The sequence below is a fragment of the Cucurbita pepo genome, chromosome LG13, assembly GCF_002806865.2.
Source record: "Cucurbita pepo subsp. pepo cultivar mu-cu-16 chromosome LG13, ASM280686v2, whole genome shotgun sequence".
Taxonomy (NCBI): Eukaryota; Viridiplantae; Streptophyta; class Magnoliopsida; order Cucurbitales; family Cucurbitaceae; genus Cucurbita; species Cucurbita pepo.
In genome coordinates, this window is record NC_036650.1 from 2,695,637 (window position 1) to 2,766,641 (window position 71,005).

General features: G+C 36.6%; 6 protein-coding genes, 1 non-coding gene and 1 pseudogene across 14 annotated transcripts; 4 read left to right on the forward strand and 4 right to left on the reverse strand.

The window, feature by feature from the left end:
- The first annotated feature begins 3,847 nt into the window (after positions 1-3,847).
- Positions 3,848-7,264, forward strand: LOC111808872 (annotated as a pseudogene).
- A 21,110-nt stretch (positions 7,265-28,374) lies between these two features.
- LOC111808690 lies at positions 28,375-29,307 on the forward strand. Its single transcript, XM_023694832.1, has one exon. It carries the CDS (start codon positions 28,375-28,377, stop codon positions 29,305-29,307), a length of 933 nt encoding a protein of 310 aa, XP_023550600.1.
- A 3,965-nt stretch (positions 29,308-33,272) lies between these two features.
- LOC111808880 (dipeptidyl aminopeptidase 4-like) lies at positions 33,273-37,903 on the reverse strand. 5 transcript variants are annotated; one of them, XM_023695109.1, is made up of 7 exons: positions 37,704-37,903; positions 36,977-37,013; positions 36,117-36,589; positions 35,801-35,995; positions 35,521-35,547; positions 34,249-35,346; positions 33,273-33,993 (listed from the first exon to the last, which is right to left on the reverse strand). In XM_023695109.1, the coding sequence occupies exons 3-7, from the start codon at positions 36,570-36,572 to the stop codon at positions 33,442-33,444; spliced, it is 2,328 nt and encodes a 775-aa protein (XP_023550877.1). In that variant the 5' UTR covers positions 36,573-36,589; positions 36,977-37,013; positions 37,704-37,903; the 3' UTR covers positions 33,273-33,441. The 5 variants fall into 5 exon arrangements, with proteins under 5 accessions (XP_023550877.1, XP_023550875.1, XP_023550873.1 ...); XM_023695107.1 differs by having other exon boundaries at positions 36,959-37,013; XM_023695105.1 differs by lacking the exon at positions 36,977-37,013 and having other exon boundaries at positions 36,117-36,550.
- A 3,343-nt stretch (positions 37,904-41,246) lies between these two features.
- Positions 41,247-50,643, reverse strand: LOC111809012 (protein DEFECTIVE IN MERISTEM SILENCING 3-like). 2 transcript variants are annotated; one of them, XM_023695314.1, is made up of 8 exons: positions 50,410-50,643; positions 49,999-50,142; positions 49,695-49,809; positions 49,097-49,328; positions 48,249-48,440; positions 47,803-48,123; positions 47,184-47,409; positions 41,247-41,664 (listed from the first exon to the last, which is right to left on the reverse strand). In XM_023695314.1, exons 1-8 carry the CDS (start codon positions 50,431-50,433, stop codon positions 41,623-41,625), a joined length of 1,296 nt encoding a protein of 431 aa, XP_023551082.1. In that variant the 5' UTR covers positions 50,434-50,643; the 3' UTR covers positions 41,247-41,622. The 2 variants fall into 2 exon arrangements, with proteins under 2 accessions (XP_023551082.1, XP_023551081.1); XM_023695313.1 differs by having other exon boundaries at positions 49,097-49,337; positions 50,410-50,641.
- Positions 50,644-51,899: 1,256 nt separating this feature from the next.
- TRNAF-GAA lies at positions 51,900-51,972 on the forward strand. The gene has a single exon. It is a non-coding gene; the product is annotated as a tRNA-Phe (tRNA).
- Positions 51,973-52,737: 765 nt separating this feature from the next.
- On the reverse strand, positions 52,738-57,578 carry LOC111808098 (putative aminoacrylate hydrolase RutD). Of its 2 annotated transcripts, XM_023693904.1 has the most exons (10): positions 57,220-57,577; positions 56,926-57,145; positions 56,631-56,713; positions 56,417-56,517; positions 55,658-55,753; positions 55,477-55,530; positions 53,667-53,815; positions 53,460-53,577; positions 53,295-53,382; positions 52,738-53,220 (listed from the first exon to the last, which is right to left on the reverse strand). In XM_023693904.1, exons 1-10 carry the CDS (start codon positions 57,338-57,340, stop codon positions 53,021-53,023), a joined length of 1,230 nt encoding a protein of 409 aa, XP_023549672.1. In that variant the 5' UTR covers positions 57,341-57,577; the 3' UTR covers positions 52,738-53,020. The 2 variants fall into 2 exon arrangements, with proteins under 2 accessions (XP_023549672.1, XP_023549673.1); XM_023693905.1 differs by lacking the exon at positions 55,477-55,530 and having other exon boundaries at positions 57,220-57,578.
- Positions 57,579-62,203: 4,625 nt separating this feature from the next.
- Positions 62,204-62,833, forward strand: LOC111808397 (protein PSY2-like). Its single transcript, XM_023694334.1, has 3 exons — positions 62,204-62,325; positions 62,409-62,461; positions 62,587-62,833. Exons 1-3 carry the CDS (start codon positions 62,256-62,258, stop codon positions 62,701-62,703), a joined length of 240 nt encoding a protein of 79 aa, XP_023550102.1. The 5' UTR covers positions 62,204-62,255; the 3' UTR covers positions 62,704-62,833.
- Positions 62,834-63,462: 629 nt separating this feature from the next.
- LOC111808398 (importin subunit beta-1-like) lies at positions 63,463-68,802 on the reverse strand. 2 transcript variants are annotated; one of them, XM_023694336.1, is made up of 3 exons: positions 68,656-68,802; positions 64,921-67,344; positions 63,463-64,595 (listed from the first exon to the last, which is right to left on the reverse strand). In XM_023694336.1, the coding sequence occupies exons 2-3, from the start codon at positions 67,335-67,337 to the stop codon at positions 64,397-64,399; spliced, it is 2,616 nt and encodes an 871-aa protein (XP_023550104.1). In that variant the 5' UTR covers positions 67,338-67,344; positions 68,656-68,802; the 3' UTR covers positions 63,463-64,396. The 2 variants fall into 2 exon arrangements, with proteins under 2 accessions (XP_023550104.1, XP_023550103.1); XM_023694335.1 differs by lacking the exon at positions 68,656-68,802 and adding an exon at positions 67,959-68,038.
- Positions 68,803-71,005: the final 2,203 nt, after the last annotated feature.

Below are 71,005 nucleotides of genomic sequence, written 5' to 3' on the forward strand. Positions count from 1 at the left end.
TCCCTAGAGGCTTCGCACACCCCCTGGACCCTCTCTAGTCAAGCTACTTTGTAGCGACCTTCGGAGGTTAGCAGAACTCCTAGTGTCATGCTTCCCATGATCACTCTCATCATCATACTATGCGCGTCCAAACTCATCATCTCTATTGAAAGTATTCCTATACTTATAAACACACAACATACATGAGGTCCCTCTAATTTCCATCTTATCCTCTTTCTGACACAACCCTATAGTCTCTCTCTTTGTTACATTAAATAACTCATGCTCAAGGATATTTATATTAATATCATTTTCATACTCTTAGGGTTATGCCCTATGCCGCTCTATCGACATGATGCAATATGACATTCATCTTCATAAATCATGCTTAATATGGAAAACATAACTTATTAAGATAAACATCATGCAATCATCATACTCATCATAACGCCATTAAATGCATCAAATTTGTCATGTACGTCATACATCGAAATATATAAATTACATACATTATCATACATCACAGCCAAACATCATACTCATATGACACCAATCGAGACTCATAGACCAATGTAAAGTAACTTATATGGCTAAATCCTCTATCACGCTCACATGTAAGACAATCGATGTTTATATATGAGCATACATATAGCTTTAATCTCCTAACAAGCATGTTAGCATTCAATATCAAGCATCTTTACCTACTTTTAGACAAAGGAATCATAGTAAAGAATAATCATTCTAGCCATAGTCTTAACAGTTCAATCAAATCAATTTAGAGCTTTCTTAGAAGTGTGGAAGCTCTTACTTCAATAATAGATATTCATGTTCTAAATTTTTATTTATTACGTCCCGTACTCAATTGCAAGTAATACAATTGCAAGTAATATTTGCTCTAATACATGTTCAAGATTCATTTAGTCAATTCCTAATCAATTCCTACAAGTATTACTAGATGAAAAGTTTGAATGATTACTTACCGCGTTTGAGATGTTTAGGGTCGCAGTTTTCCTTCTTGTAATCTGAATTCTTCTAAACTTCTCAATCAGGTCCTAAATTAAGTCCAAACAAGAAAACTAGTAAAACAAAATTGAAAATCAAACTCTAAATGACTAAAATACATAAACAATAGTCGAATGGTCAAAATTGGGTTGTCGGTTGACTGATTAACGCTAGTCGCATTTAACTTCATGTACCTCAAGAAACGCGCATTTGGTGATCTTTTCCGATCGCTCTCTAACTAGGATCACCATGATTACCAAGTCCAAGCTCTCACCTAGAACTGGAAAATTTGAGATCTTTCTTTTAGTCCCATCAAGTTGTAGGACACAAATGAGCTCAAATCAGTGTTGAAAATCCACGAGTTGGACAAAATGAGCTCAAATGAGTCCGGTCGTGTGTTCAATGGTCAATAGCTCCAAGAATGGGACAAAACGTGGCCGAATACCCTCCAATCCTTTAAGACCTTAGCCATAGAGAGTTCATTCAGAGTTCACCAAGCGTGAATTCACTTCAATTTAGTACCCTTAAGGTACTTTAGTATCCACTTGGTACCCTCTCAAAGTCTTTCAGCCATGAACTGAGGAACGTCTCGTGAATATTAATAGATGTACTGTAACGATCTTAACTTTCTCTACTTAATCTAAGGCCACTACTCTACATTTAATGCGGAACTAACTTTGTTAGGCCTTCTCATAAATTCAACATCAATTTCATATCTTATTTATTACCTTGGAATAAACAAATACAAAGAAAATAACAAAGGAACAATACAGAAATAAAATACAACTCAACCTATACTACAAATAGAAATGAAAGTTCGCTTATACTATTAAATGGAAAATACAACTCAACATACACTAACCTATACTACTAAAGAAAATGCAAATTTATCCCATGCATGTGCCACGATCTTGGGGTTGTGATGCGTTCGTTAGCATTATAGGGACGCCTTGTCTTTATCTGAAAAATATAATAGTACGAGGCTTGAGTATTTTAAAAACACATCAATGTAATGACGGGACCTATCTGAAACTGTCTATTTTCCTATGGTACTATTCTAATGGGCAGCTTGGATGTGTAATTCATTTCCCAGACAAAACCCACACGTGTGAGTATGGACCCACCAGTCGGTTCACACACCGCTAGGCCCCTTTTCTTGTCAGGTGAGCATACTCTGTGAGCTCTCTATGTTGGACACCTATTAGAAGTAGTAGTCGTCACAGCAGCATTATGTAAAACATAATGGTCGTTCTCCTGCCTAGTAATGTACGTGTTCGTACCGTCGTGAAGGAATAGGGTTATCCCCCAATGCATGAGTCACATTAATGCATGAGGTCCCAACATTTTTCCATTTTCATCGTTATTAAATATAACATTCATCCATTTTCATCATTTTTCCATTTCTCATATAAGGGGTTATATTTCATGCTATTTATCATTTTTCATGTCATCCATAGCAATACATGTAATTCACAAGACATAACGTAACACTTTCATGCTTTCAAACATAACAGTTCATATCGTGCATATCATACGTTAAATATCATAACAGTCACATAATGCAAACGAGCATATCATAACACATAACATCACAAATCATAAAAATTCATCCAAGGACAGCATAGCGTTCACATCACATACGTACTAATTCATAACAGTCTAACATACAATTTATGACACGTACGTGCCAACATACAACATGCATTTTATAACCTAACGACGGTAGGATCAATTACTTGGTTGGCCTTAGCCGGCGTAATCCCTAATTAATTTAACGTAAGCTCCCGCTCCTCAAAAGCGTCCTATGTTACGCCGGTCGTCGGTTTCTATTGGATCGTTCATCGCTTTGTTAGTATTTCACAATAATAATCATGAATCCAACTTGAAATTGTGAAATATGGCATTAAAACGATCTTATTTACCTTAATTGAGGTCGAAAACAGGTGCAGGAGGTATCCGAACTGACTAGTGGGTCCATACTCGCATATGTGGGTCGTGTGTAGAAAATTAATTACACATCCAAGCTACCCGTTAGGATAGCCGCCGTAGGAAAACATATTGTTATGATAGGTCTCATTCATGAAACTGCATGTGTTTGCATTTAACCCTAATAGTGGGTCACTTATTGATTATTTCTTTAAATACTCAAGCCAAGTGCTACTTTTATTTCAGGTTAAGGCAAGACATTACGGCTGACGACGACATCGTAACTCAAAACCATAACACATGCATATGGTAGTCACATTTATTTTCCTAGACTTGAGCTAGAATATGATGTTTTTAATTTAAACGTTTATTTATTCTTTTGTTATGTCATTTTAAGGATGTTTTCAAAACACGTAAGTCCATGTCTGTGTTTTAAGATGAAAGTTACATTTTATGAAAGTTTAAATGAAGTATTTCTGCATTCAATGTTCATGATATTTATATAGTAGCGACCTTAGATTAAATAGAAAATTTCAGGTCATCAGATATACAAGATTATTTGAGACGAAATATATAAGACGTTATGATTCCTCTACTTCACGACACTTTCAAATGCAAATATAAATTGTCAAACAATAGGGATAACTAGTTTAAAACTCACTTGTATAGTTAATTTCTTAACATTCTTGTTACAATAGCTAGAAGTTTGGACAAATCAATAGAGAGTGAGAAATTCAAACCTCTAATCTATCAGTAAATGATAGTATATCGTAACCCATTGAATTATGTTCGAGGTGCCCTAAGTAGCATATGCTAGAATAATAAAGAAGGCATCCCCACACACGTATTGACACATAGAAAGATTTAGAAGGAAAATAAAGGGGAGCCCCACATTTGAAACATAGTGGCAAAGAAAAAAGAGTGTAGAAGATACTCATGTACTCCTCTTAGGCTTCATGTCATACCTTCATCCCCAAACAGCCCTCTAGCTATTCCCTCTCGACATAGACCTCCGACCAACCCTTTCTCCCCTTCCCTTTATTTAAACTCACTCCCATTCTTCATATTCTCACTATCATTATTATTACATCCCTCAACCATGAACAACAACTACAATAAGCTCCACTCCTCCCGCTCCGGCGACACCCCGGCCTCCAGCTTCCGCGTTTCCAATGATCAATCCGTTCCCCTGCCGCCACCTTCACCATCCTCCTCCCGCCGCCGTATCCTCCTCATCTCCTTCCTCTCCATCTTTCTCATCATTGCCTCCGCCATCTCGGCTGTGGTTCTCGTCCACTCTCGCATCGCCGCCTCCACGGAGTCGCATTTCCCCCACAACAAGCCTACCCAAGCCATCTCCCGGGCTTGCAGCCTCACTCTCTACCCTTCTCTTTGCCTCTCCTCCCTTCTCTCGGCCCCCGGCTCTCTCTCCGCCGACGTCCACGACCTCGTCCATATCTCTCTCAACCTAACTCTCCAACATCTCACCAAAGCTCTCTATTCCACTTCACAAATCCCCATCTCCCAAATCTCCAACGACCCTCTTGCCCAATCCGCTTATGAAGACTGTATGGAGCTTCTAAACGACGCCGTTGAAGCTTTTTCCCTCTCTCTCTTCTCCACAACCGCCACCAACCACGACGTGATGACGTGGCTGAGTGCAGCGTTGACTTACCATGACACGTGTACGGATGGATTTTCTGATGTGGCTGACCCAATCAAGGATCAGATAACGGCCAAATTGAGTGATTTGTCGGAGATGATAAGTAACTCTTTAGCCATTTTTTCTGGGTTTGGTGGTGACGATTTGCCGGTGGAGAATCGCCGCCGCCGCCGGCTTATGGAGAGTGATGAACACTGGTTAGCCGAGGAAAATAATGGTGATGGGGATTTTCCCCGGTGGGTGAGTGGGAAAGATCGCCGCCTTTTGGCTGCTCCCATATCGTCAATTCAGGCGGATATTGTGGTGGCTAAGGATGGTAGTGGCAAATTCAAGACAGTGGCGGAGGCCATTGCGGCGGCTCCGTCATCCAGTGGCCGCCGGATCGTGATCTACATTAAAGCCGGAAAGTAAGAACAATATTTTCCCTTTTTTATTTAAAATTTTTGAATGATTATTTAATTAATTCCATTTTTTTTTTAAACAACTTTTTTCCTTATTAAATTTATTGACTTCAGTGTCGTAATCATTCAAAGCTGTAATTTACCAATTCCTATAGTCCATAGTTTTCATAATAATAATTACACAATAAAAACAATATAACATGTCCCCTCATATTTTAAGTCCTTTTCAATTTAGTTGCCCTCATAATAATAATAATAATAATAACAACTAAAAATTAATTAATTAATTAATTTACAACAAATATTAATTATACCGATTTAGTTTTTTTTTTTTTTTTTTTTTTTTTTTTTTTTTTTTTTTNTTTTTTTTTTTTTTTTTTTTTTTTTTTTTTTTTTTTTTTTTTTTTTTTTTTTTTTTTTTTTTTTTTTTTGAGTTAAGATAATAATTGGAAATGGGGTGGGACTAAGAGGGAGATTAATGTAATTTTGCAGGTACGAAGAGGAGAATTTGAAGGTAGGAAGGAAGAAAACAAACTTGATGTTTGTGGGAGATGGGAAGGGCATAACCGTCATTTCAGGTGGTAAAAGCGTTTATGACAAAGTTACCACTTTCCGGACCGCCACCTTTGGTATATACTCTCGCACTTTTTTTTTTTTTTTTCCTTTTCAATTTTATTCCAAAAACCTTTTTTTTTTTTTTTTTAATATTCTTTTTATATAAATAAATAAATAAAATAAAATAGTGATGACGTGTCACGAAATTAAGGCTTCCAATTCTGACACCGGATATCTAGGACTCAGAATTATGGTCGTCTGGTCCAAATATGGCCACCCCTTTTTTTTTTTTTAATTCAATTTTCTTTTTTACTTTTTTTTATTATAGATTTTAAGAAATATTTAAATTTTTAGTTAATTTTTTTTAAATTAAGTTTTATTTTAATGAAAGAAAAACGAATCTAAATGTTACTAAAATAAAATTTCGAGAATAAAAAATGTGTTTTCACTTAAATTTTTTTTTAATTTAATGAAATAAATTCAAAATTTTAGGATCTAATTTAAATAAAACATTTTGAATTTATTTTGGGGAAAATATTATTATAAATTTTGGAAAAAAAACAAGAACCTCTTCTTCACTTTATCATTTTTAGATAAATCGGAGGCTATATATATATGTATATATATATATATATATATATATATATATATATAAAGGAAATTATTATAGATTTAAAGATAGCAACAAATTAAGCTATTTTTGCAGCATTAATGGGCTATACAAAAATAATTGTTTGATTTATCCAAATAATCATATGAAAAATGCCCACCGTTCATATATATNTTTTTTTTTTTTTTTTTTTTTTTTTTTTTTTTGCAGCGGGCTCTGGGACAGGACTAATTCTACGAGACATGACATTTGAGAACACGGCAGGGCCAAACAAGCACCAAGCAGTGGCACTACGTTTGAGTGCAGACCACGCCGTGGTATTTCGTTCCAACGTTATCGGTTATCAAGACACTCTTTATGTCCACTCGAATCGTCAGTTCTTTCGAGAGTGCGATATTTACGGCACGATTGACTTCATCTTTGGTAATGCTGTTGTCGTCTTCCAAAGCTGCAACATCTATGCTCGTAAGCCAATGTCAGGACAAAAGAATACCATCACAGCTCAAGACCGAAAAGATCCAAACCAAAACACTGGAATCTCTATCCACGCCTGTAAAATCATCGCCACTGGTGACCTCCAAGCCTCCAAGGATCTTTCCCCACCTACCTCGGCCGCCCTTGGAAGTTATATTCTAGAGTCGTATACATGGTATCTTCTATGGGAGACCATATTCATCCTCGTGGTTGGCTCGAATGGCAAGGCTCTTTTGCTCTTGACACTCTTTACTACGGTGAGTATATGAATTCTGGGCCAGGTGCCGCTGTAGGACAGAGGGTTAAATGGCCAGGTTATCGAGTAATAACTTCTGCTATAGAAGCCACCAAATTTACTGTCGGACAGTTTATTTATGGCTCCTCCTGGTTACCTTCTACTGGAGTGTCCTTTTCAGCTGGATTATCTACTGACTAATATACTTACTATATATATATATTTTACTCTACTTTCAAGTGTATTTAAATAATTAAAAATTATTTTTTTTTCATTTTTATTTTTAGGATGTGGCAGAAATGACACGTGTACAATCTCATTTCTTATATTATGCTCTTGGCAAATAATATGGGCCACATCAAACTATGAGGGTATATGAACATTATTATAAAGATGGCCAAAGATATATATTGTTATAATTGTGATTATATTATATTGTGTCAATATTACATACTTTTGAGAATAAATTTGTTTTTTTTTTCTTTTTCATATATATATATATATATGTGTTGTTTAGGTTACATCGGACGAATAAAAATAGTGAGACTTTTTTTTAGAGCAATGGTCGATTTACATAATAAATGACGATATTAGGTCATATTGTCGTTATCAATCGAAATTGCCAGTTGTATAAAGCTCACTTTTTAGTGATTAAGTTTTATAAAACGGTTCATTATTAATAAAAATGACAGATTCAGCTTGTATCGTGTGTCGGCTAGAGTTGTTAAATCACCGACAACAAATTCGATTGTTCACATAATTAATATAAAAAGTATAATAATACCTAAAACGTTAATGGAAGTAACCGTACATAAACATATATATTTGACAACAGTACAAAATGGAGCTACCAGAACTCGAAACGTGGATGATTATTTCGTTAGTTGACCGAGTCAATGATGATAACGGTCGGATAAGCGATAAATACTATTTGAACGTATTGTAATCCGTAAGTGATTTGAAAAGAAAAAAAAGATAAGATGAAGAAAATTGGTTGAAGGAGGAAAATGAGCTTATCTTTTGGTGTTGGGTTGGTGGGTAGACAAAGTGGTTGATGGGGACAAGAGAAAAAAAATAGCAAATGGAATAATATTTTTCATTACCGTCGGTGAGAGACCAATAATTAACATAATAATCCCAAACTCCTCTCCACTACGATCGCATTTAAATGGCAGCAGACTTATGGTTGTGCGACACTCACTTCCCAGCAATAAGTGAGCAATAAGTGAGTTAAGTCTATTTGTTATTACGTCGCCTACGGCCAAACGACGTATGCTCGAGCTTCTAAGTCTGGTTCAAGAAGAAAGGTTTAGAAAACGGGGGGAGAGAGATTTCGAAAGAAAGTTTTGAAAGCAAGATTCGAGAAATTGAAATTGGTGTTATATGAAAATGTAAGTAAAAGGCAACAACGGCTTACTGCATATAACTCTCGGGTAGAGAGAAATTGACAACTAGTCATATCTCCCTATAGTACATTTTTGGGCATTTTTGCCAGGTGGGTGTAGACGCGATTCTAGTGAACGGTTATACACCCCCCGTATTGACCCGATATGAAATGGTAAAGGCTTATCTAAGATGAAAGCATGAAAAAGGAATTTGAAGCGGACATGCAACCAACCATAGGCAACACGCCTTGGACAAGCATGACTGTGACTCGAGACTATAAATGTAACGGTATTCCGTTTATTGAATAGGTTAAAATATCTTTTTGATTTGAAAGGTTACCAGCAATTCTATCCATTGAGATAGTGAGATAGTGAATGTAATTCACCACTTATGGTCGATAGCCAATACTCAAAAATGGTTTCATCCTCGGCTGATTTTTACGGTATTGTTAGCGACTTTTTGCTCATATTCTAAGACAATTCTGGAAAAAAAAAATTCGACTCTCTAATATCTTAATATTTCTATAGAAAACCGTACTAGGACTTTTGAAGAAAAAGAGTCTATACCACTGCATGTATGAGCTTGAACCCGAAACCCTAATTTAAAAACATTAATTGGATCGATCTAAACCATTCAAAATAAATAAATAAATACTACTTTCCCTAGGTTAAGATATCATTTTTGTTTCTGTACTCCAGGGGTTGTGCTGTTTCAATCATGTACTTTCTTTTATTAAAATTTAGTTCGGGTACTTTAAAGTTTTTTTTTTTTTTTCCTCACATTCTTATAGGTCGAGATGAACGGATAAATGATTTATGTATATGCTGTTTGATGAATATGCTTTTCACGTGTGTCGAGTCATTGCTATTGCCTTTTAACTTTTGATGTCAAAATTATTTTTGTTTTAGTATATGCTTTTGTGACCTATGACTAAGAATGGAAAAAAAGCATATCCAATCAAAAAATACAATTTCCATCTCCTTTTCTCATTCATAGGAGTTTTAATTTCTCATCTTACTTGCCTTTTTCTATGGCTATGAAGAACATTATAGAAATAATAATAATCACAATAAATGGTAGATTTTATTATTTTTTAATGTTATTGGAATTTTCCATTTACTATTAATACCATTAAATAAGCCTTTATATAACATGTCCATTTTAAAAATATCACATCAACATTGTTAATTCGAAAGAGATTATTTAAAAGAAGAATTTACTCTACCAATAAACTCGAAAGAAATTTTAAAGATCGCACCAAAATTCGAAGAAGCTCTTCGACTATCAAAATTTTTGAAGGTGGTTAGGTCTTTCATAGATAAATAATGCAATACGTAATCTATCAGAATGCTGAGTAATTACTTGAGGTTTCAATTTTTTGGGAGAGGTTAGGTCTAATTGTTGACATCATCCATCTCGATAAAATCATGAAAACCCAGTAAACTAATGAATAAAAATGTTAACTACTTATGAAGATGGAGAAGGATACTTCCCGAATATGATGAATATTGATGTGTACATTACGACTTATAATTTTCGACATTTATGTTTGTCATGATGTTATGTGGGTCATTTCCGTTCGCGGTGTTTGGCAAGAACCTGTTAGTGAGTGGTAGCTCGACAAGTGATAACTCTCCAAAAGTAGAGTTATATCAAGAGTTTTTGTAGTTAATTTTGTGTTGAACACAACTAACTGTGGGAAACAATCGCACTCTTTATTAAGACCGATCGAGAAGAGAATACAAGACAGTAGAATACTTTTCTTTTTATTGTTTTTGGATTTTTTTTTGGATGAATAACCTAGGTAGGGTGGAGGGGTACTGTAGCCTACTAAATCTAGACCTAACAAATTTGAATATTTTTCCTAAAATATATAGATCTCTTTCTCCTTAAATCTCGGGATATTTTCCCTAAATCTCTACTAAAATAAATATATGATGGGCTCGTACAATTATTGGGCTTGACTCTATTGGGCTAGTGATGATATTTCAACACTCCCCCTCAGCACTAGTCCTCATTCGCTGCACCATGTTGAGCTGACAGCGAAAGCTCTCATGTTTGCCAGTATTCAGCCCTTTTTTTGTAAACAAGTTTGCCACTTGGTCATCTGTCTTGATCTGCTGCATCTCGATTTCTTCCTTTAGGGCCTTCTCTCTAATGAAATGGTAGTGCACCTCCACATGCTTTGTTCTAGCACGAAACACCGGATTTTCTGCTAGGCGAATCGCAGATTGGTTGTCGCAATGAAGTGGTATTGGATACTCAATTTTCTGGTGCCAATCTTCCATCAAAAGTTTTAACCATGTATTTTCCTGAGCTGCTCTATACTCTGCTTCTGTAGTTGATAATGATACTGTTGGTTGTCTCTTGCTACACCAAGAAATTGTTCCCGAACCAAACTTGAACACATACCCAGTGGTTGGCCTCCAAGTATCATGGTCTCGTGCATAGTCAGCATCACTATATCCAGCTAGCTTCCAGTCTTCGCTTCTTTTGTATAAACGATCGTAATTGATTGTACCTTTGACATATCTGAAGGTTTGTCGAGACGCATCCAAATGAGCATTCTTCGGATTTTGCATATATTGTTAAATGACACCAACTTCATTTTCGAATTTCTTCGGTTGGTTCATGTAGAACTCTCTGTTTAACTCTCCATGCAAGAAAGCATTATTCATATCCATCTGCCATAATTTTCAATCTTTATTTACCGTAAGTACTAGAGGAACTTGTACGATAATGATCTTTGCCACTGGACTAAACGTTTCATCATAGTCTAGTCCATATTCTTTAGAGAACCCTGAATCTATAGTCTGAGCTTTGTATCTCACGATTGATCCATCCGGGGTACACATTATTTCGTAAGCCCACTTGCAAGAGATGAGTTTGGTATCTCCTGGTCTTGGCACTAACTCCCAAGTCTGATTTTGTTCCAGGGCTATAGTTTCTTCCTCAATTGCTTTCTGCAAAGCTGAGTTTTGTGATGCTTCTTCATATGTCTCCGGCTCATTAACTTCGTCTTCTACTGCGTTGGCATACTCTGGATTTTCCTTTAGGATTATTTCTGAATGTCTGAGTTGTTGAGGTGTCATTTCATTTTCACTAGGCTCGCTTGGTTGAGTCACTTCTTGCTCACCAACACTAGTGTCACTTGAATCTTCAGGCACATCAGCACTTAAGCAAATGTGTACAATTTGCTCCCCCGTCTTTTGTGGAAGAATCTCTTCAGTTTGCTCCTCTGTGTTCTGTAAAAGAATTTCTTCAGTTTGCTCCCCCGTGTTCTGTAGAAGAATTTCTTCAATTTGCTCAAGGCCTGGTAATACATCCTTCTCTGAGGGCCACCCCTCTTCTATTGCACCGCTTTGATCGTCAATCATGTGGTTTAAGTATCATGAATCAATGATCCAGTCATCCTCATAATCGATATGCTCTTCCATTATTGCCATGAGTGCTAGCTCGTCTTCTACTATGGGACATAGTACCTCTGGATCCCATTCATCTTCTATCTTCTTTTTGGATATTGCCACATTGCTTTCAACAGACTTTTTCTTGGACCAACAATCTCTAGACATGTGGCCCTTTTTCCCGCAATTATAGCAAATACCTCCAAATCTCTTTCCTTGGAAACTCTTGTTGTCGTTCTTCTGAGCTCTCTCAGGTTGTGAAGTTCCTTGGTGGCTTCTTCTTTTGTCACCATTGTATCCACGTTTGGTAGACGGCCTATTATTGCTCCGACTTTCACTTGTGTAGAGTGCTTCTTCTTCACCCTTCAATGTGATGCCTCCCATTTGTTTAGCCATGGATTCTTGGCTGGCTAACAAATCTTCGATATTCCGGTCGCAATCCGTGGATTATAATCCTCTTCATTCGAGATTCTACAATGGCGGACTTTGGGTCTAGTTCAGTAATCTCCCGATAGATCGATTTGACCTTGTGGAAGTACTGAGCAATCGTCATATCACGTTGTGAAATTGACAACAACTCATTCTCCAGAAGTTGTAGCCTCGTATCATTCTTCTTTGAGAACAACATCACGAACGTGTCCCATGCTTCTTTCGGTGTCTTGTCATCCCAAATATGTTCTAACATCTCTTCTTCGATTGTGGTTTTCATGGCAAACATTGCTTTGCCTGCTTTGATTCTCCATTTCCGCAAGGCGCCGTTGGAATCATCCTCTGGTGGCGTAGTTTCGCACCCGCCAACGATCTCCCAAAGATCCTGTCCTTGTAAATAGGACATCATGAATGTTGCCCACGTGTTGTAGTTGTTGTTGTTGAGTTTCTTGATTCCTCCAACGATTTGGAAATCACCCATCGTGTTGGCCATACCTCAGTAATACCAAACAAGCTCTTTCGACACAAGACTTGCAGAGTCACAGACTACTCACGATACAAAAGAAACTCACTCACTACTAATCTCAAGAAATCGTTTCTGATGTGGAAGATCAGACAGAGTTGCAACCACAGAGCATACTAATAATTCCAAGAGATTAGATAACCTACACTAACCTCGCTCTGATACCAAATGTTGAACACAACTCACTGTGGGAAACACTCGCACTCTTTATTAAGACCGATCGAGAAGAGAATACAAGACACTCTGTAGAATACTTCTGCTTTTTATTGTTTTTGGATTTTTTTTCTGGATGAATAACCTAGATAGGGTGGAGGGGTATTTATACGGTAGCCTACAAAATCTAGACCTAACAAATCTAAATCTTCTTCCTAAAATATCTAGATCTCTTCCTCTTAAATCTGAAGATATTTTCCCTAAATCTCTACTAAAATAAATATATGATGGGCTCGTACAATTATTGGGCTTGACTCTATTGGGCTAGTGATGATATTTCAACATTTTGCACTCTTACTCACCATTTTCTCATCAATTACTCCATTTATTCTCATTGGCAAGCATGAAATAGTCAAATTATGGTTTAATAGGAAAAGAAGATCAATTTGCATAAATTGAGCTTAATTGTACATTAATTGAGTTATTTGGTAAAATTTTAGAATATTTAAGTTGAACCATGATGTTGTAGCAAATCTGGAAATAAATTGCTGACCGTGATGCTTAAACAATTCGGAAAGCAAACTTTTCGGGGATGACATGGAAATTTTAATCCACATCAGTGGTCCACATGGGTCATTTACTACCAATTAGAAACATCTTGGGGGGACGATTTTATCCTTTCTCAACCCTACATGAGAAGAAAAAAAACATTATAAAAGGAAAATGATACCTAAAAAGGAGGGGATTCACACCTTGGGACATACTGGAGTGAACTGGTGTGAAATCAGGGGAAAAGGTGTAATAGCCCAAATAATAATAATAATAATAAAAATAAATAAATACAAATTATTATAAACAAAAATTATTATTATGTTTAAAAAAAATAATAAATAAATAAAATAAAAACAATTCTTCCACATTTATCTCTACCAACTGTTGTCCATTTTCCAATAATCTCTCCTCAAGCTCGTTCCTTGCAAAATGAAACAGAAATGAAAAAATATCAGAAAACAAAATGCCTCACATATGAGGAAGATTTACATGAGAGAGATTTGAGATTTCTAGTTATATCTCATGTCTCCTTTCCTTTTATCTAATTATTTAGTATTATTTAGCAATTTACCTGTTAGAAAAATAGGTTTATGATCCCTAGAAAAAAAAATTAAATTGGTCAAAATAATTGCTAACATAATTGAAAATGTAACCAACACAAATAAAAAGAAAAGTTTAAGCAGACTTAACTTATGGGAGTTTATTTTTTTGCAAAAACAAACACAAACATAAAAACAAAAAGGTTTAGATTTAGTTATGGTAGTAAGAGATATTGTTAGTAGTTTTCCTTTTATTTTATTTAATGATATTTAATTATTAATTTGATTACAATTAGTTAGTTTTGAATTAGGGGTGAAAGTCATCCTGAAAGAGTAAGAATTGATTAAAAGATTGGATAAAACTAATTTGAGAGAAGATTGTGAATATAATTAAAAGAAGAAGAAACACAGAAGAGACAGAGAGAGAAAATTGTGAATATAATTCAAATGATCTCGAAAATGTTGAAGGGTATTAAACACAGATAAAATAGAATATCTGAAAAATGTTAATGGGTATTAAATGGTTTGTATGAAATAATACTATAACAAACATATATAAATGTCTTAAGACTTAACTCATGCAAAGACTTTACCGTTCGCATGAAGTATAACACATGAATCAATATAAATTAGAGAAACAATTTTGTCGAAGTTCAAACTTGAAACTGATGTCATGGGCTCACATAGGTTGACTTGGATTTCAATGGACTTTCATTAAGGATAACATCTGAACATCAGCCTAAGCTAATCAAGNCTCATGTCTCCTTTCCTTTTATCTAATTATTTAGTATTATTTAGCAATTTACCTGTTAGAAAAATAGGTTTATGATCCCTAGAAAAAAAAATTAAATTGGTCAAAATAATTGCTAACATAATTGAAAATGTAACCAACACAAATAAAAAGAAAAGTTTAAGCAGACTTAACTTATGGGAGTTTATTTTTTTGCAAAAACAAACACAAACATAAAAACAAAAAGGTTTAGATTTAGTTATGGTAGTAAGAGATATTGTTAGTAGTTTTCCTTTTATTTTATTTAATGATATTTAATTATTAATTTGATTACAATTAGTTAGTTTTGAATTAGGGGTGAAAGTCATCCTGAAAGAGTAAGAATTGATTAAAAGATTGGATAAAACTAATTTGAGAGAAGATTGTGAATATAATTAAAAGAAGAAGAAACACAGAAGAGACAGAGAGAGAAAATTGTGAATATAATTCAAATGATCTCGAAAATGTTGAAGGGTATTAAACACAGATAAAATAGAATATCTGAAAAATGTTAATGGGTATTAAATGGTTTGTATGAAATAATACTATAACAAACATATATAAATGTCTTAAGACTTAACTCATGCAAAGACTTTACCGTTCGCATGAAGTATAACACATGAATCAATATAAATTAGAGAAACAATTTTGTCGAAGTTCAAACTTGAANATGTTGACACGTGCCCTGTGGTTCTGCACGTGTCATATATATTGATATGTGTGAATTGTCTGTGGATCGATATGCTTCTTATATATTATGTATATGTTATAATATGTGAACTGTATGATAATAATTACAGTATGATGTGTTCAATGATATATTTGAGATAGCATACGAGAAGGATGCACAAAACGAAATGTAACGATAGGAGTAAGATACGTTCATGAAACGTTAAGGTTAGGTTACATACCGGAGTGCTATGGATAGGAGAGATTGATGAAAGAATACGGTTAGGTTATGGGTAGAAAGTGATAGGTTTGTGATAGATTGATAGAATGATAGCGTTAGGATACGTTCCTGTGATGATATGACTAAGGTACGTTCACGTAACGATATGACTGTGATAGGTATAAGAACGTTAAGGCTATGATAAGTTAGGGAACGATATGACCACAAAGTATTTCTGATATGACATGTTTATGATACGACATGTTGGTATGTGATAGGTTATGTTTAGATTGTTTTGTGTGACCATTGAGGTAATTGTTCTATGAATTGCACGTTATGAAATGATATGTTAAAAGCATGGAGCGTTATGTTATGTTTTCTAAATTGTATGTATACAACATGTTATGAATGACATGATATCACGATAAATTAAATAAAATATAACCCTGTTAGAATTATGCATGAAATGAGAACTGAAAAATGAGAAAAAATATGATATTAATGTAAAACGATAGCGGGGTTATATTTAATAATGTCGAAAATGAAAAAATATTGGGACCTCATGCATTATGTGTGTTCATGCATTGGGGGATCCCCTATTTCTTCACGATGGGCAGGGGTACGATCATTATGTTTTACATAATGCTGCTGGCAAGGGTACGATCATTTTGTTTTATAGAATACTGTCGTGGCGGAAACTAATTCTAACGGGTGTCTGGTCTAAGGAGCTCCCAGAGTATGCTCGCCCGACAAAGAAAGTGGCCTAGTGGTGTGCAAATTGACTGGTGAGTCCATACTCGCACGTGTGGGCTGTGTGTAGAGTATATGATACACATCCAAGTTACCCGTTAGGATAGTACCGTAGTAAAATAGATTGAAATGATAGGTCCCATCATTGTATTCACATGTTCTTGCATTTAACCCCAGTAGTGGAGTCACCTACTTAGTATTTATGTAAATACAGTCATGTGCTACTACATTTTTCAGGTTAAAGAAAGACATTCATGTATGACTGACGACGACATCGCAATTCGAGACCATCGCACATGCATAGGGTAGTGGTATTTAGTTTCTTAGACTTATGCTAGAATAAGATGTTTTTAATTTAAATGTTTATTTACTTTATTTAGCCTTTTGTTGTGTCGCTTTAAAGATTTTTTCGAAACACGTAAGTCCATGGCTGTGTTTTAAGACAAATGTTACGTTTTATGGAATTTAAATGAAGTCTTTTCGTATTCAATGTTCATGATATGTATATAGTAGCGACCTTAACTTAAGTAAAAAATTCGGGTCGTTACAGAATACTCAGTAAGTGACCCCACTATAGCGGCCATGAATAATGCAAAAACATGCAACAATGCTCTAGGGACCCATCATTATCTCATCCTAGTGGTGGCCTCTATTCCGAACTAACTTAGATGTGTAGCACTCCCTACACACGATCTACACGTGCGAGTGTGAATCCCCAGGTGACTCGCACCCCACCTGGACCCATCATCGTCTAACTAGTTGTCTATAGCGACGTCTAGAGGTCAGCAGACCCCTGAGTGTCATGCTCAACATGATCACTATCATCATCATAGTATATGTGTTCGTACTCATCATTATAAAAAGGAGAAATTTTTCGATGCTCGTGTACATATAAACATGCATGAGGTCCCTCTAATTTTTCTCTTCTTTGAAATGTCTTTATGACACAACCCTAGTTTCATCTTGTATCACTATTAGCAATACATGCGTGTTACCTTCTCTTCTTAACGTCATATTAATATTTTGTAGGGTTGTGTCCTATGCCGAATTAACGACATAATGCAATATGACATTCATAATGTGCATCTTAACTTAATATGGAAAACAACGTCATATTAAGGTAAACAATATCATGCATCATCATCATCATACATCGTCGTTATAATGCTATCGAAAATACATCATGCTCATCATCACACATCGCCCGACGTCATCATACATCATCATAAAACTCATACAAGTCATCATACATCATAATATGCACGTCATTCATCGTAGTTATAAAGCGTAAAGGACACATGTCGATGCCACTGGGCACATGTCGTCAAATATCAAGCAAGTTACTAACCTATCCTATAACAAGGTTACTTACTTGGTTAGCCTTAGCCGGCGTTCTCCCTAATTTAAATAACGATTGCTCCCGCTCCTTGAAAGTTGCTCTAAATGTCAACGGGGTTCGTTTCCTATTAAATCGTTTGTCACCTTCCGTTAGTATTTCGCATGTTCATAATAATTCCAACGGACATATGTGAAATTCGAATCTCAATTACCTTAATTAAGGTTGAAAATAGGTTTGAAACGGTGAAAATTGGGCTTAAAAAGGAAACCGAAGTCGATCAGAGTTGGAAGCGCAAGAAATCGAGCCGAGCCGATCAAAGCCGCTGAGGCTAAGGAGTGTTTGTCTGCGGGCATGCCACGTGTGACCAAGTGAGAGGGATGCATCGCAATGCTCTTCTTGGGTCGTGGCGTGGGTGTACAGGTCGCGGGTCACGGATCACAGGTGCTGCAGGCTGCATGGGCTCATCGTATGGGTTGGGCCGGTTGCAGGTTGGGCCTCGGTTTCTATTGGCTGCAAACGTGGATTGGCTGTTGTAGGCTGGGATGATAAGGTGATTGGGCCTCGGTTTGTGGGTTGCAGACGTGGGCCGCTGTACGTGGGGGCTGGGTTGGTGGCTGGTTGGGCTTCGGGCGAATGGACGGGCAGTGGGTTACGGGTTGAATATGACCCGGATCCGGATCCAATGGATCTTGTCTTCTTCATCTGACTTCTGCGTGGTTTCCCGCGGTCGTTTCTAACGTCTCTTCTCGTTCCTTTTCCTCCTCTATCTCTCTATTGACCTTTCCTCCTCTCTTCCATGAAGTTTTGTCGTTTTGTGGCTTGTAGGTGCCTAAACTCATAGATCTACGAGGTTTCAAAAGTTTGAACCTTCGATTCCTTTTTCGGATGACAACAAATGATGACGTGGCGCGAAACGTACCTTAGGTGGACGTATGATGGTCGACAATCTCTTTCATGAAGCCAATAGAGTGTTTTGACGTCGAATTCCATCGTTTTGATTAAGGTTTCGTGGTTTTGGATCTCGCCAGAAAACTTCGCCGACTTCTCTCTCTCTTGTTCTTTTCCTCTATGTTTTCTCTTTTGCACGTGGTTTGGGAGTGTGCTGAGGCGTGCCTATGTTGGTGGCAGTAGAGAAATTTTGTAGAATTCTTTGGAAGGGGTAGAAAATCAATTAAGCATTCCTTCATATTTATACAAAGTTCTTTCTCCCAAAGAATTCTACTAAATTTTTCTACTGTCACCAACAATTGGTATCAGAGCGATCTTGCAGCAGCAAGAATGGCAGCAGAGAGGCAAGTTGATAACTTCGTTTGACCCACTATCCCGAGGTTCGATGGTCACTATGATCATTGGGCAATGTTGATGGAAAATTTCCTCAAATCAAAGGAGTTTTTTGCTATGGTGGAGACATGTTATGTAAAGCCAAACGAAGGCGAGGTACTCTCAGCTGTTCAACAGCAACAGTTGGTAGCATCGAAGTTGATGGACATGAAGGTCAAGAACTACTTATTCTAGTCCATTGATCGGACTATCTTGGAAACAATGCTTCAGAAGAAGATGTCCAAGGAGATTTAGGATTCAATGAGGAGGAAGTATCAAGGCTCAACGGGAGTAAAGCGTGCTCAATTTTAAGCAGTTAGAAGAAACTTTGAAATTCTCCAAATGCAAAAGGGAGAAACGGAGAATGATTATATTGGCAAGGTTATGAGTTTTGCAAGTAAAATGAGGATGCATGGTGATTCAATCACGGATGTTACGGTTGTAGGAAAGATTTTGGGATCTATAACTCCAAAGTTAGATTACATTGTATGTTCTATTAAAGAAGCAAACAATGTCGAAGAAATACAAATAGATGAAATTCAAATCTCCTTGCTAGTGCATAAGCAGAAGCTTAATTGCACGAGTGCAATAGAGGAGATGACAGCCTTAAAGATTTCCACGCCAGGTGAAACTTTAAGCTCCAGAGGTAGAGGGCAAAGAAGAGGCAAAGGTCGTGGAAGAGGCGGTCGAGAAAGAAGTGGAGATGTTGGCAGGTCAGCAGATCTAGTTGGAGACGATTATGACAACAAAGGCAAGAGACATTTTGACAAGTCTAAGGTGGAATGCTACAGATGTGGATGTTGGATCGGTATGGCAACCCTAGAGGGGGGTGAATAGGGTTTTAACGATAAAAGTGTTTAAACGTGATTAATTTTTCTAATCATGAAACTTTTTACAAATAAGTATAAGATGATAATTACTCTAACAAAGTAATTCAAGTCAAAACAATAATCAAGTTGAACATGCAATAAATCACAATAATAATTTTGAAATTAAATAGGAAAGAGTTAGAGAAAATGACATCGTAGTTTTATAGTGGTTCGATCAAACTCGACCTACTCCACTCCCCAAGCGCCTCTTGGGAATTTGAATAAAGAACTTTCTCGACTCTTTCCACGGATCTGAGCCAAACCGCTACACCGCTCTTTTTACGAGTTCAAGAGCAAACTCAATCCTTTCCACGGCGCAGGATCAAACCGATACAAGTATTTGAGTTTGATAATAACACACCACAACTCTCTCAAAGAGTAGATTTACAATTTGGGATACTCACAACTATTTCCTCACAATACAATAATAATCCCTCTCAAGAATAAGATGAAGAGAAATAAACTTGTAAGCTTGGAGAGAGCAACAAACAATGGAGACTTTGAACAAATGAAAATTGAAGAATGTATGTAAGTTATGTATTTTAAAATGTCAAAGAATTGAAGAATGTATGTAAGTTATGTATGTTAAAATGTTGGAAAAATGACAAAATGTAGGAATTAATATTGATCATTGGATTGTGTTAAAGAATAATGGAAGGTGGAGATTAAAAGTAAATAAATAAATAAAATTTCTAAATTCATTTATTTAAAATTTTTAATATAATAATAATATAATATAATAATAATAAAAAGTTATGTGAGTAACGGTCAAATGAAAATTCAAAATTTATTATAAATATAATAATAATATAATAATAAAAACTATGTGAGTAACTACCAAAATTTTAAAATATAATAATATAATATAGTAATAATAAAAATCGATATGAGTAACGGTTAGATTCAAATTTATATTTTGTAAAAATAATTTTATTTAGAAATATAATAATAAAAAAAACTCCACCCTTTGTTACTCTTCCAACATTATAAATGTCATACTTTGATATATTTTGATTTGTCCATCATTTTGATTTTGCTGCCACATCATCACGTCGGGTATGTTGTCTCCACTCTAATTTCTTCGTTTTAGCTCTGATTTGAGTAATTGGAAAGTCATTGTAATCGTTATTCCTGACCTTATACGGTGGACAGTTCAAAATACTAAAAATAGTTAATAATTAAAAGTAGGTTTGTTATCATCAAAACATCAATTAATTGATTGAAATTAATTAAAGTGAGATCAAGGGTCAAAAAGCCAACAGTGGACGCCTTGTACATTACATGAATGAATGTTATACCAGGCTCCAAAAGAAGAAAAGAGATCAATCCAACTTTGTAGAGAAAAGAGAAGAAGAAACATTTTTAATGTCATTCCATGCCATGAAGGTTGCAGATCAAGGTGTGTGGATCGTAGACTCTAGATGCAGCAACCATATGACAGGTTGTAGGTAATTCTTCTCAGCTCTGGATGAAAATTTTCATACTACTGTTTGTCTTGGCAACAATGCAACAGTCCAAGTGATGGGGAAAGGAGCGGTAGATATTAAGACTAGAAATAGCGCTTTGTAAAGTCAATTTCTTATGTGTTTTACATTCCTGATCTGAAGGCCAACTTGTTTAGTATCGGTCAATTGCAAGAAAAGGAGTATGTAATTGTTGACTTCTGGCAATTGGGAGGAAAGCGTCGACGAAAAAAACTGGCCGAAGGAAAATTTCTTCGAAGGAAAAATAATGGAAAGTAAAATGAGAGAGATTTGCTAAAGACTCGATGATTTGATTTCCTTCCGTTGAATACTTTAAATAACAACTTTAATCCTAAAAATGGGAAGTAGTGCGCAAAAACTTGCGCCCAAAGTTGGACAAAATGGCCAGCAAAAATTACGTTCTTCCATCCAACGGGGAGCGTTAATTTAGATTTTTGAAACGTAAAAACAACTAACGAAATCTAAGAAAACCATAGCTTTTATTTTGAACTCCGATCTTTGAGTGTAGTTCTTCAAATTTTATCTGCACCAGGGACTTGGTGAAAATGTCTCCAAGCTGTTCCTCTGTTCGGATGAAATCAATCTTGATGAGCCCTCGATCTGCACATGTTCGGATGTAGTGGAATCTAATTTCTATGTGCTTGCTCCAGTCGTGCAGAAACTGGATTTTTGATCAGGTAGATCGCAGCTTTGTTGTCCACGTATAGCATTGGTGGATTGCTTTCTCTTCCGATGAGTTCCTCCATCAGTCGCGCAAGCCAAACCCCCTGTGTTGCCGCCGTCGAAGCGGCGATGTATTCTGCTTCGCAGGAAGACAAAGCAACTACCTTTTGTTTTGTTGATTGCCAGCAGATTGCGCCGCCTCAGAGAAAGTAGATCATCCCACTGGTGCTCTTACGATCATCAACGTCACCGGTCATGTCACTATCACTGTAGCCGACCAACTCAAGCTTCGTCTTTCCTTTCCCTGCGCTGTATCTCACACCCCAGCCACTGATACCAGCCACATAGCGCAGGATGCGCTTGATAGCCACAAGATGCTCCTCCCGAGGTGCTTCCATAAATCTACTCACATATCCAACTAAGTAAGCAAGGTCAGGGCGTGTGTTTACCGGATAGCGCAAGCTCCCGATAATGTTGCGGTAATTGGTGGCGTCGACTGTCGTCGTAGTGCCGGCCTTCCTTAGTTGGAGCTGGGCCTCCATTGGTGTCCTTGTAGGGTTACTGTCCGCAAGTCCAATTGTGTCCAGCAGCTTCTTCGCGTATGCACTTTGGCAGATGGTGATGCTGGTAGTACTCTGTTGCACTTCGATGCCGAGGTAGTAGCTGAGTACGCCGAGATCGCTCATCTTGAAGTTCTTTGACATCTCCCTCTTGAACCTTCCGAGGACTTCCATGTCGCCTCCATTGATTATAAGGTCGACGACGTACACTCCCACAATCAGTCGCTGCTCGCCGTGGCCGTGCGTGTACATGCCATGCTAGAGGCACAACGCTTGAACTTCAGTGACAGTTGGGTACTGTCGAGCTTCGCATTCTAGGCTCGTGGTGCTTGCCGAAGCCCGTAGAGTGCCTTATGCAGGCGCAGTACCTTACCCGGGTTGTCGTTGTCCAGGAAGCCAAGTGGTTGTCAAACGTAGATGGTCTCCTTCAGCTCTTCGTTAAGGAAAGCGGACTTCGCATCCATGGGGTGGACCTCCCAAGAGCAATGTGCGCCGATTTCCAGCAAAAGGCGGACGGATTCTAACCTTGCCACTGGCGCAAATACCTCTTCGAAGTCCACTCCTTGCTTTTGGACGTAGCCCTTCGCCACCAGACGGGCCTTGTGCTTCACAACTTCTCTCTTTTCGTTGTGCTTTAGTTTGAAGACCCATTTGAGCCCTATGGCTCGGTGTCCCGGCGGCATATCCTTCACACTCCACGTCTGGTTCTCGGTGATGGATGTCATCTCCTCCTGCATTGCCTTCAGCCAGCATGGGTTCGGCGAAGGTGTTCGGTTCATCTGCGCTGATGGCATGCAGTTCGGTACCTAGCCACCATATCATCATCGTGATCGGTATCCAGCGTCGAATCCGCAGTCCGTGGTGTTGCAAACTCCACTGGTCAGGAGTGGCAGCTGCTAGCGGTGGTGACAGTTCCCGATGCTGCGCTTCTCCTTCTCCTAGCTCGGTGATGAGGTACTCTACCGTGAATTGATTTAGGTTCTGGTCTACCTCGATCACGTCGTTCCACTGCTGGAAGGTGCTCTCGTCAAAGATGACGTCGCGAGACACGTGAGCTCACCCTTTTGCAGGATCATAGAGTCTAGACACCTTGCTCCTGGGTTTATAGCCGATGAAAACGACCTTCAGCCCCCTAGGATCGAGCTTGGCAAAGTGGAGACGCGCTACCTTCATGTATGCGACGCAGCTGAACACTCGAAAATGATGTACTGCTGGCTTTTTGTTGTACCAGGTCTCAAATGGCGTCTTCCCGTCGAGGCTTCAAGTTGGCGACCGATTGAGGAGATAGACAGTCTTCATTACCGCCTCTCCCCAGAATCTCCCAGGCATCCCGATCATCATCAGCAAAGACCTTGCTGTCCCGACGATGGTCTGATTTTGGCGTTCCACCACTTCGTGCTGTTAGGGGGAGTAGGGCGCCGTTAGTTGTTGTTGTATACCGAACTCATCGTAGTACTTACCGAAACTTGTTGAGGTGAATTCTCCGCCCTAGTCCTGTGCGCAGCTCCCGCATTCAGCCTCCGTTCGCGCTTGAATGCGCTTAACCGTCTCTGCCGCCTCACTTTTCGCTAGCAGCAAGATCAGCCACACGAAGCGGCTTTTGTCATCGACCAACAGGAGCAAGAGGGTCTTACCGCCTGGGGTCGTCGGCTTGATGGGCCCATAGATATCACCGTGTACAAGCTCCAACGGCTCATCGGCGCGGTAGGATGTCCGAGATGGAAAGAGGGTGCGCCTCTGTTTGCCAATGAGACACCCGTCGCACAGCTTGTTCACGCCTTTGATTGCTGGAAAACCGTGCACCATCTCCTCCTTCTGTAGTTTTTCTAGAGCAAGAAAGTTTAAGTGCCCGTGCCTTGCGTGTCACCTCCAAGATACCTCTTCGGTCTTGGCCGAGAGGCTGACGGGTTGCTCTATCTCTAACTCTAAGATGTAAAGACAGTTTGTCGTGCGCCGAACTTGCGTGAGCAACCGTTGTCGATCATCGTAGATTTTGAGTAGCCTGCACTCGATGGAAATGAAGCAGTCGGCCTCATCGAGTTGACCTAGGCTCACAAGGTTAGCCTTGAGCCTCGGGATGAAGTAGACGTCGGTCAGCTTACGGTGCTTGCCTCCCTTGCTGATGAAGAGGATGGTGTCGCGCCCTTCGATCTCGACGACAGAGCCATCACCAAATTTCACCAACCTGCGAATTCTCGAGTCGAGCTCGGAGAATGCAGATCTAGCCCTGGTCATATGGTTTGTTGCCCCTGTGTCGAGGACCCATCACTGGTGCTCATGCTACTCGTCCCTCTCACCGATCTGAGCGAACACTCGCTCCTCCTTCAGTTGAATTGGCTCCCCAACTGGGTCCGCCATTGCTACACACAGCTGGAGTTATTCCGCGGGTTTGACGCTCACCAGAGGAGCAGTTATGCCGTCATCGATTACCTCCACCTCCGTGGATTTGGAATCGAAACTGGGGATGTCGGATAAGACCGATGCACTTACCATGAAGAAAGCTGGCTCGTTCTCCTCAGATTGAGCCACATGGGCCTTCTCGGCCTTCTTCTTGTTCCTGAGCTTGCTCCAGCAATTCTTGCTCAGGTGACCTCTCTTCCCATAGTTCGAGCACTGGATCGGCCTGCCATCGGTCGACTCTTTCTTTTATCACAATCTTTCCCGTGCATGAGACTACCATGGCTTCTTACTGCCTTTGCGGCTAGAGGGCCCGTTGCTCTCGCCGGTGTTGTCGTGGATCTTTAGGCGTGCAAGCAATTCCTCCTCAGTGAGGAGTAGACAGCCCTCTTTGTAAATTCAGATTTTTAACAGTAATCACATTCCAAAATAATGAATGTGAGATTTTTTATTCCGAAAGAGGATCGATTGCTAAGATGAAGATGACCACCAATCAATTATATCCGTTGACGTTAAATATCGTTGCTAGAAGTTTGATGGTGAAGAAAGAAGATACCAACTGGCTTTGGCATTTCAGATATGGTCATCTACACTTTAAAGGTTAAAGACGTTGTCTTCAAAGAAGATGGTGACTAGGTTGCCAAACATCACTCCTCCAATAGAAATTTGTGAGAGCTGTGTGGTAGCAAAGCATGAAAGAGATTCATTTCCTTCCGAACAATCGAGAAGAGATCAAGCAATTTTGGAATTTGTGCATTCAGACATATGTGGTCCGTTCTCTCCAGCATCAAATGGTAACAAGAAATATTTCATGACTCTCATGGATGATTTTAGTAGGAAAAACATGGACTTATTTCTTGCATGCCAAATCAGAAGCCTTTGATTGCTTCAAGAATTTTTGTGTTATGATGAAGATGGAAACGGTAAGAAAAGTTGAAGCTTTAAGAACTGTGGAGAATTTTGCTGTAACTAGTTTACAAAATTTTGTAAAGAGAAAGGCATAAGGAGGCAGTTGACAACAGCATATACACCACAATAAAATTGTGTGATCGAAAGGAAGAACAGGATCATTCTCAACATGGTTCAAAGTTTGCTAAATAAAGGAGAAGTTCCGAAGGAATTCTGGCCAGAAGTTGTTGTGTGGTCCGTTCACATTCTCAACCGAAGCCCTACTTTCTCTGTTAGAGATATGACTCCACACGAAGCATGGAGCAGAAGGAAGCACGTGGTAGACCACTTTAGAAACGTTAAGTGCATAGCATATGCACACATTCCTGATGAGAAAAGGAAGAAACTTGAAGACAAGAGTTTTGAAATGTGTATTCCTTAGAATAAGCGAGACTTCTAAGGCGTATAAGCTCTATGATTCTTTGACAAAGAAGGTGGTGGTAAGTCGCGATGTAATCTTTGACGAAAAGAAGACTTAGACATGGGAAGAAAAGATCATTGTGAATTAGCAGATTCCTGTAGATCTTGAAGAAGAACAAGTTGAAGCCCCTATTCAGCCTCATTATGAGCCTGGAGAGAGATCGGAAGCATTGGAAACCGTTTTAATGTTTATTATGAATTAAAACAAAGCAACAAATTCGAGAGAGTAAGAACTCTATCTTTGTAGAAACCCTAGCTTGCAAGACTCCTTGTAGTATTCCAACCATGTAGAAGTTCTTCAACATTCCACAAGATATTCCTTACTATGACTCGAACACAAGGTCAAGGCTTGTGGGAGCCTCTTGCAAGAAAATCCCAAAGGGATTTGAGAAGAAGAAAGAGTTTCGAGAATTCTCTAAAGATGTAATTTATTCTCTAGAGAAAGTGGGAGAGATTGATATGTCTTTGTCTCAACCCGAAGGTTCTATTTATAGGGACTTGGGAGAATATTTGCCAAATAATATATTTGCATATTTAATATATTAAGATATTATACCTTATATAAATCATATTTAAATATTATAAGATATCCTAATATATATTTAACTAATTTGAATCTTATTCAAATTTTAAATATATTTTTATTTAACGTAAAATACATTAATTGATTTAATATTTAATTGTATCAAATACAATAAATATATTTTTCCTTTAATTTATTTAATATATTAAATATTAATTTAAACCCTTCAAATTAATATATTTTTCTCTATTTATATTTAACATATCTAATATATTAAATATTAATTTGAACCCTTCAAATTAAACATATTTTCTCTATTTATTTGATATATCTAATATATTAAATATTAATTTGACATTTCAAATTAAATTTATTTTCTACTTTATATTTAATATATTTAATATATTAAATATCAATTTTAACCGTTCAAATTTTCTTTCAAATAAATTGAACCTCTTAGTATTACTATGAGTTAGCAAGGATATTTTATGAACTAGATTATAGGCTCCAATGATACAAAGTTAATTAACTAAACTTTTTAATTAATCAATTTCCATTCATTAACTATAGGTCACTCCACTATAGACCTAGAGTTGCACTCTTATGCACTGTAGGACAAGTTACGTTCATTGATATAATCATTACAAGCAAGTCGATCCTTCACGAGTTGTTCATAATTACAGCTAGGTCAAAAGTCCGTTTTACCCCTGTAATTACATCTTTCACCTTAAGTACCACTGATTCTCTAATGAACAATTTGTTTATGATTCAATCATAAATCAAGTCCCTCTCGAGCCAATGAGAGGGTGGGGCCCATTATTCAAGTCCCGAAATTAGTACTTAAAAGAACAACTCATCTACTTTCCATATATGGAAATGAGTGAATTTCATCTCATGATATTATGTTCCCAACTCCCTATTTGGTCAAGTCCCCAAAATGGTAGGCATATTGAATCGGCTAAAAAAGCTAATTCTCACCCATGTAAATTAAAGGCAAACCCTCACAGGCAGGAGTTCATAACTCACTCAGGATTAAGATCGAGTTGCATATGATCATCATGTGAAATATTAATCTTCTCAATTAACGGATTTATAAAAAGAGATTAAATATTTCTTGGTCCAGTCTTATACAAACTCAGTGTATAGGATACCCCCACTTAAATGTCTCTACATGAACGATTTGGATCAAATCATTTGTAACGATTACAAAGTGGGTCTTATCAATAGTGTTACTAGGATAAGGCACCCAACCTTATCCATATACTATAGACTCTTTAAGTTATTACTTGAACACGATCCTCTTGTATGTCAACCGCTATTCAAGATTACATAAATAACCTTGGATTTTCGTACAATGGATAACAATTAAATTACAAATAAAATAATAAAAATTATTGTTAAAAAACTAAATAATTAATTACGAGGCTTTATGGCATAAATTCCAACAAGCTCAACGAGAAGATTCAGTAGAAGAAGATCTTGATCACAGTCAAAGAAATCCAAGAACAAGAAGGAGATCAACTTGGATGATTGATTATGAGATGGATTATGACTCAAAGAAATCCAAGAACAAGGAGGAGACCAACTTGGATGATTGATTATGAGATGGATTATGCCTCAAAGAAATCCAAGAACAAGGAGGAGACCAAAGGAGGAAGGTGTTGTACAGAAAGAACACAGCAGAAATTATGCAGAAATTGTGAAGCCTCCTAAAACACAAACATCAGTCAGCAGTGGACAAGAAAGCAGAATATACACACCAACACCTCCTTTTCCACAAAGAATAAAAAGAAAGAAGGAAGAAGCCCACTTTGAGAAGTTCATGGACATATTTAAGGAAATTCACATAAATATACCATTAGTTGAAGCTTTGAAGCAAATGCCAAATTATGTGAAATTCTTGAAGGATGTGCTCACCAATAGAAGAAAGTTTGAAGAATTCAAGGTGGTACCATTGAATGAAGAGTGTAGTGCAATATTGAAAAACAAGTTCCCACTAAAAGAGAAAGACCCCGGTTCATTCACAATTCCAATATCAATAGGAGGGAAGAAGCTAGGTCGAGCATTATGTGATTTGGGATCAAGCATTAATCTAATGTCGTTGTCTATTTACAAAAAGTTAGGTATTGGTGAAGCTAGACCAACTACAGTCACTCTTCAACTAGCAGATCAATCTTTCACTCATCCAGAAGGAAAAATCGAAGATATCCTAATTCAAGTGGACAAGTTCATATTTCCAGCTGATTTTATCATTTTAGATTATGAAACGGATCATGATGTGCCAATTATCTTGGAGAGACCATTTTTGAAAACTGGAAGAACATTAGTAGATGTCCACAAGGGAACCATAATGTTGAGAATGAATGATCAACAAATAGAATTTCATATGAATGACAACATGAAATATCCAGCCGTAGTAGAGGAATGCTCAGCAAGTTATAAATTGACAGAGAATCCAGCAACTGATAGTTGGAAACAGCAGCAAGAAGAAGACAGCAGCGGGATAATTGCACTACACAACAAGCAGAATTGGAGAAAACTGTAAGAGTTTTTGAATAAATTCATCAATGAAGTTATCTATCAATGACACACCCTTGAACTATATCTTAGAAGAAGAACTATTTGATATATGGGAGATAGACTTCACGAAATTATTCCCACCCACTTCAAGATGGAGAGTTCCAAAGGAGCATCACTGTGACAATGGATAAAAAAAAAAATGAAAAGAGGAAGAGGGAGCTAGTCACAATTTGCAAGCAAATATATGAAGGTTCGAGTAAACCAAGTTAGTTTTTCTTTTATTTTTATTTATGCACATATATAGTTGTTTCTAAATAGCTATCTTCGCTTTCCTTAGAATAATAGTTTTTTTTTTAATTTTATTTTACTTGTTGTGAATAACTCCGCATGCCCCAAGGAAGTTAGCTAATTTTGTAGATGAATTAGGGGGATTTAGACGTGGTTAGGAATGCTAATTTCAGCCTTTATAGACTAATTACACTTAGTGCATGCTAGGATGTGACTAATGACAAATATTATTCTCTCGTAGTGCACGTTGCCACATAGTTTTCTTGTCCATTTTCATTTGCATGTGGTTTTATTTCATTTTAATGTTGTTCACTTTCTCATCTGCTACATGTCAAGGCACCACCACCAAAGAAATTTTTTTTAGAAACATCCTAAAAAAATTTCTAATCCCCCAAGGAAAGAAATTTATATGGAAAAGAGAAATGGACAGAAAATAATCCTTATACATTCTCGGGTAAGCTTGAAATGTTAAGAAAGGAGCTGCTAGACATCATAGTTCACCTGCAACAGTAGACATACAGTAGCAGCACCAACAGCTGGACTGGTATTTACAGTAGTAGTATTTCCAAGTTTTTTGAGAAAATTTTAAAAGAATGGAGCGCAAAGAATCTTCACGATGCCTAAAGATAAGGGAATTCTCTGAACACACTCTTTACAATCTTATTATCTTATTTTGAAGCATGCATCCATATTTTGTTGCCTGTTTTGGTTTTGTTGACTGCATATAATTTTGAAAGATGTCCATGTAAGCACCCTAGAAACATGAGCTTTATTAGATAGGGTAATATATCATGCATCTTTTATTATGCAGTACAAATGTTTTTTTCAAGAACTAGGGATCTAATATAAAATGCTTTAATAGGATAAATAAAACAGTAAGAGGTGAGTGATGTGTTTTCCTAAAAGAAAAAGGGTTAAGGAAATTGAAGCTCACGTGGAAGAGTATTGATCAAAGTTAAGGTAAGGATCCAATCTATCATAATCCACCTTAATCAGAAAGAATTCTCATAATTCACCCAACCTTTAAACCATTTTCCCAACACAAACAATAACCAAAAGCTTCTACACCTCAAATTACTTTCAAGAATGATTCCACACCCACACTAATGCTCATCGAAGACAATTGCTAGTTTAAGTTTGGGGGTATTAAAGCAAATTTCATTGCCCCCATATATATAAAAAAAAAAAATAAATAAACAAAATTCATACCTGAGACCACTCCTCTTCAACCTAAAGCTTGAACTCTCAATAAATAAAAATAAAAATAAAAAGTCTTAATTGCTCGTTGTCAGGCGATCTGCATCACCAATGGAGGTGTCTGAATCAAAGGTAATTGGGAGGTAAAAAAAGAAATAGAGAGAAAGTTATCCTTATTGTCCAGGTGAGTTGCATCACAGATGTGGCCACACTGAAAACTACAGGATGTTAGCAAAAGAGTCGAGCTAAGGGAGAATGAATGTTAGCTTATATAGTCATCCCTTGAAGACTTAGGTGATTTGCACCACAAGTGGAGGCACCCAGAGAATAGGTGGATGACTTGGATTCTTGGGTGAAAAAAAAATTTGTGGAAAGTTAATCAAATAAATTGTCACATAAACAAAGTAAAAGGAATGGTAATCATTTTAGAAGTGTTTTGGGGAATACGGTGGAAGTGAGGAATGTGTAGGGTGAAATGTGGGGAAAAACTAATTTGAGGAAGGAATATAAAGAATATGATCTAAATCATGCCTTCGATGAATACTCTACAAACATTTTGTTAATGAGAAAAAAAGGGGGAGAGTGGAGAGAACGATTGGTGAAGGATGAGCAATCTTTTAAGTTTGAGGTGTGATAACTCTCTAAAAGTAGAGTTATATCAAGTCTTTTTGTAGTTAATATTTCACTCTTATTCACCATTTTCTCATTTATTACCCCATTTATTCTACTTAGTGAACATGAAATCGTTTATTGCGGTCTAGCATGAAAAAAAATATGATTTGGCATCTTAATTGTATATTTAATTGAGTTATATGGTAAAATTTCAGACATTTATGCTAAACCATGTGGAAGTAGCAAATTTGGAAACAAATGGGGGATGACATGGAAATTTTAAATCCACATCATCAGTCCAAGTGGGTCATTACTACCCAATGAGGAACATCCTACATGGACTACTTATTCCTTTTCGGCACTAAAGGTGAACTCATGCTCAATATAAAAGGAGAAGGAAGACCAAGAGGAGAGGAGCCACATTTTGGGGAGAAAATCGAATTACACAGCAGCAGCCTCTGCTGCAGTGAACTACTGTGAAAACCAGAGAAGAAGAAAACCCTAATCTAACATTTGTTGACAGCCGAAGGAAAAGAAGACCAACAATTATTGATTAGGGCAAAGAGGTGGACGTGAGAGCTCAAGAGAAGGGAACTTCCATTGACGAACGGCAACAAACCAGGATAACTCTCTATTTCCTTATTCTCTTTCCTTATTCCATCAATTTTACATGATGAAGATGCGGATTCCTCTGTTTAATTCAGTTTGTATGGAGAGCTAAACTTAAGAGGGGAGGCGAGAGAGTTTTATATAGTTTAAGTATGTTGACGGTATGATTTTAGTTTATTAAAGAGTTGTTGTTAATGATTTACATGTATGTTTTATTAGCTACTTTACATACATAGTTGTTCTCTTATTTGGAAGAAGAGAGGGAGCAATGAAATCCTTTTTAATACTCTAGTTCTATAGCAAGGAGACTTGAAGGATAATTGAAGGGTTAGGAATAATTCTTCTCCTAGAGCCTTGTTATAGAAATTATAACGATTATGAAAATAATCACCATTCATGACCCTCGGAAGTGGGCTTGAGAATCTATTAAAAGGAACTAAAATGTACCACAAAACTCAACAACTTATCTATTTAATCTCTCTTAGCCGAATCTTTTTCATTGTAGTTGATTTTCTCATCATTTTCTATTTTTCGACCGCAGTAGCACTCTGTTTTAGTTTTGTTTAAGTAGTTAAAATCACCGACACCCATTTGAATGTTATCCAAAAACTCACTTAAATTCGGGATAAAATTAACCAAAAAGATAGGTTCCCTGTGGAATCAATAATTTACTTATTATTTGATACTTGTGATAGTGTATACTTGCACTTATTCTTGTGAATTTTCATCATTTTATTATATACATCCACAAGCGATCAGATAACTTAGTTGGGAGAGCGTCAGACTGAAGATCTAAAGGTCCTGTGTTTGATCCACGTTCACCAAATTAGGTGTCTAGTCAAAACTCAACAAGTTACATATTATTAATTTTGATTGTAACTAATTTCCAACCCAAGCAAAACTCTACTTAAGCATTTTTATTAAATCTAAAGCGGGGATAGCTCAGTTGGGAGAGCGTCAGACTGAAGACCAGAAGGGTCATGTGTTCGATCCACGTTCACCGCATTAAGTGCTTTAGTGGAGGGATAACTCAGTTGGGAGAGTGTCAAACCCAATCTTTGTACTACCTAGGTGTATCAAGATCTCTTCTTCACCGTTTGTGTGCTTGGAAAGCCTATAACACCGACCGCACATGCATGTAGTAATGACTTATTATAATAAAAAAATAGTGTCGTTACCGAAACACTTGTTGGAAGGGGTATTTTAATTAATTTTAAAATTAAATTTCATATCCATAATATTGCAATGAAGGAAATCAAAATATTTAAAAGATTAAGGACCAAATTGAAAATTGTTCAAAATTGTTCAAAAATTAGAGGTTTGGAATTGGGGAATCACATCACATTCCGTACAAATCTAAGAAACAAACTAAACTATCATAAAATATTTGACATCATTTATTTTGAAAGCACCAATAAATAACAAAGGGATTATGAACAAAAACAAGATTGCCTCACAAGTTCCTCTGAATGAATTCCCAGATTCTTTCTTCCATGTAGATCCGATCTCGATGCTGTCGAGGCATATGTCGTTCGTCCGGGAATATCAGTAGCTCATACGTCTTTCCAGCCGATATGAGTGCATTCACAAGCCTTGCTGTATGCCTGAAGTGTACGTTCTCATCAATCATCCCATGCACAAGCAGCAGCTTCCCTGTCATCTTGTCTATATGATGCATCACCGAGCTTTTCTCGTAAACTTCTGGGTCCCGACATGGTAATCCCATGTACTTTTCTGTGTAAAACGTGTCGTACCCGTCCCATGATGTAACAGGGGCACCGGATATCGCACATCGAAAGATATCTGGAAACCGGGCCAAGCTCATTACTGACAGGAAGCCACCATAGCTCCATCCATATAAACCAATCTCTCCAGCTCTTGCTAGACCCTGTCTGATCAGCCATTTTGCTCCAACCACTTGATCGTCTGCATCGATATGGCCGATATTGTATTTCAGAGAAGCTTCGAACTTGAGTCCGCGTCGACTCGTTCCTCTGTTGTCTAACTGCAACCAGGAAACCATTCAAAATGACATCAGAATGAAAACTAATGATCCAACACAGACATGGACAAATTAACTCGAGCCAAGAACGAAGACGCAATTCGAAAGTAATCCAAAACAGGATTCGTTCGCACAAGTAACACAGATTCCGGTGTGAACATGCTCGGACCGTTGAAGATCAGGTGCAAAACACCGTGATTTACAATGTCGGTATGAAACGAAAGTTGGCAAAGGAAAAGGGATGAATTAAGTACAAACCTTCCACACTAAGATTCCTCTGCTACGTAGGTACTGAGCTCTCATGTCGACCGTATTGATCCACGAATCGAAAACTAGCTGCACACTTGGACCACCATACACAATGATCATAGTTTTGTACGGCGGCGGTCCAAATATCGTCTCGCTAGGCTTGTATAAAGCCCCATAGAGCAATGTCCCGTCACCGGCCTGTATCTCAACGATCTCTGGAGGCTCTAGATGAAGCCTTTCAATCCTTGGAATTGCAAGTGTTTGCTCATAAACTGGCAAAATGGCACTTCCATCTTTCAAGGAACAGAGCAACACCCTTGGGGGAGAATCGAGGGAATCGTGAATGTCGATAAAACTTCTCATCCGATGATCGAGTACAACGACATGTTTCCCCTTGCCACGAGTCAGTCTTATTGGTGGCTCCAAGGGGGCATTCCCTGCAGTAGTTAGTTTGGTACAGTAAAGATGAGATTCAAGAGGACCATCGAGAGTTCCAGTAAAATAAACTAGCCCGGTTGCCTCATTTACACCGGCAATTTGTTCGACCATCCAGTCACCTTCAGTGATCGGTCCCAAGCACGTCCCATGGCCATCGTGTAGATAAAGATGTCTAAATCCAGTTTTTTCACTTGCCCATATGAATCCCCCAGAATATTTGCTGATACTTTTGTCTAGTGGGGTGAAACAATCATGTAAGTTAACCCATGAATCTTGTTCTTCTACTAGCAAAACTTTTCTCTCTCCCGTCTTGATATCGAACCTGAGAATTTTCAGCTTCGTATGTAACCTATTCAGAACCTGAGCGATGAGAATATTCTCGTGCATCCAACAGACTCGAGCCAGATATTCCTCTTCAGCTGTTTCTCCACAAAGAAGATCCATCCAAGTAATTGAGCCTCCAGCAACAGAGACAACACCGAGACGAACAATGGCATTGGAAGTTCCAGCGAATGAATAAGCATGGTCTTCTTGTGCATCCGAACCAACCAAACTCTTACCTTGATGCATGATTCTAAATGCAGGGATCTTTGAAGTATCAACTTGTGTAAATGCAATATATTTGCTGTCTGGTGACCACCAGTACCCGTTTTTTCGATCCATTTCCTCCTGAAAATGGAAAAAATTTAAGAAAAATGTGAAAACGTCCAACTACAATTTCAAAGAAAACGAAATGAGGCGTCATTGAAGATCGTTTCAATAGTGAAAATTCGACTTCCTTCAGCTTCCCAAGCAAGAATAATTTCAAGATTCCGTTCGAAAAACAGATGTTGGTATCCTCACCTCAGCTATATACTCTGCAATTCCATGCTGCAGTTCGGAAAAAAAAAGTAAATGTCAAATTCTAGGGAAAAACGAAGAGTGAAAACATTAAACGGTAACGGTGATCTAGTCGAACATTCATCTAATAAAACTCCAACAACTCGATAGAAAAAGACATCATACACGCTGTTCTGACCAAGAACGACACAAACAATGGTAAAAGAAAACTAAAAAATCGAGAATGTTTTAGCTTCAATCAATAGAAAACTAGAGAGATCATCAAGAATGGCTGTAGATTTACCAAAATGTTTCGGTTAGCACCAACAGTCAACTGTCTCATTTCGTTGTATGATAGATTCATGACATGAAGATCCCCATCGTTAACAAACGCAAGCATGGTCCCGTCTGGTGAGAGATGTGGATCCATGATCGGCGAAGAGGGTTTACTGGAAAGCTTAAGCTCGGGCGTTGAGCCAAGAAAGTCCTGAATATAAATCTGCATAGAAGGAGAATGTCAAGTACAACTATATTGAATCAGATCAAGATTCTTAATTTCGAATAATATTTCGACGAAACGATTAATAGTACAATAACGTCGAAGAGATAAATGAGCTAACCCCAGCAGGCAGAGGCACCATAATCGCTTTCCTTTTGGTGCTTGATTTCACCCATTCATACCGAGTCACTCCCAAACCGCGTTCCCTTAATCTTTCTCTCCTCAGTTTCTCTTCCGGTGAAATATTACACTCGTCCAGCCCACCATCAGGAGGACTGAAAATCAACTCCTGTTTGCCAGTTGTGATATCGAAAGCAAAAACCTTCTTATTTAAGGTACAATCAGGACTAAACAAGTAAGTGACGAAACTATCGTCTGGACTGAACGTTATTGAAGTGGGCGCAACATATCCCGGCAATGGATATTGTACAATCTCTTCAACTGGGAAAAGGAAAGAATCATCCAAACTCTGAGCAACACTCGAGTTCGTGACGGTCATGTTGTACGAAAGAGGCCTTGAACGCTTCAAACTCTGTTGCTTACTGTCCTCGTCAACTGATTGCATCACACCGAACATACTGGATTACAACCAACCTTACCAGGAGGAAGAAGAAACAAATCATCCAATAAATGCCATATGAACTCAAGTAAATACGTTTCGATTTTACGATATTTCGTCAATGAAAATAATATATGATAAATAGAGAGAAAAACAAAAGCACGAGCCGGTTGCACTCGAATTCCAGACAAGAAGCCTTGAATGGTAATATCAAATATAAGGACTCTAAATGGGCTTAGAACACATTTTGCTCAAAATCAGATACAGAATCATTCAATCATCTCAAATTTTCATAGAGCTTAAGATTCATGTTTATCACAGAGATTGCTTGATATTAGCTTCAAAGAAGAACTTTAAAATGTAAAAGCAGGCAAAGGAATCAAGTAAAGTTCAAAATAGATAACCCTTTAGTTGTTCGTTACCAACAAATGGGGCAAAGATCACATGAATCTCCACAACCTATAGCAAATGATGGGCATGGATTAAAGATCTGTAGTTCCAGAATTTCAGAGTTCATCAACAGCCAAACACAGAGACGAAACGATTAATTAAATTAAGAACTATAGTTAAATCCACCACGAATAAGAATCTTTGGAATGAATGATAAAATCAGAACGACCTCGATTCGAACAATTCGATCGGAACTGGGAAGCGGACGAGAACGATCAACCACTAAAGCGATGAGAATCCAGATTCCATGAAAACATCAATTTCCGAAAAGAGAAAAGAGATCTAAAACAGGGAGATTATGGGCTAAACATTTGACCTCCCAAATTCAGAATCTACAATTCAAGGAACAAAAAGAAACCCATGATTCCAAACAGTTTAAAAGTTCCAAAATCTCATATCAAACACAAAGCAGAAGCATCCACAGAAGAACATGTAATCGAATCCGTTAAAGTGAAAACGACGCCACTTAAGTGTGAGAACAGATTGAAGAACACTTTCTTTCTAGTTAATGAAAAGTAATGGGAAAAAGCTCAATTCCAATTCCTAATAGAATCGCGGGAAAGAGGGTTTTGTCGTTTAGGTTCAAAGAACAAAAGGAATTAATCATCATCATCATCATCCATGGCGATTGGTAAACAAAACCCATAAAAAAAAAAAAAATTAATGGGTATTGAAAATGAAGCTCAAGGATCCACTCACCGCTTGATTCTGCCTCTTTCTCAGCGCCCATTATCTCTTAATCCATCTTTTAATCAAAAAAATATAAAGAACAGGAAAATCCCCCTTTCTCTGCAATGTAACTAGGAATGAAATACAATAGCAGAGAATTTTCACAGAAGCTTTGCTTCTCTTCAAGGAGAAGGCAGCCACAATGAGAAGAGGAGAGAACAGGAGCAGCAACAATCACTTCAACCTTTTATTCTTATTTATATATATTCTAATTTTTATTTTACCTAAAGGATTTTTTTTTTTTTTTTTAAATTATATATTACAAATTCTGAGAGGAGAAATTCGACCCAGTTTCGAATGATTTTTAAAATATTTTTAAGTGAAAAAAAAATGTTGTTAAATTATATATTTTTTTAATTTTATTTAGATTTATTAACCGTTATTTATATTATAATAATTAGTTACGGAATATACCTTATACATTAATATTTTTTTATTTATGATTTGATTAGTAATATATTTTATTTTATTCTCGATTTAGTTATTTATATTTTTTCTTATTTCAAGATATTAGTTGATAGCTTATTTCCTATTTAAACGTTGTGAATATTAATGAAAATTGCACTTTCAATTCCAATTCTATTTCTCATTTTTAACATGGTATAAAGCACCGATCAGATCTTGGTGTTCTTAAATATCAAAATTTTCTTTATGGTGGAATCAGCCAAATCCAGCTTCAAAATTTCGGAGGTTGATTTAATACATCCTTATTATATTCATCACTCTAATCGGAGGATATTCACTTGTCCAATCAAATTAAATGGAACAAATGACTGGGAGTAAATTATTTATGCATGCTTTTATTGCCAAAAAGAAAATTGGCCTCATTGATGGCACAATTGAACAACTGTCTCAGCAAATCCAATCGAATTTGAACTTTGGATTCAGTGCAATAGTATGATAATATCTTGGTTAACTCATTCAGTTGAAGCAGATATCGTTGAGGTTATTATTCACGCCAAGACGCCAAGAATGCTCTAGCAATTTTTCAGATACAAAAATCGATAGTAATGATGTCACAGGAAACCATGGTGTACCATCAACATATTTTATCAAGCTCAAAGCACTTTAGGATGAATTGGAAGCGCACTACACACCATTGACATGTAATCAACGTCAAATGTTGATCAATGCGAAGAAGACAAGTTGATGAAACTACTCATGAGGCTCAATGAGTCTTATAAAACTGTGAGATTTAACATATTGATGATGACTACATCATCTAATGTGAAGCAAATCTATTCATTATTTGTACAAGAAGAGATGCAGCATCACGTAACTTCTGAACGAATAAAACAGGGGGAAGGATTTTTTTAGAAAATATGTGACGAATAACTATATTTGAAAATAAAAATTAAAATGAATAAATAACAATATTTATCAACTTAAAAATGAAAAACATAAAATTAAAAAATTGGGTAATTTTTTTATTTTCCTTCATGAAAACATTGAATTCATATTTAAAAGTCAAAACTATTTCAAAACGTTGTCCATTAGGTCTTCCACCCTAAACCTTAAACCCTAAATCTCTATTATTAATATTATTATATTTGGAAGGCAAATCATATATTTCTTTCCCTTTTTAATTTCCTTACCAAAAAAAAATAAAAATTCCCTTTTTGTTAAATTAATTATAAAAATTAACCTATAAATATTATATTTTATCTAGAAATATATATATTATTTTAAATGTCTTTACCATTTTAAATGAAAATCATTCATTTGGTTTTAAAATACACTTAAAAGTTAAGAATTATTTTAAAATTTTCCTTTAATTTTTAAATTTTTATTACTTTAACTTTGTTTTAAACTTCAAAAATAGTCTTCAACTTTTTGAAAAGTCCAAAAATACCCTTATGATTGTTATACGAACGAAATCATTAATATCTTAACTTAAAAGAAAAGTTTAAGAATATTAACGATCCTTTTAAGAGATTTATGCCTGTTATAAATAATAAAAGTGCTTTGAAAATTAAAAAAAAAAAATTGAAAGCGAAGATTATGGAACACTTTGTTAAAAAATATTATTTAAAATAAAATATTATTAGTTTCTAATATTTTATAAAAGCTAAAATGATATTTAAATTTTTTTTTTAGTTTAATATATTATATAAACTCAAATGTGACAGAGATCTTCGATGTCCAATCAGCCACACTTTAATTCATTCATCTTAAATAAATTTTATTATCAATCGGAACATAATTTAACTAAAAATTAAACTTTCAAATTCTCATCTACGTAATTAGAATTTAAATTTTATATATTTATTTTATCGGAAGACTTGGGAGAAAAGAAAATCAAATTAAAATTAAGTGTACGGACAATAAAGTTTTGACAATGAGATGATGGCAAATGCATAATTTTGTTTTCAACTTTATGCACTTCCATGACTAACACAACTTTGAAATAATGGAAAAAAATAAAAACAACCTCAATTCTTTTTCGATAATAAATTGAAAAAATGAAAGGACATAATATCATTTGGTTGTTCGTGTTTGCGTTTATTTAGAAGTTGATCTTTAGTTGACTATCTCGAAACTAATATATCATTTAGGTCTTCCATCTTTCTTCCAAACATGCTTTCCCTTTCCTGCAGCAGCCTCTCCAAATCGATCCTCTTGCACAATCCTTATTGCTTCGATCCTCCAGCACCACACTTAGCAGTAACTTCGGCGATGTATGTCGCACGAGAGGAGGAAGATGAGTAACTTGAATGCCTAATAGGGCAAGTGTGCTGAAGGTGAGAAGTAGATGGTCATTTTTTTTTTTTTTCAAACCTCCATGATTGGAGATGGCTTTCAGTGCTTCACTCTTGACCTATCAGGCATTCGGTAACGAAGCAAATCGGAGACCTAATATAGGCATAATGTTCGGGCACGTTGCGATCCAGACAGAGGGCAGATTTTATCGAGATCGATGTGGCAAGGAAGGGGAAGGAAAGGAGGAAAAGAAAAACGTGCTACCTAAGATAATAGTAATATAAAACCAATAAGTATCGCTATGTCGAGAATGACAAATTACTTTTCCATTAGTGAACTAACGACCAACTTCGCACAGCAACGGTTTCTAAAATTCAAGAACTAAAACTGTTCATTCTAAAATCTTAGGAACCAAATGCACCAAGCAAATGTATCCTCCAAAAATAATAATGATCATAAAAGCATATTATAAAAAAAATATATGCACTCTTACCACACTATCTAACATCACTTCAAAATTCAACCCTTTAAAATCCTTATTTACAAACCATAATCTTTAAAAAAAAAAACAACAATAATTTAAATTGTTCTAAGAACAATTAGAACATTTATTTAAAAAATGAACTAAAAGATCGATAAAGAACATATTTTGACCAAATTTTTAGTTCAAATAATAGAAAACTATTTTTAAAACAATCTTCAAAGCAAGTCAAATCAAAGAATATATCTCCATATATATATATATATATATATATATATATATATATATATATATAGACAAAGATATGAAAACAATCACTCATACAACACAAATAAACGATATTTTTTCTTTCTCCTTTTTAAATTTTTAATTTTTAGTGTGATAAGACAAAGGTGACCAATACAAACAGCCATCCCATCTAAACCCACTGCAGGGCAATAGAACCCCGTTGTCTCTGCTGTTAGGAACACTAGTTTCAATAAATTTAGACAGCAAGCACTAAAGAATGCCTATTCCAGTGAGGAACAACAGATGTCATGCTACTGCCTACTCCATTTCCATGAAAATTTTAAGCTAAACCATAAGATATTTACCTGAAAATGCAATATGAAGCTTATGCATTTTCCCAGAGTTAATATTGCAGCTGACTGCTCTCACAGTTCCACCCCCATGTTGCTCGGTGGAAGACTCGGTCCTCTACTGCAAAGTTCACCGTGGCGTCAACCTCTCCGGCTTGGCTGAGAGTTGTTGCTGTAATTTCACCATCAAAATAACATTCAGAATTACACCATAACAAAGTTTGAACTATAAGCAATCAGTATATCAGGCTTCAAACAGCAGGCACACAAATCCAGAATCTTCTCTTTGATGGGATATTTATTTAGCTCCAAAGTTTTAAAAGTTTCAATTAAATCCTTAAAACTTCGAATTATGATTTCATGAATTACTTGACGTTAACTCAATGATAGAAGTACATTTATTGGCCACAGATTGGCTAGTTTGAATAGACGTGGCAGACATACAGCAAAGACAAATGACACAGTATAGCCTCATAAAACAAGAATGTTGCATGTCATCGTTATATTTTGAGACCTGTGATGTCTAAATGATAAAACTACATAGAATCACAATGGAAAGTTAGTGAGCATACTTACAAACTAAATAGAAACAACAAAAAACTAAGAAGGTAGGTAATTGACATATATTATCATAAGCTAAAACAAGACTCTTGTGATCTGTATCTTTCTTGATTCTCAGATTTTGTTGAGTTCGTTAAGCAGTCATGCTACTTTAACAGGCCACTAGCGGCATACACAAGTTTAACAACAGGCTGACATTTTCAATAATATAGCAGCCAATAACTATATTCTTCTGCAGTTATCTATTATTAACAAAACTAAAACTTTGTTCGGTATGTTGAAAGGGCAAGTCAATTTAATAGCTGTGGATTGAGCAGGTGTTCCAGTTAACAGGAAAGTGGAATGATAGACATCAAAGTTGATATTTATAAATGTCGGGACATAAGATTGAATTTCCGGATCAAAATACATTTTCAAGCATAAAAGATTCACATCGCTCAATCATAGAGATTTTAGAGCTACAAATGATTATACAAACAAAATTGAATTGTGAATGGGCAGAGCTGAGGGTAATACAAGTAAATTTAATCTCGGCAAGAGGAAAAAGGAAATGCTGAAAGGTCCACTATGCAACCTTGATGCTAAAAGGTGATGCCCACTTCTGGTGGGAATCGGCAAAGCAGTTAATGGATATCAATGAAGGACTGATTACTTGGTTTCAATTCAAAGAAGTCTTCTAGAAGTACTACCCAACTGTCATCTGATATCGGTGGCAGGAAAAATTCTTGAATTTGAATCAGGGAGAGAAAACTATTGAGAAGCAAACTGTCTCAATTCTCAACAGCTTGATGTTAGTTTGAGTTCCATAAGCATATTTCAGTCTTTAACTAATTTGTGAAATAGCTCAAGGTTTCAAATTAATACGAAAAACTGATGAACATTCAAATCATTAAGGTGCTTGGTAGTTAAATCACCACAAGATCCAAAAAGAGTGATTATTGAAATGTAATCTTAACATTCAATATAAGAGGTGGGCAAATGGTACAACCCTGACAGAGCAAAAGTGAAAGCCTCTAAGTTCTCTTGCCAAATGACAACAGTGATACCAGTAACCAATTCATCTGATATCGGAGGCAGGAAAAATGCTTGAATTTGAAACAGGGAGAGAAAACTGTTGAAGTATTACTCGGAGTTCACTAACGAAGAAAGCAAGAGGTTCAGAATGGACCTAAGGAATGAGATTCAAGGCACAGTTGAAGCTCTAGCTCCATCAGATTATGTTGCAGCTCTTCGAGCCACTATGATGATGGATATGCATACTCATACGGCACCTCATACATCTGGTGGGCAGGGAGATTCAAGGAATAAGAGAAGATTAAATCGAGCTTTTCCTAGAACTCAACAGCCATCACAGCAACAACAATCTGATAGACAACCAACCCTAATGTTGGGAGGCTTCCATGTAGAGTGTGTGGACATGCCCATGAGGGATTTAGTATGACGGGAGCTGGTGCTTGTTTTGGTTGCAAATTTCCCGAATGAAGGAAATCATAATTCAAACCAACTTCCAGGATCAAACCAGAGAGGAAGATGAGGTCAGACCCGAGGAAGAGGCATGACTCATGCGATGACTAGCAGAGGAGCTGAGAATGTGAATACATTGGTGACAGGTACATTCCCTATATTTGGTCACCATGCTCTTCTTTTATAAGATTGTGTCTACCCACTCTTTTATATCTGTCACATTTGTGAAACAAACAAAACTAGAACTAAACCCATCTGTCACATTTGTGAAACAAACAAAACTAGAACTAGACCCATTAGGGTTTAGTTTGACAGTGTTTACTCCGACTGAAATTGTATTATTGCGAGGCATAAAGTTAAAGCTTGTCAGATTGAGGTGTCGGGATGATTTTTGTACGTGACAATAATCGTTATGGACATGACAAACTTTTATGTTGTTCTTGGCATGGATTGGTTAGTTGAGGACCACTTCAACATTAATTGCTACGCCAGAGAAGTAGGAGTGAGATTTAAATTTAGGGGATTTGAGTTTGAGGACACCCATAAAGTTATTTCAACACTTAAGGTCACAAAGTTGATAAGCCTTGGAGAATGGGGTTGGTTAGCCAATATTGTTGACACCAGGAGTATGAACATCAGTTATGAATGAGTTCCTGAATATCTTTCAGGATAATTTGTCAGGGTTTACCTCCGGTTCGAGAAGTAAATTTTAGTATTGAGCTCAAGCCAAGAACAAACCTTAAGAGGAATTTATTTACATGGAACAAAGCTTGTGAAAGGAGCTAAAGGAGAGACTAGTTAGTTATGACACCAATACTAACTGTGCCAGACGAGACCAAAAATTTTGTTGATGTAGCATGATAAGGTTATCATTTATGTCTCCTGTCAATGAAAGGATTATGAGCTTAACTAACCAACTCATGATGTGGAGTTGGCAACGGTGGCCTTTGCACTAAAGACATGGATACATTATTTGTACAGGGAGAAGATTCAAACCTATACAAACCACAAAAGCTTAAAGTATTTATTTACATAGAAAACGTTAAACACAATGTAACAAAGGTGGTTGAAGTTGGTTAAAAATTATGATGTTGAAATACTTCATCATTCAGGTAAAGCAAATGGTTACCAATGCGCTTAGTAAAAAGACGGCTCATATGTCAGCTTCAATTACAAAACAAGTTGATCTGGAGCGAGTTGGAATTGTTGTTATGGTTAGAGGTGAAGCAGCACAGTAGACACAATTAATTCTCTAGTCTACCTAAGACAATGACTTGTTGATTCTCAAAAGAACAATCCCTACTTCTCTCGAGTATTGCAACAGGTAGAACAAATGAGGAAAAAAAGTTTTCTATAATGTCCAATAACGGTTTCCTTTGGCACGAACATTTGTACATTTCTAATGATGATGTGCTCAAGCAAGAAGTACCATCTGAAGCTCATGACTCTCCTAACTTGATATACCCTAGTAGTATAAAGATGTACCAGTATTTGAAATCATACTAATAATTGAGCATGCAAGTAGATGCTTAGTATGTCAACAAGTCAAAGCACCGAGGTGAGACCCTCAAGTTTCTTGCAACCCCTGAAAGATTTCAGTAATTAAGGTCATTGTTGAATTGACCAAGTCAGCACATTATAATGGAAAACTTGTATATTCAGTTGATAAATGAGCACAGTTGTATGTGGAAGAGATAGGTTGCATGACGTGACTATGTCCATTGTACGAGACAAAGACACCTGTTTTATGTCCAACTTTTGGAGTTAGCAAAGAGCGTTGGGAACTGAGCTGAATTTTAGCACAATTTTCATCCTCAACTCATGGATAGGCTAAAAGACTTATAGATTATTGAGGATATGCTATTGGCTTGTGCGTTAGATTTTGTACGTAGCTAACTAGGACTCACGCCCGTATTTGATTGAATTTTCCTATAACAACAATTGTAGGCAACAATATAGATGGCACCGTTTGAAGATTTATAGGGTAAGAGATGTTGATCCAAATATTATGGGATGAAGTGGACAACATTAACGATTGGGACCTAAGTTAGTCTAGATCACAATGAAGGCAGTGCAGAAAATCAAGACAAGAAAGTTGACAATGCAGAGCAGAAAAAAGAGCTATGTTGATGCCAGAAATAAAGATTTGAAATTTATGGTGGGTGATCACATGTTCTTAAAGTTAGTGTCCATGAAAGGAGTGCTAAGATTTGGTAAGAAAGGAAAGTTGAACCCGAACTTCATAGGTCCTTTTGAAATATTGGGGCGGATAGAACCTATGGTGAATTTTTCTACCATGCATGAGAGAACCTAATCATCAAGATAAACTTAGAGGAGTCAGGTCACGTAAATCTAATGATTGAGATAGACATAAAGGAGCTTGATAGAGTGTAACCAGAGAATAAAAATCCTATTATGAGCTCAAATGGGTTAACTGAACTAGAAGTAAGACTATTTTAGCATTGAGGAGCTATCCAAGTCTTAACCTACTAAGATTATGACTGATGACCTGGGAGAGATAATCTAGGTTATCACTTATGAGTGGCTTTGATTGAATTATTTTGTTGGTATTTTAGGGAAGGATAGAAATAATACACAACCCATGTTTAGTGAGAAGGGTTAGATGCAAAGGGAAGTGGGGCGGTTAAAATGGGGTGGTGCAATAATAGGGGTTGGGTCTCCAGCGACATGGGTAGAAGTACAAACAATTTCAAGTGAAACCATCATCAGTTGAGGGTCTACTAGTTGTATTAGGGAGGATGGCATTGGGTTGATGGGTAAAGGCTGAGGTTCCTCAAAGATGAATAGGTCTAGAGAAACTAAGTCGGTGGGGCTTTTCGTAGATTTTTACTTGGGTTCAGATAAGTGATAAAGTCTTTTTTACCAAAGATGGATAGATCTAGAGAAACTATTAAAGAGGTTTTCTGTTTCCATTTTGGTCAATCTGGATCAATTCAACAAAGTATCCAACTTTGTTCCTTCACTTCGAGGAAATAATTGTTACCTCGAAGTTCTTTGAGGAATTAGAAGGAACAGAGTTGATGCACCATAGTATCAAAGGAGGATCCAAGCCATTTAAGGGAATTCCTAGACAGTGAGATTGATTGGGTGAAGGTATGACTACTTTCCACGATGTTTGCTCGTTCTCCTCGCTAGTGTTTGTCAAAAGTGATGGTAAAATATTTTCTATCAATGGAAATGGATTGGTTGGAGTAACTCTGGAGGTTCGATGATTGAGGATTAATGCCATGGCAGCCGAAACTAATAATCAGAGAGTATGTTAAAGGGGGTACTACGTTGAGACGAAGGGAAGGAAGAGAGGTCATCAGGAGTTTTTTGCAATTTTAGAAGTTTTTCTCACCAATCTTGATTGGGGTGTTTCTGTAAGCTCTAGTTGGGCAAGGGATTCCCCTTCCACTGCCTTTTTTTCAATGAATGAATTTGTAGAAGTAAAAAGAATATAAATAATAGAAGATTAATAATTGAGTTCACTACTTCAATAGACTGCTACATTTACTCAACAGAGGAGAATAAAAAAAGGGAGAAGTAGGACAGTCAAAATCTCCAAAAAGAAACAAATTCAATATACTTCACTTGAAATGTTGTGGTTTAAGAACATTTTAAGCCTACACCTTTATCTCCGAATCAAAGGATTTTAGATCTCACCTGAGCTGCGTATGATGAGCTTTCAGCCAGGAACTTCAGAAACTCTGCCTTTTTCCTGTCAAAATTGAGCTTAGAATTGTCCAACAACGCATGTTCTCTCTTTATATCTTCAATCATCTTTTCCTTTTTCCACTTGAGCTCTTTAATCTGCCTCGCAGATTCAATGTAGTTTTCAGGAAGGCTTGATTTCATTGAGGCCTTTGGGAATCTCAACTGAACATCTTCCCTGTCATCAAACATACAAAAAATGAGATTAAGCACTCGATAAAATCCAAACTTTTAAGTGAACAACAAATATAAGTCCACAAGCCATAACAGAAATCCAATTTTTGTTTCAGTAAATTTAAGAGACCAAAGCACATTATAAAGTAGTGAATGAAGGATTTTTGGAAAAAGATAGACGACATTTCAGAATAGTTTTTACCAATAGCATTAAAGAATCCAAGAATTATCGCTTGAAATCTTAAACATTTGAGCAAAATATATATATATATATATATATATATCAGATTAATTGACAAAAGAAATTAACAAATAAAAAATAGATTAAACTGGAAGGCATGGTCTACTAAATGATTCAGACAAAATTGAAATACAATTTTGAAAGATAGCTTCATACTGGTTGCCCAAGCAAAAAACACCAGTAGCCTTAATTATCCCTCCATCTAAAGAAAGTGCACCATCACTAATGCAAGGGAGAGCTTGTAGCATGTCTGCTCTGGTTTTATATACTTGAAGACGAGAAAAGAGAGAATAGAACAGGGTCTCCCTGAGACCATATCCATTGGCTGCGAGACAAAATATGTGCATGCTATCAATATCAATCATATTTACAGCAAAGCCAAGAAAGCCAGGTGGACACTCCCCATTAGGTAATCTTGGCTTTATAAGGTCAAGCCTCCTTTGTGGGTCATTAGCAATAAAATCACCAACATATGGTCTGCAAAAAAAAAAAAAAAAAAAAAAAGGTACTTTTAGCATTTTCATGGATAAATAAAACCTCCAAAGAAGTTTACAAACTTAAGCTTCAGAATTTCAAGCAGATACAGTATATAAGACTAATGCCTCAAATGTTCAAGACAAATTACGAGAAACCGGCCATCCAAGTTCCTCCCAATTGAAGCACCAAGACCATGAATGCCAAAACTTTTGTTTATGCAACCTTCCTTGTCATATATTTCTAATGCCTTAACTCCCTCGTAAGTTCTACAGACAATTGCCAGCATGGTTTCCATTCCCAAGTACTCAGAGAGAAGTCTGCAATTGAAATAATTAAAAAAAATCATGTAAGTGCAACACTATGCATATTGTTTGTTTGATGATGTAATAAGACTCTCTTATAATAACAAACAATTCATAACAGGAAGAACAGAAGGCACATGCTCAAGTACTCATCTCACTTCTGCTTTCAGATAGTATGTAGTCCACTTCAAAAGTTTCTCTATCATTAAAAACAAATTTAAATGATATAGTATCCCTCAGCATTTTTAACGTTTATCACAACATCAATGAAAATTAAAATAGTTAAACGAGAGGCCAGACATCAAAGATTATGCTAAAAGAACACTCATCTTCCACCTCCACCTTTAGACGTCCAATTACATTAAACATTCTAATTGTTTAAGCTACACTTCAAAAAAATGTGACAACCAACAAGTAAAAGACTATCTGATCCATTTGGATCCACTATAGTATCTGGTGAACCACCCTCGCCCAATAAGACATGCATAAACATACAGTAAAGCTCAGTTTTATGTATCAGACGTGATGTAATTCAATCTCAACATCCCCATCCCACCCACCCACAATTACCTGAGGAAAAGGCCAGGGAACGTCAGTTGATTCATAACAAATTCCACAATCCAAAATAAATAGAGGAAAATAAAATTAAAAAAAGTAGAAGTAACGCAGACCTGCTAAGATTATCATCATCAACTTTTCCAAGCCGAGCAACAATGCCCAATACATCTTTGGTCAACATGATATTGTAAGCCTGAATACTATGATGTGCGCTCAATTTACAAATAATTCCAGCAGCAGACTTCTCCTGCTGCATAATCTGTTGCATCGTTTCCTCATCACTTTGAGGATGGGAATGAATCTCGTTTTCAGCCACAGGCGTGCCTGAAGAATGATTATACTTGCCTAGAATAACTGAAGAAAACTATATAAGTGGATAAAAGATACTAAAGGGAATATTTATAAGTCCTCACACAAACAGTACGAGGAAGAGAAAACCAATGCTACATGTCTAAGAATCTAATGTGGAAAACAATCACCACATGCAAGCTTGAAATTTAAACGTGTAATATATTTTGGTGAGTAATATAACATAAACCCCACAAACCATACATAATAAAATCACCAAAACTAATATATGCTTTTTTGATGCAATGCTTGCCATGACCAATCACCTTGATGGTAAATGACAAACGATTGCAAGCATGTTATATTGCCCACGTTTCTCCATCTAAGAACAAATTCACTTCCCAACAATTATAGATAAAATACCTTGCAAATCGAGGATGGATTCATCTAATTTGCTTTTCTGAGTCTTGAGAAATTTAATGTTGTCCTCGTGTTGCTTTATTTTCATTCCGAACGTCTGTAGATCCTCTTGAAGTTTCTGCAGGAATCAGTCCGATGATGCGTGAGACTAGCAATTCACTAGCTAAGCGTATACAAGCAAACCACTGTCAACCGAGAGTTTACAACATGCTCCCCACACTTGTGCATTGTTTATCCATACAACCGTAATCCGAAAACAAACTTGTATAAAAAAAAAAAGAAACCCAAATGAGTATGATGATGACACCTTGGAAAAATTGAAGATGTATTCCGCATGAGCGAAGCCCCCATTTTGCGTATCATTCCTCGCGACACACGAACTGTCGCTCTGATCGACTTGCATATACTGCGTAGAATCTTGGGCCGGCGATGTCGGTATCCGAATAGCCAGCTGCCAGAAAGAGTACAATTAGAGACCAACACAGAGGAAAAAATCAGGAAAATTCAGAAACAATCAAACCCCAACAAGCTCTCCACTCCAATTTCTTCATAAATCATCGTAAACAGAAGCACACAACAACAGCCTCCTACTGCTATACTAAAGCCTCAATAAAAATGCAGGGGAAGAGGAAAATCCGACAAGCCCGAAGCAAATTCTAGGTCTACGAGTACGCAAAAACCAGACAGATTAAGTAAGGGAGAGAGAGAAGAGAGATGCCTGCATATTGTTTGGGTGAAACATGGCGAGCTGCTGAAATGAGTGCAGAATTGAGAAATCGAGGTCTGATATGAATGAGAAACGGAAGAATTTGACGAGCAGCCGCTGCGGATTACAGCGAAACGAGTCTTCTTGGCGTTCTTCCTCCACCTCCTCGCTTCGCTCTGCGGAGGTCTGGTTCTGTGTCAGTCCAGGTCAAACGCCGAATTCGATTTGATGCTTCCCCTCTCTTTTGTTCTTCGTTTTTTTTCTTTTTTTTTTCAGTAAATTTTAAAATACATTTTTATAATTATTCTCCAGTTTATATTTTAATTTGTAAATAAACTTTCAATTAGTTAATTAAAATAATTATGATGTATATTTTCGACCCAAAAAAAATGTTGATTTTTAAATTAATTAATAATAAAGTAATTTAAGTTTATAGATCATATGAAAATTAAAATAATAAATTAATGAAAAAGGTAATATTTTAAAAAGGAGAGATGAACCATAAAATGAAAATTTAACATTAAAATCAAACCATCCTTCTCTAAATTAGCCAATATGGGTCCAGCACCTCTCCTTAATCGAGTCCCTTTTCTTTTGGAGTCTTAAGTTTAGGGTATGACTCTGATACCATATTAGATGAGTCATTGGTTCGACATTTGAGGATTTAGGGCATGACTCTGATACCATGTTAGATGAACACGACTCTCCACAATAGTATGATATTATCCACTTTGAACATAAACTCTCATAGCTTTACTTTAGGTTTCCCTGAAAGGTCTCAAGCCAATAGAGAGAATATTCATTGATTATAAACCCATGATCATTCTCTAAATGAATCCACGTGCGACTTTCATCATTCAACAGGGTTAAATAGTTTAAAACTTAAAACCATAAGGTATTTTATGACTAAATAAAAACCGTGCTCAAAATTCAAAGACCAAATGAGCTTATTACTATTATTATTATTATTATTTAACTTTTATTCATCATTTTATTTTAAAACTTTTGTATCCATAGATCTTTTGATTTGAGATTTTGTTTTAAAGGTCTGATAAAACAAATAATTAACTATGTTTGGTGTTGCATGAAGATGTTATCAAAATCTCAGGTTAATTCAACCATAGTTAATTTTGACATAGTTCATGACATTCATAAAATACGTTTTCTAAATACTCTCGTCATCGATCACTACTTCATGACCCATCTGAAAACAGGAAAGTAGAATGAGTGAAAAATACGTGTTTTTTTTTTTNAATTTTAACAGAAAGCGGGGATAGCTCAATTGAAAGAGCATTAGACTTTAACAGAAAGCGGAGATAGCTCAGTTGAGAGGGTGTTAGATTGAAGATCTGAAGGTAATGTGTTTGATCAACGTTCACTGCACTAAGTGCCTTGAGGCAGAATGTTTCTTTACCATTTAAAGCTTTATGAATTAATGGAGTTTGACATCATAAACTTATGTCCACTGCATCACAATTACATATTATTAATTTTAATAAAAAGCGGGGATAGCTCAGTTGGGAGAGCGTCAGACTGAAGATCTGAAGGTCACGTGTTCGATCCACGTTCACCGCATTAAGTGCCTTTAAACTAGTGTGATTCTAATGATGCTTGAATAAATAATGTTTAAAAAAAGAATAAATACTATTTTATTTTGCTGAGTTAAAAGGGTTAAAATAAATTTAATTTAATTTAATTTTGATCCATGTACCTTAAATTAAGATTTTAAGTTTATTTCATAATAATTCTTAATTATTCTCAAATAAATAATTTTAATAAAACTATATAAACTTTTAATTATAAATATCTAGTAAAATTATATTTCAAAAATTAAATATTATATGGGATGAAGTAAATTATATTAAATGAATTAAGTAAACATTTTCAAATTGAATAATATATTTGGATAATAATAACATATAATGAGTCATATTTGGTGGTATTTATGTGGGCATATTGGTATATTCCAAAGGCATATATATGAATTCATATTGGTATATTCCTTTCTCTACACTTGTGCACCTTATCAACACACTTTGGAGTCATCACCCTGTTATCTCCGGCATATTTTTGATCTGTTGAGCGAGAGCCCTTCCACACACCTCTCCGCCACAACTTCCAGGCACTTCTCTCTCTTCTTTCTCTCTCTTCCATGTTTTTTCTCTTTGTAGTTCTAAGCAATTTATTTTCCTCGATGAGCTTCGGTTCATCCCATTTCGATCCAGGGCTAACAATAAACATATAAGTTTAGCCCGTTCATAACTTTTTCTTGAAATATTTCGATTCGAAAGAAATCCACAGACTTTGTGCTTGATTAGATTTCGGGTTGGGCGCCCTATATTAGTTTAAATCAAGAAGAACACACATTTATTGATACAATATGAACACTTTATAAATTATACAGAAGGGTATATATATATATAGTTTAACTCAATAGGGGAGGGGAGGGGAGGGGAGGGTATATCAGCCTTGTAAGATAGGTCCTTTGATGGTTTCCCTTGAAGGTTCTCAATATTGAGAGTGAACTCATTACCCAACTACAGTTTAAGCAAAAATGAAACAGATCCTGCAACGAAGAACAATCATATAGCTGACCTGTAAGAAGATTTGGAGTAAGGGAGGCTCAGTCTCGGACCGGTTTCAAGCTTTTCAGGCCGTTCCGGAGATACTCGAACACGAAAAGAATCAGACCAAAGAGATACAACACGAAAAGATGGAGTCTCTCTAAGAAGAAAGGTTTGGCGGAGGAGGAGGAGGAGGAGATACTGCTTCCTCCTCCTTCATTCTTCACGGTTACAAAAGCCATTCTCTCCTCCATCCACCCTGTTAGAACCAAAATACATTTTTCAGCATTTCCAAACAACCATAGAGAACACCATTAGAACAAAAATGCTCACATGATCTTTTCTTTGCCAAGTTTGTCCACTCGTGTGGACTCGTCTTCATTTCCGAGGCTCTGATTAAGTCGAGAAGAGCTCGATTTACCTGAATTTCCCAGAAAACGAACTCAACTTTTTGGTTTCTGTTCACAACTTATCGATTGATTTGGATGAAAATTATACCTCTTCGGTTTTCTCGCGACTGACTAGATGACCTCCGTGGAGGTCTATCATTCTAGCAATAGGATACAGCTTTTCGGCAAGTCTTCTAGCATAGTACATCTGAGCAATAACATCGTGCCTAGTGATCGAAAAGGATTCAGTCATCATCGACGTCGAGGTCAATTAGTTATATAAATATGTGCACAAAAAACTTTGCTGATTGTTTACCTGCCATGAATGACTGATACAAGAAATCCAGCAGACTTGAGGCATTCTATCTCTTTTCTTGTCACTTTATGCGTCCAACATGCATTAACTTGACCAGCAAAACCAGCATTAGACTGCATTCCTGTTGCTGATATACCTTTAACATATTCCTGAAATATAATTGTTTCGAGTTGACTAAGAATCCAAATTTATATGTCCAGAGAAACATAGTTCATAGAGATATCGTGAAGAATCGATATAAACGATCAACAGATGAAGATGGTGTCATAGACACCTTTAGTTTTTAACTAGCTTCCCAAACAAGTGTCTCTCAATGTGTACACGTGGTTTAAACAAAAATCATCCACTTAGGAAGAGAGGTTTTGATATGAACCAAGGCATCAATCATGCACGATAAACTTCAATGAATATGTTGCAATTCATGCTACATTAAAGAAGAATGAAAGTTAAATTATTCTTGTGCGATGATAATTTAGAGATACGGTATTTCATTAAAGTATTTTAGGACTTTTTATTTTCTTTAAGGTTACATTTACATAATAGCTAATTATGGTCGCAAGATATGAAAGTTACATCTCTTTGAATGCCTCGTGGAAGGTTGAGGACATTTTGTATGGTATAAAACCACGTATATTGTCTATGTAAAGTAGACTTGGAAAATATAGTAAAAAGAACATTTGTGCTTTCCTTTAGCCGGTGACCAAGTTTCTTTGTAATTCTATGTAGTTTAGACTGCATTGAAGCTTGACATGATCAATCTTGCTTGTAGAGTGATTCGAATCTTAAACAAGTGTTATTGTCTTGAGATATTTGATCAACAAGGTAATTTGAATCTTACTTTCCCTTGGAGTGATTTGTTATCATTAGGACGAAGTGTTCTTACCTTTCCTTTAGCCAAGTGCTAAGTGTTTTTTGCAATTCTATGTAGTTTAGGTTGCATGTTTAGAATTATTCAAGCTTGACATGATCGATCTTGTTTGTGAAGTGATTCGAATCTCAAACAAGTGTTCTTGCCTTGAGATATTCGATCAACAAAGTAATCTGAATCATATTTCTCTTGTACTGATTCCTTACCAAGTATCTACACATAAATACATCTATACAAACACATTTAAATGTCATTTAACGACTTTGATCAATCAAAGAAACGGGAGGGAATTATTTACACTCGAGAGTTGAGACTCAAGAACATACTATCGCAATGTCGTGCCAAGGAACTCGATATCCATGAAGAAGGTGGACCGTTCTCAACCAAGTCTCCTTACGACTGATATTATTTTCTTTTGGGCTTTCCCTTTCGAGCTTCCCCTCAAGGTTTTTAAAACGTGTTTGCTAGGGAGAGGTTTCCACACCCTTATGAAGAATGCTTCGTCCTCCTCCCCAACCAATGTGGGATCTCACAAGAATACAACTCTACATGGCAATGGAGATATATTTCAGACTAATTTCAACACCATTAACAAGCTTTTGAAGTCATAGAAAGAACTTGTAACCGCCCAAACCCACCACTTTGGCCCGTTATGTATTGTCGTTGGCCTCACGGTTTTAAAACGCGTCTACTAGGGAGAGGATTCCACACCCCTATAAGAAATGTTTCGTTTCCCTCTCCAACCGATGTGAGATCTCACAGAACTAACTTATTGTTTCCATTTTCCCTCCTTTTTCGGGAGGTCCCATGAGGAGAGCATGGCTCAAAAAGAGGGAGCGGTAACAGGGATAGGATCGGATTTAATAAAAAGAGAAGAGAGCCAGAATCCAACTATTAAGGCTACATAAAGGCAGATGAGAATGACCAGCCCATCATACATACCTGATATAATACTGCTCTTCTCTTTTCAAATCCAACATACTCCTCAAGATACTCCTGCACGAAAAGATACAATAATATTTCTATTGACATGCTTCAAGATGTTAACAGTCATTCATCTACACAGCCTCATTCAAATTCACAGCGTCAAAGATAACAAAAGATAGACGACGATTTCGTTTACCTTCGAATAGTGGATATCCAAATCTACACTAGCCCTTCGTTCAGGAGTCTTGGCCTTTAAGAATCTCACTGCAATTTTGAATGTTTGCGGGTCAAGCTACAAGAAAGAGTGAGAAGAAAGGCATTAGCATTATTCCTTAAGAAACAGCTCCACCACAACTGAATAGCATTTTTCGGTTTCAATCAATGGCTTTTATATGTTAAATTCACGTTTTAAGTCTTAGATGTAACAGCCTAAACCTACCGCTAGCAGATATTCTCCTCTTTAGGCTTCCTCTTTCGTGCTTCCCCTCAAGGTTTTTAAAACGTGTATGCTAGGAAGAGGTCTCCACACCCTTATAAAAGAATGTTTCGTTCTCCTCCTCAACCAATGTGGGAACTCACAATCCACCCCCCTTTGGGGCCCAGCGGCCACGCTCACACTCGTTCCCTTCTCCAATCGATGTGGGCCCCCCCAATCCACCCCCCTTCGGGGCTCAGCGTCCTTGCTGGCACACCACCTTATGTCTACTCCCTCCGGGGCTCAGTCTCCTCGTCGACACATCTCCCAATGTCTGGCTCTAATACCATTTGTAACGGCCCAAGCCCACCATTAGCAGATATTGTCCTATTTGGGATCTCACATTAGAACTAGTAGTAACTTATTATATTTAGACACTAAACGAATGAAAGAACATGCTAGCAGCTTTTGACATTTTTCTGAAGATGATAAAACAAATAAACAGCGCAAAGTGGAAACACTAAACATTTAATCAGATACCTTAGGGCAACATTGAAAACCTCCACCAGTTACATTGAGCATGGCCAATGACTTGACTCTTCCTGGCGCCATAGCCGCTAATTTGCAAGCTATCATACCTCCTATTCGGATACCCAGATGACAAGTTAGAACAAAGAACTGATAACTAAAAGAAGGTGGTGCTTTCACAATTTCTTGTCCAGAAGTCATTGAGCAAAGTTAAAAAGTCACTCACCCATGGAATGACCAAGAATATGAGCTTTTTCCCACCCCAAATGATCCAATAAGGCAATGGCATCCTTCGCCATTATCTTTGTTCTGCACAACCCAGACAAGAAAAACAGATTACAAACTAATTGCAAGGCATTCTAATAGCTTCTTCTGGATCATGAAACCCAATGAAGAAGGGTTTATCTTTCTCTTAGGGTATTTTGACCTAAATCCCCAAATTCTAATTAATTTTATCAGACATGCAACAACGATAAGAGATTTGAGAAAGTGATTCATAAACAAAAGAATGTCGAACTCACGTATATGCAGATTTTTTTGTGGGGACGGAGCTCCGACCCATTCCCCGATTATCAAATGCACAAACCTCGATCCCACCGCCATTCTCGAAGGTAACTCCCTCGCCGAGACCAGTGGCATTTCGGTCACCGACGACGTCCCTATCGCCGTCTTCGTTGGGCACATCGGTCCCTATAAACCCTTTGATTTGGGGTCCCCATGAATCGTGGGTTCCGGCCAAGCCTACAGCCATTTTACAGCCATCAGAACGAGTTCCAAGAGAAAGTAGAAATCAAAGGGGAAAAAAGAAGAGAGACCTGTGATAAGAAGGACCTTGGTTAATCCGCGTCCGTAAGTTCTGTAGAAAATTTTGATGGGTGTGTTGATCTTGGCGTCCTCCGCGGCTGGGGCGGTGGTGTTAACCTCATAGAACGGCATATTCGGAAGGTGAAGAAGAAAGCGAAGAACAAATTTGGGTATTGGTGAATAGGGGATTTCAGGAATTGGGTTGTGATAACAGTCAAAGAGGGGATTGAGTGGTTGGCGCGAGAGCGCGGCGGACACACATTGGAAAAATCAAGAATGTCGGTACTCAACCAAAAGCTAACCGGAGAGCGGCGGAGCTCCATGATCTTTTTGTAAGTAAGTTTCAATCATCTCTTTTGAATGTTTGTAAGGTTAAAGTTTGAACGCTAAACTAACAAAAATATTTTACAATTTTACAATTAAATAAATTTAAAATTAAAATTAAAAAATACTCTTAAATTTTCAAAATACAAAATAGAAAAATATTTTTGTATTTTGATTTAAAAATAATTTTAACGTTTAAAAAACTTAATTTAAAAAAAAACAATCATGAAATTTCTAAAGTAACATTAACCGGTGTCGTCGATATCTTTGTAGATATTTATGAGGTGTCGATAGACCGTGTTCGTCTCTATATTAAGAGAATTTTTAATTTTTAATTATAAAGTTAAAAGAATATAATATTAATTTTAAAATTTTATGGACGGTTATTAAATATAGTAGTAAAAAAATATAACAGTAATGGTATTTTTTAAAACTTTTTTTTAGAAGATTAAAAATATTATTGGAAGTCTATCGTGGAAGTATAATATTTGAAGAATATATTATAATAATTAGTTATTGAGTATCTTTTATTTTATTCTCACTATTTAATTAGTTTATATCGTTACGTATTAGTTGGTAACTTGTATCCTATTATTCTCACTATTTAATTAGTTTATGTTTTCTTTAACGGTATTAGTTGGGAGCTTGTATCCTATTTAAAGATTATGAATATTAACGAGGATACATACCTTCAATCCCAATTCTATTTTTCATTCTTAACATGGTATCAAAGCCTAAAGTCAAACCCTAAAGTCAAACCCTAACTCAATCAGAGAAGCTTTTACCACCGTCGATCATCCATCGTGATAAGTCCAATCGAGTACCACAACTTCCTTCTTTCAACAACTTTCAAACCATTGTCATTACTTCCGAACCTTAAGCAACCACTACTAGTCCTCAAGTCACAAATTAGAGTCCTCGACTAGTCCATACATCACCACAAGTCGCAAATCTATATGCCTATTCCGCAAACCTACAATTCCCACGGTACCATCACTTTCCAAAATCCAAACCCACGTGTTTAAGGAAGGATTTTTCCATCATGACTTTGTTTTAGACTCAATTTCTATCCAAATTAAGACCCACTAGTTCATCATGTTAGAAGAATCGAAAATTTTAGAGCAGGAAAAGAGGAACAACCGAAGAAAAGTGACAGAAATTAGAACGGAGGATGACGGATGAATCGAGATATATATCATCCTTCCACGAGATATATCATCCTTTTAAGCCCACATTTGAAAAGTGTTAATTTCTGGTCTCTCTAGCGATTCTTTGATGTTTGTGACGAGCTATCCAGATTTCGTCATCAACAGGTAGCCTCCTAATCTTAATCTAGATCTTGAATTGGCTACAGATATTCTCAATCATTCTACTAGACCGAGGACTGTGGTTGACACACTGTTCTCGATCATCCAATAGAATACACACCTTCGATCCCAATTATATTCTAACTCTTTAATATTTATGTATATTTTTAAGTTTAAAGGTATTTTTATGAATTTAGTTTTTTTTTTTTTCTTCTTCTTTTTGTTAAGAGATGAAAAAAATGATAAGGAAATCACTACAAAACTACAAAGGACGTAAGATTCGGATTACTTTGTTCATCGAATATCTCAAGGCAAGAACATTTGTTTGAGATTCGAATCACTCTACAAGCAATAATAGGATACAAATAAATAAAAAACTTAGCCATTGTACATCTTCAACCGTGAGACGTCGTAATCTTGACACACTCATAGCATGGTTATGATAGCTGGCACATACTTCCTATTCTATTCTTGATACATTAGAATAGGAATAGCAGTAAGTTGTGGTCTTGCCGTGAGTTAACACAATCTACCCATTAACTTATTCAGTAGGTAACAAAAAATGAAAGTGTTATTACGTTTATGAAACGATTAAAGCTTCCATATGATCGATTGCTATATAACTTTCCCGTTTTATAACTTTGATTTAAGATGTTTTAGGTTACCTTTTAACAAAGGGATCATCTATTGATGAACAAATAGTAAAAATAGAGTAAGAGGACTTAGAACGGATCATCTAATCTCTTCATCACAACTAAACTCGATAAAAAAAAAAAAATTGAGTTCATTAAGGTAGAGCGGAGGAAATGAGAAACTAAATTACCTTCCGAGCATAAACAGCTCAAATTCTATACATTACATCTATCGACCATGATGTCAAATGTTCAAAACTCTCGAAGACAAAAGTGACCTCTGATTCTTAATGCTTACTTCCGGACGAGAAACAAAACAACAAATGATGTAATGTCGAGATGTAAATATAGATTCATATCTAATTTCTGTTAAGGGAATAACACTGTATCGGAATAATGTCGTGATGGAAGCGTAAGAGAAAGTGGAATTAGGCTTTTTTTTTTNGACAACCACAATCCCATTTGAAGCAAAAACAATGGTTACAATTTAGTTTCCCAATTCATTAAAATATATATTTTTTAAAATTTATAAATTTAAAATTAAGTTTATTAAAATTTGGATAAAAATTCAAATTATTAATTAAAAAAATAAAAATCACGGGTAATTTTTTTTCTTTTCTTTTCATAAACTAAATAGACATCAAACGAGACTGAAATAGTTATAATTATGTATATACCCATCACATGGACTGAATAGCACACGCCACTTTGATTGTACCAAGCTTTTGATCTGTATCACTAAACCTATATATTCAATCGCACTCTTGAATTTGATTCACCCATTATGATTATGATGCCATTTTACTATTTTTTTTTTAAATTTATCAGTGTTACGTCAAATCATTTACGTTCCAGTTAAGTTATATTCAAATTGGTTTGTCTTACTAATTTGTGAAAATTTGAATCTCATACCTCGACCCTTAAATTTAAGAGATGTTCACAATGCAGTGTTGGATGAAAGTCCCACCTCCGCTCATTTAGGGAATGATCATGGGTTTATAATCAAATAATAGTATCTGTGTTGGACAATATTATACCATTCTAGAGATCAGTGATTCGTAACATAGTATTAGAGTCCTGCCCTAAACTTAGCAATAGAAAAGGAGTCGAGGCTCGATTAAGCGGAGGTGTTGGATGAAAGTCTCATACCATTGTGGAGAGTCGTGTTCATCTAACAGACAGGGCAAAACCGAAAACCGTCCACAATTTTTTAGAGATATCCATTTTTTTTTTCCTTTTTTAGTTTATCAATTATGTTTTTTTTTTTTAAATACCAATATGGTATAAAAGTTAGTCATAAGTTTAATTAGTGAATCATTATCCCATAAACATAAACACCATCATTATTAATTAAGCTTTGTGTTTTGTGTAAACAAGTGATTAAAAAATTTTAAAATATTTTGTTTACAGAATTTGATATGCTGAGTTGTCTCCTTCTCATGCCTTAGTGCATCTATTTGACTTAGAAAGTGATAGAAACCCAACTCTCTTTTCCTACATAAATGGTAGTCTAAATCGATCCGGCTCAACCTTTTAGTACGGCTACCTTGTTACGACTCGGCATTTTGGAATTTTCACTATTTTATATGCATGATATTAAGATTCATATGTATGAAGTTTTCTAACTGTACCCATTTGAAATTGATAAGCTTTTTACGTGAGATTCTACATCAGTTGGAGTGGAGAACGAAACATTTTTTATAAGCGTGTGGAAACTCTTGCCTAGTATATGTGTTTTAAAGTCGTGAGGCTGACAACAATACATACCGAACAATATCTACTAGTGATGGGCTTGGATAGTTATAAATGGTGTCAAAGACAGACATTAGACGGTGTGCCAACAAGGACACTGGGCTCCCAAATGGGGTGGATTGTGAGATCTCACATTAGTTGGAGAGGGGGACAAAACATTTCTTATAAGGGTGTGAAAACCTCTTCTTAGTGGATGCATTTTAAAACCATGAGACTGATGGCGATATGTAACGGACCGAAGCAGACACTATCTACTAGCAGTAGGCTTGGATAGTTACAAATGGTATTAGAGCCAGACACTGGGCGGTGTGCTAGTGAGGACACTAGGTCCCAAAGGGTGATGGATTGTGAGATCCCACATCAGTTGGAGAAGAGAACAAACCCTTATAAGGGTGTGGAAACCTCTCCCTAGTAGACGTGTTTTAAAACCGTGAGGCTAACAACGATGCATAACGAGTCGAAGTGAACAATATCTACTAGCGGTGGGATTAGGCAATTACAAATGGTATCAAAGCTAGACACTAGACGGTGTGCTAGCAAGGACATTGGGCCTCCAAGGGTGATGGATTGTGAGATCCCAAATCAGTTGAAGAGGGGAATGAAACATTTCTTACAAGGGTGTAGAAACCTCTCCCTAATAGACGCATCTTAAAACCGTGAGCCTAACGACAATACATAAAGAACCGAAACCGACAGTCAAGTCAAGTCAAGTCAAGCCAAGCACTAAATTTGGCAACAGGTGAAGCCATGCAAGGGGATTGGCTGCATACATTATAGACATGCATATAATCACACTTGTTGTTTCTTTAAGTTTTAACCCCAAAAAATATGAACAGTGGAAAGAGTTGACTTAAATGGATGTGGGCTAAAAGTTAATGCACTAAATCATGATTGTGTAGCTATTGGGGGGAAGCACCATGACAACACCTTCTCAATTGCTCTCTCATTCTCCTTTGGAAATCAAGGATAAAACCCTCACTCCCATGCCCTCCTACCCCTACCTTTGCTTTTACCTCAATACAATACAATACAATGTCTCCAAGCCTTAAATTCTTTCTCCTCCTCCTTCTCCTCCTCTCCATCTCCGTTCCTTTCTCTTCGGGTAACTGACTTCTGCTTTCTCATTAAGTTTCATAGTTTTGTTGTTTCGATCGATGCTAATATATGTATATTTCTTTGTGTTAGGCATGGTTGAATCGGTTCGAGACGTCAAGGTTGCAGATAAGGCGATTTACATGGTATTAAGTAATGTTTAAAAGATGCGAGATTTAAAGTGTTGTTATCGTGTAACTAAATGGTTTTTTTTTTTTTTTTTTTTTTTTTTTTTTTTTTTTTTTTTTTTTTTTTTTTTTTTTTNGAAAAGGTTGGTGGGGTCGGAATGAATGGAAGGAAGCTTATGAGACTCGACATAGAGGACTACGATGATACGAAAGCGAATAATAGGCACGATCCGAAGAAGCCCGGAAATGGAAAGCCTTAAAAGAGGGTCTGTCTTTGGTGCTTATGGTTTAAATAACATATGCTATTGGGTTTGTGGTTATGTTTGAGCAGCTCTTGTTTCGTGTAAGATATGGATGAGATTTGATGAAGTTTTAAGCTCAAATGCTTCATGGTTTGGCTCATTGAAACTTAAGAGATTGAAGAGGGTTAGATGGACAAAACAAGTTAGATAACCAAATGGTCAACAAATTCTATCTGCCTAACACAATAAATAACAGAATCATTTATTTAAAAACGATAATCTGACAAATTCAACAAACGAATCAAAATTATGAAAGGTTGGGTTAAGGCGGGGTTAAGTTAGATTCTTTTTCGGTTTGAGCAGGATTGAATTTTTAAAAACCGAAAATTTCAAGTGGGTCCAAAATTTTTTTATATAGATAAAAAGATGAAATCTAAGTGATACTCCAATTACACAACACAAAAAGGACCTTGTGGCTTCATCAAATGATTCTGATGTTGAGGTTGAGTTTGAAAATTCATAAATAAATTATAAAAAGATACTAAGACTAAAGACAACGTTACATCTAGAAAATATTAGTTTTTATGATCTCATTCTCATTATATCTAGTAAACAATGAAAAGTTGGCCACAATGACACAAAAATTTAATGATCCAAATGGCCATTAACAGACAAAAATGCTACGGAAAGAACGAGAAAGTGTACACAAAACACTATGAACATGATAAGCAAGTACTAAACAAATGACATCTTAGCTATGAATATATAACAATGGTCTTTTTTCAAAAATGAACTTCAATTACCAATCATCAAAACTTTCCTTATACAGACAATATATACAAGCCAACAAAATCCTCAACTCCTACAGGGGCTGCGAGCATCACAACCTTTGAGATGTTTCCAATACAATTTTCACTTGCAAAATAATAAGATATCGGATGTATAAACAAATAAAGAAAGACGACTGTACTTCAAAAATGACCTGTGGGATATATAATGATTTATGTGAATTCACCGTATTGATCATGTATGATGAACTTACAAAACACGACCAAATGGAAATGCAAAGATAGGATATGATATATAATGATGACCCTTCATGCTTTCTGTTGCTATGAGAAACTGAACCAAACGACGTATACAAATATGAAGTGAATTTCACAGGAAAGACCAGAATACAACCAGACCATGAAAAAATTCACAAGACTGATGCAGAAAAAATAAACAAAAGGGTAAAAAGTGTCGAACTAGATCTGCTAGAGAGTAGAAGTTTAGAGAAAAAAGCACTAGGGTGTTTAATCAGGGGAAGAAGAAGTGAACGAACACTCCTGTACTTGATCCATTTCCACAACCCAAAACCATTTGATGGCAAGGCAAACCCCACTAGGTTGGACACTATCTCAAGTCAGAGATAGATACAATTCGAACCGACCAAGCCATACGAACTGGGGGCGCTAATGGACGCTCCCTCCTCCCATTTCTACCATGACATACAAGATCCCGACTTGACGCTGCTAATGCAATAGTTAGCAATGCTTTCATGATGATGATGATGATGATGCAAGTGTTAGTGACAACTAGAAGTGAACAGCTTCCCGTTGTCCTGAGAGTGAAGACTTGAAAGATGCAATCCGGACCCCAACTCAACACACCCATATGCATGCAAGGACTTCAAATGTGAAAAAAAAATAATTTTCCAACCAGCAGAGGCCTAAATTGAAATGGCACGGCTGATGGCCAACTTAGCCCATTCAGCAGATTCTTTAATCAAATGGTCATCGGAGGACAAGCATTCACTCAAAAATTCTTTGCTTGAGACAGATTGCTGAATCAAGGAACCAGCATGGCTACCCAGTGTGTCGGCCAGGTCTCCAAGGACTCCAATGGCAGTCTTCATAACAACTTCATCCCTACAGGGGAAACAAGTATGAAAACATCAAATAAATAATTCCAATTTAAGAACACATATTCACACTCACAGCTGGGGGGNATGAAACCGAATGAACAAAAAACAGAAGGGGATTTTCGAAGATGGGAGAGAAATCAATACCTGGATTGGGAAAATTGAAGGGATTGCAAGAAAGAAGAAGAGAGTGTGGAGGAGCGAAAAGACGGCAGTTGGAGGAACCCTAGAGGAAGGGAAGGGGCAAAAGGAAGAGAGGAGGGAGAAGAAAATGGAAGGGCGCAAAGGGGGGGGGTGGGGGAGAGAGAGAGAGAGCTCAGCAAAGTACTTACATGTCTTTTCTGATGTAAATACTATCCAAGAATTGAAGTATATGAGGGGCATAAGGGACCAAAAGCTGAGTTTTTGGAGAGCTCTTGAAACCTTGGAAGATCCCTGAATATGCCTCCAAAATCCCATTTCTCAAAGAATTCGTATACTCAGTCATTTCATCATCAATACCTGCAGTATGTGCAGATAACTCTGCTGCCCTTTGAAGCATGGGCATCGCATACATCAAGTACTTCTCAAAATTCTCCCCTATAGCCAATGCTATATCACCAAAGCATGAGAAAATAGGGGGCTTAACAGAACGATGTAACTGATCACTGGACAAATTCTTGAGCAGCTGAGTCATAATTCCATCACAGTAGGGCAAAACGTTATCCTCTAATGCCCTGCATATGTCCCCTACCACACCAACAGTGACGGCACAAACTTGGTATTCCTCAAAATTCTGAAGCCCCATTTCTATATATTTATAGAACTCAGTCATGTATTTACCAAAATCTGGGCCCGTTGAATAGGCAAGAGCTCCGATCGCCAGCATTGCTTCCTCATGTACAGTGGCATTTCTGCAAGCAAATACCCTCAGGAAAAGTCCCATTATTTGGTCTGCATACTGCATAAAGGCATACTTATTTGGCTCTGATGATCCTAGCTTCTGAATAAGAACTTGTAAGCACCCACAGAGCAGGCCTTGTAGTTCCCCTTGTCTCTCCCTTTCATCAGATGAAAGTTTTTGCCCCTCAAGAGTATTGTGCAATTCCATCATAATGACAGGAACCAGTTGCAACACCATTGGTGCTGTTTCATCAGTTGAACACCTCACAACTTCATTCAATGTTTCATATGCAGCAGTCCTCAAACGCGATTCCCCAGCATCTTCTCTGTGAGTAACAGTCAAAAGGGACTGAACAATTTCTTGAAAAAATGGTGTTAAAGGAGATGATGGGCCAACATCTTCATAACCTTGAGCAAGAAAATAGAGAGCACCACAGGCCTTCTCTGCGACATTTGGAACATCCTTCATGCTCTGAAGCAAAACTGTAATGATCTGCTGACAGTTCGCCTGATTAATAATGGGTGTATCTATATTGGAGCCATGAAGAAATTCAAATATCCGTCCAAGGGTCCATGCGGTTGTGTCTTTCACATGGTTATTGGGATCCTGAGTCAATGCAGTCAGCATGAACGATAAAGCCACATTAACAATTGGCATTAATTTTTCTGGAGCAGGCCCCTCCAAAATTGAACCAAAAGCATAAGTGGCTGCCTCCCTCTGCCTCCAATCTGATTTTGTAATGTTCTCTTCAATGAATGGCATAACAAGTGGAACAATATCATCTCCAACCGTGCGTGCAACAAGCCCCAGACATGTACCCCCAGCCATGGCAATGTTCCAAGCCCCTTCATCCTGATCCTGATCCTCTTCCTGCTTTAGAAGTGTCTCAAGTAACAGGGGCACAAGCGCAGGTAGTGCCTGCTTGATGAAATAAAAGCACGGTACATCAGAATCCCCAGTAAAGTCATCCCCATACTCTTCCAAGATATCTATCTCCTCATCACAAATAGAACTCCAGAATTCAACGGCCTGAAGAGCAACAGGCTCTTCATCCTCCTTAACAGCCTTTGCTGTAATGCCAAAAATATCCTGGATATAGCGAGCTAACTTGTCATAGTATGTCGACGCAATTGAAACCAAACATTCAAAAGCTGCCTGACGTATCCGCACTTCAGGAGATAATGTCGCCTCACAAACAACTCTCATGATATAATCACGCTCCATATCATTACTAAAGTTTGCTTGAGCAAACCCAAGAGCATTGTACAAGGATCGCGTAGCAGCAAGTCGTACGTCATTGTTTCCTTCAGATGCATTCATTCCCTGGACAACAGCTGTCAATATCCTGTTCACTTGATCTTGATCTAACACGTCTGGAGAAACTTCCTCACATAAATAACCAAGGGTCTCCAAGGTGGCTTGTTTGACATGGGATGATTGTTGATGAACATTTAACAATAGAGAACCTATCAATTCAGGCCATTGCTTCTGAGGCAACTCAATGCCAGCAATCTTTGCAACGACTTGCGATGCTGTGGACCTAGCATCAGCCACTGCTGAAGACAGTGTATTCAACAAGCAAGTCTTAATCTGGGACTTCACATTGCTATCCAGTGATAGCCATCTCTGAATGAGCTCAAATTTTCTATGTTGTTCCTTAGCATCCAGTGCATTCTTAAGTATCAGTCCGGCTAATTTACGACTATCAACTGGCTTTTCCTCATTTCCTAATTCACCAGAGAGAGACAGCAAGAAACTGGGAAGGTTTTGCTCCTGAAATTGCCTTAAACTATCCTCTGCCTGCTTCCTCACATTTGCATCTATTGACTGTGCATTCAGAAGAACCTGCGTAACCTCCAATGCCATGTTTCACCTGAAACTCCAAATTAACGGTCAACAGATTCTTAATTGAGGAAACTAAATTCATTTACTAAGAAAATATTCATCCCATCCCAAAAAGCTCAATCAGAAATAATAATGGAAAAACGAAACCTAGCTATAGCAATCGCAAAACCCAGGAACAAAGAGCAAGAACCCAGATCTCAACAGCATAACCAAAAGAAACTAATAAAACTAATTGAACTGCAGGTGATCTATCGAGAACCCAGCCCCTTAAAGTCATATGGACCAACCGTCTATGTCGATATCGATATCTTCCGGTTCAAACCATAAGAAACAAAAATGACAACAAATTTCCACAGGATCGAAATAACCTTTAAACGCGATGCTACACAGACCACTATAAACATACTGGTTCCACTTCAAAAAAATTAAACAAATAAACAAAAACACTGATACTGAAAAGGCAATACAAAAAACATCAAGAACTGAATCCTAATGAAGATACAAAACAGAAAATGGATGAATCGGGGAAAATCAAATAGAAAATGCACAGATCAAAAGGGAAAAAAAAAATCAGCAAGCAAAATGAAACCGAATGAACAAAAAACAGAAGGGGATTTTCGAAGATGGGAGAGAAATCAATACCTGGATTGGGAAAATTGAAGGGATTGCAAGAAAGAAGAAGAGAGTGTGGAGGAGCGAAAAGACGGCAGTTGGAGGNGTTTCACCTGAAACTCCAAATTAACGGTCAACAGATTCTTAATTGAGGAAACTAAATTCATTTACTAAGAAAATATTCATCCCATCCCAAAAAGCTCAATCAGAAATAATAATGGAAAAACGAAACCTAGCTATAGCAATCGCAAAACCCAGGAACAAAGAGCAAGAACCCAGATCTCAACAGCATAACCAAAAGAAACTAATAAAACTAATTGAACTGCAGGTGATCTATCGAGAACCCAGCCCCTTAAAGTCATATGGACCAACCGTCTATGTCGATATCGATATCTTCCGGTTCAAACCATAAGAAACAAAAATGACAACAAATTTCCACAGGATCGAAATAACCTTTAAACGCGATGCTACACAGACCACTATAAACATACTGGTTCCACTTCAAAAAAATTAAACAAATAAACAAAAACACTGATACTGAAAAGGCAATACAAAAAACATCAAGAACTGAATCCTAATGAAGATACAAAACAGAAAATGGATGAATCGGGGAAAATCAAATAGAAAATGCACAGATCAAAAGGGAAAAAAAAAATCAGCAAGCAAAATGAAACCGAATGAACAAAAAACAGAAGGGGATTTTCGAAGATGGGAGAGAAATCAATACCTGGATTGGGAAAATTGAAGGGATTGCAAGAAAGAAGAAGAGAGTGTGGAGGAGCGAAAAGACGGCAGTTGGAGGAACCCTAGAGGAAGGGAAGGGGCAAAAGGAAGAGAGGAGGGAGAAGAAAATGGAAGGGCGCAAAGGGCTGGACTTGAAATGCTAAAAACTAAATTATTTTTATTTTTATTTTTTTTTTCCGCCCAAAAAAGCAATAATTTAAGAGAAAAATTCAGATGCATTTGGTTCCATTTTAGGGTTTTAGGTCTGACTTGTACAACCAATCACAACGTCCGCTGATGCCTTGCTGGAGAAGACAAACACAAATTTATCATCATTAAAAATTTTAAGAAAAAGTCATATGATAAAATAAGAGGAAAATTCAATCATTTTAAAATATCAATTATTATTTTTATTTTAATTCAAAATATACCTAAAATTTTTAAATAATTAATTAGCCGAAAACATTAACTAATTTAGATTAAAAATATAGTTTTAGATTATATATTATTATAGGTTAAATTGGTTTGTGTCGAATCAATTTAAAAATTTAGGTATCAGATCAACTCGAGTAGGTTGAAGAAAAATGAATTTAATTTAACTTAAACCTAGGTATTGGATCAACCCGAGTAGGTTGAAAAAAGATCTAAACTAACTCGAAAAAGGTTTCTACCCGATGTACGATAGAACAATCAATTGTGAAGTTACTAATGATTTAACCTATGGTTAAGTTGGTAGGTTAGGCATTGGTATAACATGATTTTTGGTGTTTTTGTTCATTGAATTTTGTTTGGAATTTTTTATTTTGGGAGCAATTTTCTAATTTGATTTTAAAGAGGCATTAAGTGCAAATTTAGAGTTTAATCTAATGGAATTAAAATTAATTTAGGATTTAGCTTATTATTTGTAATGACTTTATTTTAAAAATAAAGTTATTAGTGTATGTGTGTGAAATTTTTTTTAAAGTATTTTTACTATGTCGTAAACTTAAATATTCACAAAATTCATCTTTCATTTAAAAAAAAAATGTAACATCAATGAAATAGTGAAGTTGGAAAATATAAGAAGAACGACTCCGGATAAGAACTTTAAAAGAAATGCATACGTGCTTGATGTAACCTAAGGGCTACAACTTAAAAGAAAATAGAACTATTCTTATTTTATTTTCATGGTCTCGATAGGTATGTCGTCATCCGTACATTGGTGTTTTACCTTTACTTGGAAAAATAATGGAAAATCATGGCTTGAGTATTAAAAAAATACTCAATAAGTAGCCTCATTTTTTGTATTGAAAAATCCGCTAAAATAATTGCATAAATTAATTCAAACTTGGCTCCAATATTTTTAGATTGACTAAATAGTAGTCATAGGACCTTAAACACTTCCAATTGAGGATATGAAAATTCTAACTTGAGAGATTTCAAGGGAAACAGGATCGCCCCTAACGCCCTTTTTATTCCGTTTTTTTAAACATATGCTACATAATTACACTTTTTATTATATAAAACTTTGTTCCATATAGTTTAGACATAGTTTAGATCTAGTCCGATGATTCAAAAAGTTTATGTACCACCAATCAGTCACTATTTCAATTTGTGAAAGGAAATTTTCGCTTTGACTAATATTGTAATTGCGAACTATATTAAGGTGTTGGGTTAATTTAAAAAAAAAAAAAAAAAAAAAAAACTTAAAACAACCAAACTTAAGCTAAATTGAAGCTATATGAACAAAATTGAAGATTTTAAATCATAGACTAAATTAAAAAAAAAACGCTCTAAACTTGTAACTTAACCAAATCGATAAAAATACTTATTACCTCCCTTTTAGATCGAAAATTGTGGACTTCTATTATAATTGCATAACTGTTGGGTTTATTTCAAGAAATAATTTTGGACCTACAAGAAGCTCTACCTCAACACATTCAATGCTCTTTACTTCAACCATTAAGGAGGTTCCAAAAACAATTATTATGAACAATTGTTCCAAATTTCTACCAACATCCGATGACTGACCAACTCTCTATTTGCAACACTCGACCTCAAACTGAACCTATGTATTAATTAATTTTTGTTGGGACCCCGCTATGAAGATAGGCGATGCCTCCATCAATAAATGGCTCGAATACCCATGAGAGTAAGCTTGTTGGGATTGCGAGTCCCAAGGCCACCAACCCAACTTCAAGCTTTACAAACCTATTCAGAAGCACATTAAAATGAAGAGTGGTTCCTTTATAAAGCATTCAAATCATTATTTTAGTATGAAATCACAAATAACTAAGGAGTAAAATACCATTTTATCACCTCAAAACTCATCCCAAACTTGCTCAAATGGCTTATACCTTCCTCTTATTATCCTT

What these genes read in the sequence shown, in the direction of transcription:
- LOC111808690 (XM_023694832.1), top strand. Translation starts at nt 28,375, where the DNA reads ATGCCTCAAAGAAATCCAAGAACAAGGAGGAGACCAAAGGAGGAAGGT.
- LOC111808880 (XM_023695105.1), bottom strand. Translation starts at nt 37,734, where the DNA reads ATGGGCGCTGAGAAAGAGGCAGAATCAAGCG. An exon ending in TTGCAGAGTATATAGCTGAG is followed by an intron (nt 35,347 to 35,520) that starts GTGAGGATACCA and finishes TTCCATTTTCAG; the next exon opens with GAGGAAATGGATCGAAAAAA. An exon ending in GAGGAATCTTAGTGTGGAAG is followed by an intron (nt 33,994 to 34,248) that starts GTTTGTACTTAA and finishes TCCTGGTTGCAG; the next exon opens with TTAGACAACAGAGGAACGAG.
- LOC111809012 (XM_023695313.1), bottom strand. Translation starts at nt 50,433, where the DNA reads ATGTTTCACCCAAACAATATGCAG. An exon ending in TTCACCCAAACAATATGCAG is followed by an intron (nt 50,143 to 50,409) that starts GCATCTCTCTTC and finishes TCTTTCTGGCAG; the next exon opens with CTGGCTATTCGGATACCGAC. An exon ending in ACATCTTCAATTTTTCCAAG is followed by an intron (nt 49,810 to 49,998) that starts GTGTCATCATCA and finishes TGATTCCTGCAG; the next exon opens with AAACTTCAAGAGGATCTACA.
- LOC111808098 (XM_023693904.1), bottom strand. Translation starts at nt 57,340, where the DNA reads ATGCCGTTCTATGAGGTTAACACCACCGCCCCAGCCGCGGAGGACGCC. An exon ending in CAAGGTCCTTCTTATCACAG is followed by an intron (nt 57,146 to 57,219) that starts GTCTCTCTTCTT and finishes AAATGGCTGTAG; the next exon opens with GCTTGGCCGGAACCCACGAT. An exon ending in TATTCTTGGTCATTCCATGG is followed by an intron (nt 56,518 to 56,630) that starts GTGAGTGACTTT and finishes GTATCCGAATAG; the next exon opens with GAGGTATGATAGCTTGCAAA.
- LOC111808397 (XM_023694334.1), top strand. Translation starts at nt 62,256, where the DNA reads ATGTCTCCAAGCCTTAAATTCTTTCTCCTCCTCCTTCTCCTCCTCTCC. An exon ending in CTCCGTTCCTTTCTCTTCGG is followed by an intron (nt 62,326 to 62,408) that starts GTAACTGACTTC and finishes TCTTTGTGTTAG; the next exon opens with GCATGGTTGAATCGGTTCGA.
- LOC111808398 (XM_023694336.1), bottom strand. Translation starts at nt 67,337, where the DNA reads ATGGCATTGGAGGTTACGCAGGTTCTTCTGAATGCACAGTCAATAGAT. An exon ending in ATTTACATCAGAAAAGACAT is followed by an intron (nt 64,596 to 64,920) that starts GTAAGTACTTTG and finishes TTTCCCCTGTAG; the next exon opens with GGATGAAGTTGTTATGAAGA.